This window comes from Coptis chinensis, chromosome 8 (genome assembly GCF_015680905.1).
Source record: "Coptis chinensis isolate HL-2020 chromosome 8, ASM1568090v1, whole genome shotgun sequence".
In the NCBI taxonomy this organism is placed as follows: domain Eukaryota; kingdom Viridiplantae; phylum Streptophyta; class Magnoliopsida; order Ranunculales; family Ranunculaceae; genus Coptis; species Coptis chinensis.
Window position 1 is genome coordinate 20,350,076 of NC_141463.1, and position 68,607 is coordinate 20,418,682.

Here is a 68,607-nt window from a genome sequence, read left to right on the forward strand (position 1 = left end):
AATACTGATCAGCAGTCTGCTCAACAACAAAAGAAAACGCATCTGGCCAAGGACCACCACTGGCATGAACTTCATGAACTTGAGTTCTACTCCACGACTTAGTATCACTAACATCTAGTATGGGAGCACATGGAACTCCATAACGTCCAGTCAACTATCTCCAATATCTGTTGCCACAGTACCAAACCTTATAGTCACGTGCGGCAAAAACAACTCTGTGACATGACAAAACATAAGCATGCCGCACAACTAGATCGTCAAAGGTAGTAGACAAACGCCAAGGTCTCCACTCAATAGATGACAATGATCTAATATCAATCTGAGCACGAGCCATACACACATTATTTCTAATCTACCCCCTGTTACGAGTCAAGTGGGGCCCTGACCAACTTACAAATCTAGGGCGAGTATCAGCAATCATGTCTATGTTTTGACAAAGACAATGGAAGTATTCGTAAAACCAAATCTCCAAAAATCCTGTGAATCTTGCAATCTAAGGACTTTTACTTCCAAATGTCTGTGAAGATTTGTCTAACGCCGCTATCAGTGTGGCATATACTGAGCTACCAAGGTCATAATCTCTCATATTATGCAAATCAGAAACATAAGTATAATATCCAAGTCGTACAGTAGAATGACCATTTGGAAACAGAACATGCCCAATAAAAAATATAAAAAAAAACCCTAACATACACATCAGCACCCTCACTACCAGGTAGAACAATCAAATCCTACTCCACTCTTGTATTAGAACAATCAAAGCCTAATCCAAGAGAGGTTTCATATATGCAGTCTTAATATGAGATAACTTAATACCAGAAGAATCATAAGCATCCGCATCCAAGAGAAAAAAAATCATAAGCATACTAGCAATGCTCTCATAATTTGTATTAAAAGGTATTGGTTGGCCTATACCAATACTCAACCTATAAATCATAGTGAAGTCTAGTGGTGTGAACCCAACTCCGCACAAGGAAAATAAAATGTATGAGTTGTATTCCACCATCTTTCTACTATAGCAATGACCACTGCCCAATCAGCCTTCTCATAATCTACATCAACCAAAAGACCTAAAGGTGTACACAAAATACTATCTCTAATATATACAAACTCATCCAAACTCTTAAGAACCTTCCACCACTCTCTAACACCAAGTAAAGCCAATCTAACTCGGTAGTCAATAGCTTGCTGATATTATGAAAAAATAATAATGCATATAAGATAAATAATTAATTGGTCCAACTCAACTAATTAATACATAATATTCAAAATATTTAATCAAAACTAATTAATTACCTGAGAATTAGCCACTACACTCGACACGTGTTTTGTATCACGTATAGAAGATACAACTTGCATATCAAGTATTTCATCAGGATTAAATTGCCAATCGAAGTAATTCATTTGATACTCAAGTTCATAGAGATGTCTATTAGTCGGTGCGACATCTTCGTCTTCTTCTCCCCCACTATTTTATACTTCATCGGCTTCTTTTACCTCTACATCATCGCCAATGTCGTTTGTGTATTGCCAATACTCATCATCATCACCGTCGAAATATTGAAAATGATCCATATAAAATTTCAAGAGTTTAGGTAGGTTTTTGTTTTTTTTTTAATTAAGGAGAGGGCTTATCAATTGAGAGAAAAGTTAAAAATGAAAGAACCACGCGGTTTTGGTTATGTATATAAAGACATAGCACGCGGTGTTTCAAACACTGTGCAGTTTCTGAAAATCTGCGTGGGCTTGGGCTTCTGTGGTGCGGTTTTATGAAAGCTGCGTGGGCTATACGACACAGTTTATCCAAAATCTCGTCATTTGATGTCAACTATTTGATATCGCTCCTGAAGTTGGTTGGTGTTTTTTTGGTTTGGTATTTGGTTTGGTTCAAATATTTGGTGTTTTTTTGGTATTGCTCCTAAAGATGCTCTTAGTGCTGCAAGAGCTTTTGTACACTAAAATAGATGGTATAATATATGACAGACCATACAGTAGATAGGTTTTGGTCCAGAATCTTGGTTCTGTAGGATTCTTATTGTTTCGGAATTACCAGCTATGATTGCATTAATCCCATTCTTTTGTGCTGAGTTGTACCTCATCGAAATTGAAATGCCATTGGGTGTTAGGGAGTATATGTTTGTTTTAGTCTTGAAATGCCACTGTTTCCTGAATCATTGAATCCATTTGTCTTTAAATAGTTTGAAACCTTAAATCTGTTTGTTTTAGTCTTATTTTTAGTTTTAATGGGTCTAGTTTTATTTGCGATTTGCAATTAAACTCAATACCTTGGATCAGGCCGGCTGGATGAATGAAAATTATACTTATTGAATATCTGTGATGCTAATGTCAGCCGATAGCAAACAATTAGTACTCTAGTATATCGAAAGCTCTAATTGAAAGCATAGTATAACAGCTAGGATATATATTGCTGCAAGTTCAGCTCCCTTACATTCAGCTTGGATTGCACTTTCACATTTAAACTTGTTGTAGACTGCCCCCATAAATCTTCCATCTTGACTATGACATAATGCTCCAACAGCTCCTCTCCCTGTTCCTTTTTCAAAAGCACCATCAAACAAGAACAATTCCAATTAATTCTTTAGCTCTTTGAGCTTCAAGAACCCAATTCGTTCTACTTAGAACAAGCAGCATTAACACCACACATGAACCTTGTGCAGCTAACATGCCAAACCATAGGCCTTTAAAGTCAAAACCAGCAAATAAAGTCAAGACAACTGATAAGTACCCAAAACTGTAATATAAAACCCCGTAGAGACATAACATTTTGGTTAATTATGTGTTTAATAATCATGAAATAATCATATTTTCGTGTTTTTGCATGTTTGAGCAATCAACGCAGAAATGAGGATAAAAGCTAGTATTTAAGCACGAAATAGTGTGTCTACATGAAACATTCCGATTTATCCCACATGAAGCCTAAAGAAGCCCAACTAAAACCAAGGAATCAAACAGGACCGTTCCAAGTCATAACAGGATCAAAGTACCAAAAAAGCATCAAATTTCCGAAACCTGTATCTGCTAGACCTAGACTCTAATAGTAACAATTGAACTATCAGAATGATCAGTGTGACGAGCTCTACACATAGGCGGGACTTTGTAAAAAGTCAATTTTTGGACCCGCCACTGGTCGAAGCATGAGGGACCCACTATACAGTGATAAACACCCAAAACTGTAATACTAAACCCCGTAGAGACATAGCATTTTGGTTAATTATGTCTTTAATAATCATGAAATAATTATATTTTCGTACTTTTGCAGGTTTTCGTACTAATATAATCATGAAATAAAACCTGTACCAAAGTATGAGAATACTGTGCATACTTGAAGTCTTCCCACTCATTTGATGAAACCCAACGGCCCCGACTAGAGCGAAAAATTCCAAAGGGAAAACCCGGTCTGAGAATGGGACCATGTGTAAAGAAGTAGCAAACTTCCGAAGCTCACATCTTTCAAACCTAGACTCTGATTTTGGCAAGTGAACTGCTAGAACGACCAGGGCGACGAGCTCTACGCAAAGACAGAATGTTGTAAAAATGCCAAAATCCAGGCCGCCACTGGACACAGCACGTGGACCCACTCTGCGGGCCCACAAGAAATAATGAGTCATCATGCATGGACAAGTGGTATGTTATGGACACTTTTGTGACACCTTGCAAAAAAAGACAAGACAAAATAATAAATGCATGACTAGATTGTTGAAAAGAAAAAGACAAACTTTGTGAAAAAAGGTTTGGATTTTTTGGAAACAAAAAGACAAATGTGAAATAAATGTAAGAAGGTTTTACGTGAGAGAAGGGGGATATATATTTTATGAGGTTGGAGAAAGGCACATCTCATCTTGCATTTCATTTTGTGTTTACATTTCATACGTAGTATTTTCCTTTCTTTAAAGCTTATGTATTAGGTTGGTACAGGAAGTATTAACTTCTAATAAAATCTATTTCTTCAAGTTAGATTTCAGTTTTTCCTTTACTTCTTTTCACTTTTCAGTTCATACATGCAAGATATAAAATCAATCTAAGGACCATGAGCTAAAACCCTCCCAAGGGGAGGGTTAATGATGCTCATGTGAGGATCAGGCAATAATTGAGTAGTCCATAATCACTATTTAGGAAAATAGATTTAGATTATACATTCGGTCCCAAAATAACTGAGTCTGACCAAGTTTGGAGTGCTGATACTCCAGACCAGTCTCATGCGAGACCTAGTTAACACTAGGTCAAGTCTCGTGCGAGACCCTATGGTGGCCGTTAGCCCTTTGGTTTGTCTAGCTAGTGTAAAATCAAACCAGAAGCTTAAGTGATATTCCAGAGATGGAATGTTAATTCAACTCCTCATGCTAGTGAGATGAACTCAGAGATGAGTACATCTCACTAGGGATCGATACTCGACGCCGTTTCAGGTTTGTCTATGAACTCTAGATGAATTAGAGTTATACTGATAAGGTACTCTAAACTTTTGTAACTGACCTTGCATGATTATGATTAACCTTCTTCCTGTATCTCTCTCTATTTAGTTTACTTAGAAATCAATCTTTGTAATTTTATGTTAACTTGCATTCCAAGTTTAATTGAGCAACATAAGAAATAAACTAAAATCCTACTCACTAATCCCTTAAAACTATAAACCTAGTTGTGAACCTTGCCTAGTCCTAAGGTTTGGACGATCACTTACTCGATCTATGCTACCAACCCACGTGAGTAAGGTAACTTGACTAATCAGACATTTTACGGACTTTGGACTCAAAAGAACAAATCCCTAAATTATTGTTTATCACGCAACCACATAGAATTTGGTGACCAAGCTCACACGTCAAGATTCCGCACAAGTCAAGTTGCATTGAAATGAATCAAAAACTTTTGTACATAACTTGGCACAAAAGTCATCAAATTTGATGAGGTGGCTTGAAAGTTTGATTTTGAAGACAAAGTCTTGATTAGGTAGATGCAAATTAAGCTTTGGGCTTGATTAGGTGGAAAATGATTAAGCTTTGGCAACAAAGTCTAAATTGGTTGGCAAATGATGTGGTGGCATGGAAAAAATCAAATGGACATTAAAGGATGCAGTTGAGAGTTGGAAATTTGCGTAGGATGAAAGAAAATGAGCACTCTCATTTTCTATAAAAAGAAGGTTTCATGAGCAAAAAATAACTTTTGCTCCTTAGTTTAGTTTTGCTATGGAGTATAAAGTTTCCACATTTGTATTTTTGTTTGATTTTGTTAAGTTAATTTGATAATATGCTTTCAATTCTAAGTTATTAATTAAAGTCATTTCTAAGTTGAGTATTGCAATATTGAGTAAACTAGTAGAATTCTCTTTTCTTATGTTTCTCATTTTTAATTTAATCTAAGTTGAGTAACTTGCAAATTAAGTCAGTTTGGAAAATAGGTTTAAAATATTTGTAAAATCCTGCTCACATAAGTTCCTCTTAGAGAAATTTTTGTGTGGTTGTCAATTTGAGTTATAGCCTTTAGGTTTGGAACGAAACCCTCACTCCGAGTATATTGAAACGTGCACGTGAGCGAGGTATTTGAACAGTCGTATTCGAGTGTGTGTGAGAAATCGGATCTTTACTCATGCAAAAGTACGATTATCAATTGGTGTCGTTGCCATCCTAAATACTCAATGGAGCTGTGATACAAGCTAGATTATCTCCACAGGGAACCCCCCCACTCCTACCCTTTCCTCTCTTTCGGTTTTCGTTTTGTTTTGTGTTTTGTTTAAATTTTCTTTATGTTTTCCTACTGATCCAATACTGTCATTTTTTTTTCTCACTTCTAGGTTGCATCCGAGCTGAACAACCAACTACTTGAACTACTGGAAACTCCCTGGAAAAATTCCAGCTCACTGCGAATAGTTGAGAGCGTGCACGCGCTCTAAATTGCCCTATCTAAAGCGCGCCTCGCGATCTAGTACAGTAAGACAACCTGAAGAAAAAAAAAGTACAAATCGCGACCCGCGCCTCGTATGGCCTATTTCATAGCACGCCCGCGCTCAAATAAATTCTGAATAGGTTGCAGTTTTTTTAGGACTTTACAATTCAGTTCTCGGACCTGGAACAGTACTCGTATCATGTTCTAGTAAATTACAAATGTGCTTCAAGGCTGTTGAAGACGCTATATATAAGCGTAGCACAGACATTTCCAGGTTTCAACTCCTAACACTCCCGTTTCTTAATGTTGTCATGTTGTATATTATTATTTGTATGATAGCCTATATATACGCATGTGTGAAATTTGTTTGCATGTTTACAATATATATACGTATCAGTGGACGTTGTTGCATGCTTAGCATCTATATATCTATCAGTGCACTGTTTTGTTCAATAATTTAATTTTGTCATGAAAGAGGAGAACATTCCAACGAGGGTTAAAATCTGAGTTAGGTAAGTTGTTTCTAATCCCTTCGGGGTGAAACTGCACTCTATATGACATTCGCAATCTCATTGAGTATTGATGAAATCAAATTATTATGCAAAATATATGTCGTTTAGTGTAATATATTATTTTACGTTGCATGTTTAGTTTTTAGGTATGTGATCCATCTTTGCTTCTTAATATATATATATACGTATGAGTGGTTTCGATTTGCCTGTTAGTGTAGATATACGTATGCGTAATATATATTTGCCTATTAGCCTCCATATACGTATTACTACTGATGTATATTTGCCTGTTAATATAGACATATATATTGATAATACATCTTTGCCTATAAGTATATATATACGCATGAGTACATGAGTAGAATCTCTTCACATACTAACGTCTATAGCTACGTATGAAACTATGAATGAACTATATTTGCATGATTAGATTTTATATGCATATTTAGTAACTTACACTATATATATATATATATATATATATATATATATATATATATATATATAAAAAAATGAAAAATGAAAAACTAATATTAATAACAATAATAATAATAATTAGTATTTTTCTACTTTTATCTTATGCATAATTTGTAAAATAATAATAATAAAATTAAAAAAAAAAAATCATAAATCATAATCATATTCCAACGGTGTCTAGGAAACTTGAAAGATTGAGGTTATCTAATTAATGAACGTGCATGCATGGAAAACCTCCCTTCTATCTCTCATGTGACCTGACTGTTGGTTTATACACACGTATTCCTCACTTCACTCCTACATTAGCAAAAGCGTAGGCCTACGTTGTTCACTTCTAATAATTACGTAAATGATAAAATTCATGTAAAAATAAGTTCTTTTTGTGCCTCGGATTTAATTTTATGCTTGCATAATATTAAGGTGGGGTAATAATAAAGAATTTGAATATATACATCGTAGGCGAAAATACGATAAGCATTTGCGAAAGTTCTCACCTCAACAAAGTTCTTCATCTATTAATAGTAATCATCAAAATCCTTTGTCGCCATTAACTACATTCGTTATGACCGACGAACCTCCACCAGCTGAGAAGCCCCTTTCGGACTTCTATACTGCTTTACAGGAAATACCTTCTTCCTGCATCAAACTCGAGGAGATTGCGGGTGATTTTCGAATCCCGCCCAACGTATTCGGATTGTTACCTATTTATCATGGTTTAGACCATGAGAAACCGTACAATCACCTTCGTAGGATTCAACAAGTCGCCACCTCTTTCTAACATCCATCCGTCTCCAATGAACAAGTCTTGCTGAGGTTGTTTCCTTTCACCTTAGCTGATAAAGCTTAAGTTTGGCTAGCAGGGCAACCGCCACAATCCATCGACACATGGAAAAAACTTGTGCAATCTTTCATGGTCAAATTCTACACTTAGAAAAAAACTACTGAAATGCTTCAGAAAATCCAATTCTTTCGCCAACGTCCTCATGAATCGTTTATCGAAGCATGGAGTCAATTTACCGATCTCCTTTTGGAATGTCCACATCATCAACTTGACACCGCTGTCCTCGTCCATTCATTCTTTAATGGTCTTTCCGATCATCAAAAAAGAAACACTTGATATTATGAACATCGGTTGTTTCATGGACAAAGGGACTACTGAGGCCTACAATTTTCTTGAAAAACAAGCTTCGAGAGGTACCTATTGGGGTAACACTGATACTTCAAGATCATCTCAAGATACTACTCCTAAAGTTACATCTATGTTGGAGGTAAAACCTGATCCAGAATTAAAAACTCTGATTGAGTCCCTAACCTAGAAAGTAGATGCTCTCGCAGCTCAAGTGAACGATCAAAAACCAAAACAGGTCATGAACATTAACACTTCCCCATGTTTTCTTTGCCTAAGTCCTAACCATCCTGATGCATATTGTGTAGGAACCGTTATTTCAAAATGAATATTTCTACAAACCGTGAAAACTACGCGCAGCGGAATTAATGGTTCTCACAATTTTGGATTGGAAAACATACCTATAAATCCGGTTATGATAACTCTGAGAATCCAATAGCTATGAATCCAAATCAACCTCTTGATCTTCTGTTGTATTCCTATCTTTAGATTGGATGTTGTGTGGGCAACGATCTACCAATCTCTCCTTTCTCACTTGGCTTCTATCACTCACAAAATTGGATCCGATTTCTGGATCTATTTTTCTTGAGCAAAATCTTGATTTTTCTTGTGTAGAAAATGGCCAGAGAAAGAGGTTTTCTTTTTATAGGCTACAATAGGGACCATGAGGAGAAATTAGGGTTGGGCCTCTTGACGGGCTTGGGCTTCCCATATTAAGCCCGAGAACCTGCGGCCCCAAGTCCGTCAACAAATGGCTTATTCCACTAAAGGCCATTGTTGCACTACCGCCCTAATCCCAAATTACGTGTCAGCATTTATTGGCTCCATATTATATACTCGTTGATCTCCCTGTGTTTAAGATATCGAATGTCCGTTGATTAAGTCAAGTTACTGACAACTACATTAATCAACTTCTTATAACCTTGAGTAGTACCATTCAACCTCATTGTCATGTCGGATCAAATCCACCTGCAGGGTTTACATGACAATCCTTATGAGCTCCTCAAGGGGACATCATCAGCCCGACTTCTTGTGGGATATGGATTCCTTGTATAATCAATAACACGCCTTACATACAATGTCATTACCCAATCCATCGAGTTTGTTGATTCACAAATGAATCTCACTCATTGATGATTTAAAGCAATGTACAATGAACGTAAGTGCCCGTTATTATATCCAGATTAAGAGAACAAGCATCCATAATAACAAAGGCGTTTGTTCTCTTATATAGTCAGTATAAAGAGAAACAACCTCACTTGGTCCTGTTCAATACACATAAAGTGTACTAGTGTAATCCTATAGTCAAGATAGACTAATACTAGATTATACTACAACCGTACCAATGGTTTGTCCAAATCCATCTAGGTTGTGAACAATTACTTATGCTTTATAAGGTACTGATGATATGATCTTCTGTGTATCCACACCATATCATCTACAACATAAAGTATTAGACACATGCATATAACTAATAACATATATAATATGCATAATATTTGCCCATATGATTCTCATTCAAAATATAAAGAATTAGAGTTATTACAAAAGTAATGTTTTTAGTATATAATCCTATCATATTGTCCCTTGTTATATGACTCCACTACCTAAACATCTGAAGAAGCTTGTGCATTCAACATCCCTAATGCACCATAGAGACAACATCTGAATTTCCCTTGGCGACCAAATACACAACATATAGCTCCTCCAGGTTTCACCAATCCGCCTATTCGACCATCCACCAACTATATTCCATACCATCAAGGGAATAATCCATAGTACCAATAAGGTCAAAATCTGGTTCCAAGCAATTCAAATCCTACCTACCAAAACAAGCGTAGCCTTGTTCTAGTGCATCAAAATTATGGATATCATCCTCAGCCCACCAACACTAACCGTGAGCTAGTTCTTGCTGCTCTATCTGTGCAACCTTCTACTAATAAGACGACTGAGACTTTCTTGGCATACATGAATCAACAGTCTCAAATCCTGATGTCTATCCAGCAATCTCTTCAACTTTTAGCTCAAGATAAAAGTCAAAAAGGCGTATTTCCTGGACAAGCAGTTCCCAACCCTAAGCCAGCAAACACTGCCTTTGAACTCAACAATGCACTAGGTACAAGTAATCCAAACCAGGGTGAGGTAAATGCAGTAATTGCTATTCGTTCGGGAAAAATAGTCGATAATCAAATACGTATGCCAGATGATCACCTAAATGCAATTGAACCTCCTAATATACCTGTTTCTGATGTTGAACCTATGCAGGAAGCACCACTTCTAACCAAGTCACCACCCACGCCATTGGGAAATAATCAAGTTGATCCGTATACCAAATTCCAACCAAAGGCACCGTTTCCTGCATGTTTGGCAAAGAACAAACCTGATGAAAATTTTGATGAGATTCGAGAAACGTTCAAGAATTTGACCATTAACTTATCATTTCTCAAGACCCTCAAACAATTACCAAAACATGCAAAGTTTCTTAAAGATATGTGCACCACCAAAAGGAGAACCAATGTTCCTCAATAAGCGTTCCTCACAGAACAATTCCCTTCCATCACTGAAAACAATGGTATTGTATAATACAAAAACCCAGGCAAACCCACCATTCCATGCACATTGGGAGACAAATATACTACTACTGCGTTACTAGACCTAGGCACAAGTGTGAACTTACTTCCATATTACCTACTCAAACAACTAGGTCTACATGAGCTAAAGCCTACCACCATGACGCGACAGTTAGTTAATCGCTCCATCAAGTATCCCAAAGGCAATGTGGAAAATGTCATCGTAAAAGTCTAAGACTTTTATTATCCCATCGATTTTGTCATTCTGGACACAGAAGTTGCCTATGACTCCATTCCGATTATCTTAGGGCGCCCTTTCCTTGCAACTGCAAATGGCCTCATAAACTGTAGGGGTGGTTCCATGACCATGTCCTTTGGAAATCTTTTGGTCAAGGTCAATGTTTTCAAGTTAATGAAACAAATTTCAAATGCTAACATTGATGGTGAGATTAGCATGGTTGATAGTCTCGCACAAAGCTATTTACCAAAATCTTTTCCTAACGATGAAGTACACTAGTTTCTTTCTTTTAGTGTTTCAGAATTTGATGTTGACTCATACACTACAGATGTCACCACGTTATTAGAATCAATACCACTATTTGACCCTACTATAGCGTTGTCTGACGATTTTGAAGAACCTCAATCTATCTTCTCTATTAAAGACAACTTTCCACAAGAATCTTTGATTCCTACTCCTACCACTCCTGATTTAAAGCTTCTTCCTTCATATTTGAAGTAGGTACATCTGGATCCAGATGGCAGTCACTCCATTATCATTTCATCCAAGTTGACTGTCGATCAGGAAGGCCGTTTAACTAATGTCATCCAAGAACACCGTTTTACGCCTGGATGGTCTTTAGATGACATCAAGGGCATTAACCCTAGTGTGTGCACCCATTGCATACAGCTTAAAGAAGGAGGAAAGACGTCGCGTGAACCACAACATCGTCTAAACCGCACCATGAAGGATATGGTGTGGGAGGAAGTTTTAAGATTACTTGATGCTGGTATTATATACCCTATCTCTGATAGTGTTTGGCTGAGTCCAGTCCACGTTCTCCCCAAAAGGTTTGGCATTACAGTTGTTCAAAATGAAAAGGATGAATGCATCTCCACTCGCATCCCTGTGAAATGGAGAATCTGCATTGACTATCGCAAACTTAATGTCGTAACACATAAAGATCACTTCTCTCTTCCCTTCATTAACCAGATGCTTGAACGTTTAGCGGGTCATGCATATTACTATTTTCTTGATGGATATTTAGGTCATTTTCAAATTGTCATTGATCCTGATGAATGCTGATCAAGAAAAAACAACGTTCACTTGTCTCTTTGGCACTTTTGCATATAAACGAATGTTTTTCGGCCTTTGTAATGCCCTTGGTACATTCCAACGTTGTATGCTTCACATTTTCAGTGATATGGTTGAACGCTTTATGGAAGTTTTCATAGACTTTTTCTCCATATATGGTAACTTATTCGATAGATTCCTATCAAATCTTTCCCAAGTTTTTGCGCGTTGTGAAAAGAAGAATATATCTAGTCCTTAACTGGGAAAAATGTCATTTTATGGTTACCAAAAGAATCATTTTAGGACATATTTTTTCAAAAGATGGAATACAGGTTGATAACGCAAAGATTGATAAGATTTCATCTCTTCCTATCCCAGGAACGGTTCTTGACATCCGTGCTTTCTTAGGCCACGCTGGATTCTACAAGAGATTTATTCAAGATTTCTCGAAGGTTGCTAGACCTTTAACCAATCTCCTAATTAAGGATGCCATATTCGATTTCAATTTCAATTGCAAACAAACTTTTGATACTCTAAAAACCGCCCTGACTACTGCTCCTATCATTCAATCCCCTGATTGGTCTAAACCATTTGAACTCATGTGTGACGCTAGCGACTATGCTATTGGAGCTGTCCTAGGTCAATGCCAAGACGACAAACCCATTGTCATTTACTACGCTAGTAAAACTCTTAATGAAGCTCAACTTCACTATACCACCACTGAGAAGGAGTTCCTCGTTGTGGTATATGCATTGGATAAGTTTTGTCCATACCTAGTTGGTTCTTCAACAATTTTCTACACTGACCATGCGACATTTCGTTACCTACTCGCGAAAAAGGAAGCGAAATAGAGATTGATCTGATGGATCTTTCTCTTGCAAGAGTTTACTTTGGAAATTAGAGATAAAAAAGGCTACAAAAATGTTGTTGCCGACTATTTATCAAGGCTAGCTCATTAGTTGTAAAGTCCTGAATTCTTATTAAGGGTAAATTAGTAAAAGACACTCGAACCTTAGGGAAGATTACGTACGTGGCCAGTCGAATAGACGTTTAGCATGACATAACGTAAATTAATTTAACACCGACCGAGGAACCAAGTTAGTTAAGGTAAACCACTTGAAAAATTCTAAGGTTTCATATCACTGGTTACTTAGAATATACAAAGATTGAAAAAAAAAAGATAAATAATAAGTGATAAAATAATTCGATACATAGCAAATTTGTGTGCGCATAACTAATTAATTGAATAGTCAATAAGAGTCTGTCACCTATAAACCCGGAAACTGTAGAACTGGACAAGTCATTCGACGACAGCGTCGCAATTACTGTATCGCGTGCACAAACTTGGGCGTTGCACGCGAGAGCAGGTGATCAAAACCTTGTTGGATAGCAAATTACCAAGTAAGGGTAGGATGGTCCTTTTTACCAAACTTTAGAAAAATCGCACAAAACAAATCGCACCAAACCAAAATTATCGCACCAAATTATTCCCCATTTCGCTAATTGAAAACCTAGGAGAGAGAAAACTCAATTTGCCAATTTCTATCGATCCAAACCTAAGAATTCAAACACCCAATCCTTATAAACATTAAATTCACATGTAAAGCTTCAAAGTTTATTGGAATTTCGTCGGATCGCAGAGAAAGGTGAGTGTGATTTCTTCTCAAATAGATAATTAGATTTAAATTCGATAGCTTGTTGGTGTATTGATGAAATTGATTGAACTGGGTGTGTTGAATTTCGACAGTAGCTAGTTGGTGAAGATAGAGTGGATCGAAATTAGTGGAGCAGAAAGCTAAGGAGCTATTCTACCAATTTTGTAAGGATTACAGTATATTCAATCTATTTTAGAGAATTGATGTTAGTTCTAGGCTTTGTTAAGATCATGTTGCGTTATGAGTTAAAGAGAAAGAACACCCACTTAGTTATTATTAGATTTAAGGGAATGGAAGGGTGTGGAATTTGTGATAGTTGGAATTTGGAATGGATAGGATTGGTGTTGGCATAAGGTCTTACTGTGGCTGTAAATGGACTACCGAGCCCTGTCAGAGTTACAATGCTAGAAATGGCCTGTAGTGCTATTGACAGTAGTTATAGAAAAAGATACCTGAAACCAAATTCTTAGCGTCGAGATTCTTCTCGACTTACGTTAGATAAGAAATTCTCGTTCGTTCGATAAATTTTAATAGTCTACATATGTATATGATGTTATAGGAGTTAAATAAGAGTGGATTCGGTTACGTGGGGCTTGAGGAGAACGGAGCTTGCTAAGGTAGGAACCTACATACCAATATATAGCCTGCTTATTTTCATGCATGATTTGAATTGTTTAAATTAATAAGAGATAGTTTGCGTATCAACCCTGCATGTATATGTGATATTCATATTTTGCATTGTATTTTTCTCGATATAAACTAGATATATGGATAGCTTTCGTGTGAAATAATTTTTGTGAAATCTGGATAGCTGGGATTGTTTTCTTTCGTTAAAAGAGAAAAAAACTAGTTTTGGGAAGGGTTGATCGTCTCTTGTCTCAGGAAGGAGAAAGAGAGATGGATTTTTCTATGTGGGTATGGATTACCCGATTGTTTGTAACTATGTGTGAGGTTCTGGATTGCTCTATGGATATAGTTGTTGTTATTTTCGATGATTCGCCGTTTGGGAATCATCTGTTGTCATTTACTATGACTGGCCCGTTTGGGAGTCATAGGTTGTATTGAATCGACGGTTGGGAATCTAGGAACTCACACATACAGAACCAACAGTTTTAAAAGAAAAACTAAATATGTATCTATAGTATTTGGAAATAACCGGTAATATGAGTATATATATATTACTATGCTTATCACGAGGGGATTTAGAAAAGGAATTGTGAATTCCTATAAAGAAGGAACTGTTGTCGCATTTCCGGAGACGGCAGTTCGCTCTAGGATTCCAACTGTGGTGTACACCTTTCGAGGTGGTGGGCCATCTTTAAAGAGTTGCATCACAGGATGTAGTTCGGGAATTCTTTTTCTACTTTTCTAGATAACCATGTTTGCACGTGTCACGCTGTATGGTGCTTAGCTTGTGTGAGGTTACATGTTACCTCGATGAGGTTTAGACGCGAGGAGTGAGAGTTTAGTCCACTCCTGGATGTGTGTCGATCCCGCGATCTGTAGTCGCCGAAAGTGGTTGACCAATCGTAAAGTTAGGTGACAGCCCGTATATGGGGTCTTGGTTCTGAGGCCCACCTGAGCCCTAAAAGCTTTGGGGATTTTGTGTGTACGAACACAACAACGGCATTTCAGCTCCCTGCCGATAAAATCAGGAAAACAACGATGCATGGTTCACACTGGGAAGTACTGAACTGAGATATGCCTGTGACTGGGGCTGAGTACCAGTCGTACCCTCACCATTCTAATAGGATGCAGTGGCCACAATAGTTGTATGATGATTGTGAAAACTCTATTTTGAATATTAAAGAAGCATGCCGATATGATTGATGTTAGTTAGTGATTTATTATATAGTCACGATATTTTGATTATGATTACAGAAAACCTGCATGTTTTAAATGTTTTGCTATAAGTAGTCTATTTATTGTTTATGTGCGTTTCTACTGGGCATAGTTGTTTGCTCATCCTACATTAACATTTCAGCCGAACCAGTTGCGGAGGAGGCTTTCACTACCACTAGTGAGGATGGTTATGGGGATTTGGATGGTTTCCCCTATGCTTGACGAGGGGCAGAGTTAAGTTCATTTTGGGTTGTATAGAGTCTAGTTCATTCTTTTGTTGTATATATAGAGGCTAGTTCATTTTGATGTACTAAACGATGTATTGGAGTAATAGTTACACTTAAATCTTTTGTGGATATAGTTGTACATCACTGTTGCATATGAAGTTAGTTTGTATATATATGGTTGTTGGAAGGATGAATTATGAAATGTCCAAGTTTTATGACAGGTTTTTCGTATACGAAACGTCGATAAAACAAAGGAAACTCTGCCAAAATTTCAATAGAATTGGGATAGTGACTGCCTCGAGATTCATCTCCACGTCCTTGGGATGTGTGATGGGTCTCGGGGCGTTACATTAGTGATAACGATTCAGACCCCATCTGTGATTTCTTCCCTAATGAGCACTTGTACTCAATCTTTTCATCTCCTTGGTACTCTGATATGGTGAACTACCTTGTCACCAAGGAAGTTCCTTCCTCCTGTTCTCATGCTAACCGAAAAAAGTTTTTTTCCCCTGTGAAATATTATTTCTAGGATGACCCCTATCTCTTCAATTATTGTTCTGACCAACTCATACGCCGTTGCATTCCCGACTGGGAACACAATGATGTGTTATCCTTCTGCCATGAACAATCTTGTGGTGGTCATTTCAGTGGTAAAAAAACTATGGCAAAGGTTCTACAATGTGGGTTTTACTGGCCCACACTTTTTAAAGATGTACATGAGCATTGCAAAGCATGCGTTCGCTGCCAGCAGCTGAGCCGCATTACTCAATATGATGCATTTAAATCCAATTCTAATTGTGGAAATTTTATATGTCTGGGGCATCGATTTCATGGGTCCCTTCCCAAATTTTCATGGTTTTCTCTACATCCTGGTAGGTGTTGACTACGTGTCCAAATGGATTGAGGCAATCGCATGTCGTGCTAATGACTATAAGACTGTTGTATTGTTTGTCAAAGAAAATATTTTCTCTCGTTTTGGTATCCCCGAGCTATCATCAGTGATAGGGGAAAACATTTTTATAATAAAATTTTTGAGTCATTAGTTAAGAAATATGGAGTTACTCACAAGATAGCAACTCCGTATCATCCTCAGACTAGTGGCCAAGTAGAAGTATCTAATAGAGAGATAAAGTCCATTCTGGAGAAAATAGTTAATCAATCTAGGAAAGATTGGTCTCTCCAATTATCCGATGCCTTGTGGGCATATAGAATGACCTTTAAGACACCTATAGGGATGTCTCCTTACTGCCTCATTTTTGGAAAACTTTGTCATCTACCGATTGAACTTGAGCATCGTGCTATATGGGCCATCAAAGACCTCAATTATAATATCAATGCGGCAGGTGAAAAGTGGAAATTGCAAATCAATGAGCTTGAGGAAATTTGGAGTGATGCATTTGATCTCTCGAAATCCTATAAAGCCAACATGAAAAGGGAGAACGATAAGCACATTTTGCGGAAAGATTTCAAAATTGGTCAAAAAGTGTTGCTTTAAAACTCAAGATTACACATTTTTCCAAGAAAATTGAAACATGATGGTCTGGTCCTTTCATTATCTCTATTGTAACCACTTATGGGGCAATCTCTTTGAAAAATTTAAACGATAACAACTAATTTCAAGTAAATGGTCAACGTCTCAAACATTACCACGAGTTACGGTCTCTAGATGTCGACAAGACTCTTCTACAAAATCTAGTCTACATCGACTGATAGATTTGCTTGGTGTACTTCACTTCATGTGTTTTAAAAAGGGAGTACACCATTTTGGTAGTTGGGCTCTCTTTTCTTTTCTTCTCACATATCCCTTGGAGTGTATGGTTGCAAGCGTTGGAATCGTAGTCCATAACAACTCTATTTCAGAATTGAGTATAAATGTCGTCTGATAATCGAGCAAATGTGTCGTCTAGTAAACGATGGGTACCAAAAATTTCCCCTCCTTCCTTCTCTTCCCTTTTTTACTCTCTGCCTCACGAACTTAAGCTATAATCATTTGGTGTAAGTCTCACTCATCATGAATAGGTAATAGTCGTAGTACTTTTGCTCGTAAATGACGTGCGCGAAAGATGGGGTGGTGTATGCGTTGTCAAAGACCTTTCTATCTAGGTCTTGATTTACTATCTGATATTTGTCGGTATAAGGTATACTTTTGTCTGACCCTAGCTGAGCAGGATAAACTTCGTCGCCGCGTCGTTGCTCCCACGGGTTGGGAATCGTCTTGATGATCTAACGTTAAAAGACTCACAATCGTCTTGAGGATCTAACATTAAAGGACTTAACATGTATATACTCATGCCTTTTACATTTCCCCTTTGCACTATCAATGTGCACAAAGAGATTCGTGTTCAACCTCGGATGTTGCCTGCTCAGGACACGGGCAATGGATTCCACCAGGCCAACCCCTAGATGTTTGCTATTTGATTTAGTTTTGGGGCAGTTTGAAGCTATACCATATGTAATAAGGGTAATATTATTAGACCGTTGCACCCCTTGCATGGTCAAGGATGGTATCGTCCTACACCCTAGGCTCCCAAAACATAAAGGTTAAGTCACAGTCTGGCTGGATTGGGTTAGTTCCAGAGCTGACATGACAGTTCCCTGAGATTTTATGTGGAGCATCTTCTGGACGTCTAGTGTTGCTAGCACGTTAATCTTCCCTTGTACATTTGTATATAGTTCTTAAAAAAAAAATGAGGAGTCGTAATTGGAGAGACATGCATGTGTTGATGTAACTAGCGCCTCTCCATTGGTAGGGCTTGGGAATGGACTCTTTGAGGTGGGAGAAGCAGCTAAGAGAGCAGTGACAGGGAAGATGGAGAAACATGAGGAAGCTTGCACGGCTAACCAGCATTGTTTCATTCCATTTAGTTTCGACACTTTCGGTTTCTTGGAACAACAAACTGTTGAGCTTCTCAAGAGACTTCAGAAAGTTATGGACAGTAACATTATGACAGCAGGTTCTAACGAGTTTGTTTTTAGAAGAATAGGATTTGCTATTCAGAAAGGACTTGCGGCGCAGCTTGTTGCACGCTTATCCTAATTAATTGTAAAATTCCTCATCAGTATCAATAAAATTTACACTTAAGGAAAAAAAAAAAAAAAGATCCAGGTCCCGTATTTGAGTTTTTTTTATCCCATGCGATCGCTACTATTCAGCACGCTTTTCGAGATTGGACCAAAAATTTCGACCCGATTCACATCACATTCTTGAGCTTTTTAGCCCACGCGATCTCTACTATTCCGCACGCTTTCCCCAACGGTCCTATCTCTCCCTATAAATATCAACCCCCCTCCAACTACTTCACTCATCCCATTCTCTATCTCTCAACAAATTAATTCTTCAATATTCTACTCTCTTTCGGTTTCGTTCATGGATCCAATTGAAAATTTTGAAGAGCAGCAATGTGATGTTGCATTCAAGGTCGTCCTGATAACGGTGTTTATCGTTGTCATACTGTTAATTATGCATAACATCCTTCAAAATATCTAGATCTATGTAACGTACATCTTTCTTTTTCTTTAATGTTTTTGTACATTAGCATGGTGTGTTAAATAATTCTCACACATTTATACGGTTTACATATTAAATGGAGAAATTAACAATGTTATGTTTGCATGTATTATTTGTATTTTTACTTCATCATATATATATATATATATATATATATATATATATATATATATATATATATATATATATATATATATATATATATATATATATATATTCACAAAAACAACACAAGCTCGCATCATTATGTTCAAATCAACTCGTGCATGCTACTTAGGTATGCCCACCCCTCTGTAAGCTCTAACCAGCTTCCATTATTGAAGTTTGCTACATAAATTAAGAATTTATGTGTAGGTCTAACTACCATGTGGCCTCTTTCTCTGTATGTTCTATCTCTTTGCATATCTCGATAACAGTCTTAGGGACGTGATTTTACATGCCCTATTTGACAACTCAAGATAGAAAATATGTGTTGGTCTAACTGCCCTATGAAACCTTCCTCCGTATTCTCTAATCCTTATGAACACCTCTTCATCATCTCGGGAATCTGACGTTAAAAGACCCACAAGGGAATTTCTCATTTGAATGTGCTACCACATAAATGTGATGCGACAAGAGCACATGTTTTATCTGTGTTTTTCCACATATTAATTCTGGATCTAACTGCACTTGCCATCCTGATCCATAAATGTTCATATCTTGGCTATAAATCTCTTCCTTTCAGCCATCTTCATTTCACTCATTCTTCACTATTCTTCCCTCCCTTATACTTTCAAATGGATCGACCCAGAAAAATAGTGCCCGAGAAAAATTATTTGAATTTTTTTCATGAAGGCTTGCTTGCTCCATATTTTGATACAGAAATTGTTAGTCAAGGATGGATGCCTCTTCTATATCATTCGGCAACTGTTTATTCCAAAGAATTGGTTTTGATGTTCTACCAATTTAGTGGACCTGACCATGGTAAATTCTATTTCCATGCCCATGGCCAATGTTTTGAATTGACTACGGAAATCATCTCCAACATCCTTCAAATTCCAATGACAAACCTGGAGATGCATTTTATGGAGTCACCATTTGATACCATCAAACAATTACTGAAGACCATTATATCTCATGGCGAACTCGGAAACCGAAACCACGTTGTTCTTTAGCGCTCTTTGAAACAAAATCAACGAACCATGCTCTATTGGTTAGGACACAATGTGGCGAGAACATCACAAACATCTTAAGTGACCAAACCTCTTCTCCACCTACTCTGGGTTATGCAAACTCAAAGGGATGACTTTTGCATAATCTAATATCTCTGGAACTTGATCACCAGGCCTAAAAAACGATTAGCTCCTTTGCCTACTCTAGTCACGAAAATTATGTTGCATTGGGGTTATCAAGCTGTTTATCTAGAAATACCTCTTCAAATAGTTGGCCCTACTGTAATTCACGCAGAGTGCACTGCTGGTTTTTGGACTCCAGATCCTCCAATGAACCTGACAGAGGAACAAGAAGACCAAAACCCATACTCTGAATATTTCTTTGATGAAAATGTCATGCATAACATCTTTAATCCTATGGAGGGCATTCATTTTCTTCACCAAGGCCTGCGAGCCCTACACACCTGTCAGGAAGTCATCTTTATTAGTCTGCTGGAATTATAGGAAGTTCAGGCAATACACGAAGTGGCACAGGAAGAATTCTTGCAAAACCACTCACAGTTTTTCAAAAATCACACTCTCATAATGTAGAACCACAGTGATTTTCCACACACCATAGTGAACTACAATAGCAGCTCAACCAGCAGATTGATGAACTTAACAGTCTTGTAAATAATCTGCTTCCACTTAACCATCCTCGTCGTCAACAAAGCCCTGGATTTTGTTCCACCTTTAAAAATTAGGTTTTTATGTTATGTTTATCTCTTAGTCTACCTCTTTTATCTTTTTGTGTTTTCTCTTGTTAAGCAGTGGTTAAGGATAGTGTACCATTAGGTTGTGATAATTCTTGTTGTTATCAATAAACCATCATTTCAAGACAAATTTTAAACTATTGTTTTAAATTTGTTTGCAGGAGGGCCTTATCTTCTTCCATACTCTTCCATCCATCGCGATAGACTTTATTCGACTTTATCAGCAGGCGAGGGGAACATATTTGATTCCCTTGCAGTGGGCCCTTATCGTTGTTTCACGCAAGGTGACTATTTACTTTTGGACTTCTCACCACACTGATTGTTAGTCTGTCAGGATTCCCTGCTATAAATCAAATCTCTCTTTACTCCATCAAGGATCATCTTCATCAAGTATGGACACTCCGAAAATCATTCCTGAGCAATCCTTCTGATAGGGTTATATACTAAAAGCATTACTTTTGTATTAACTCTAATTCTTTATATTTTGAATGAGAATCATATGGGCAAATGTTATGCATATTATATATGTTATTAGTTATATACATATGTCTAATACTTTATGTTGTAGATAATATGGTGTGTGGTGACACACAGAAGATCATATCATCAGTACCTTATAAAGTATAAGTAAATGTTCACAACTTAGATGGATTTGGACAAACCATTGGTACGGTTATAGTATAATCTGGTATTAGTCTATCTTGACTACAGGATTACACTAGTACACTTTGTGTGTATTGAACAGGACCAAGTGAGGTTGTTTCTCTTTATACTGACTATATAAGAGAACAAATACCTCTGTTATTATGGATGTTTGTCCTCTTAATCCGGATATAATAATGGGCACTTACGTGCATTGTACATTGTTTTAAATCATCAATGAGTTAGATTCATTTGTGAATCAACAAACTCGATGGATTAGGTAATGACATCGTATGTAAGGTGTGCTGCTGATTATAGAAGGAATCTGTGACCCGCAGGAAGTTGGGCTAATGATGTCCCCTTGAGGACCTCATAAGGATTGTCATATAAATCCTGTAGGTGGATTTAATCCGACATGACAATGAGGTTGAGTGGTACTACTCAAGGACATAAGAAGTTAATTAATGTAGTTGTCAGTAATTTGACTTAATCAATGGGCATTCTATATCTTAAACACGGGGAGATCAACAAGCATATAATATGGAGACCATAAATGCTGACACGTAATTTGGGATTAGGGAGGTAGTGCAACAATGGCTTTTAGTGGAATAAGCCATTTGTTAACGGACTTGGGCCGTGTGTTTTGGGCAAACATGGGAAGCCCAATCCCGTCAGAAGGCCTAACCCTAATTTCTCCTCATGGTCCCTGTTATAGCCTATAAATAGAAACCTTTCTCTCCTGGCCAAATTCACTATTCATTGATTGAAAAAGAAAGGCAAGGAAAGAGAGAAAGAAAGGGTTGGTAGATTGTTGCCCACACAACGTCCATTCTAAGGATAAGAATACTACAGAAGATCAAGAGGTTGCTGATTCATAGATCTTGGATTCTCAGAGTTATCTTAGCCGATCTAAAGGTAAATTTCTAACCAAAACCGTGGACACCCCTTATTTCGCTGCGTGTGGGTGTTCGCGGTTCGTAAATCATTCAGTGCAACCATAACGGTTCCTACACCTTCCAGGTTATGATGGACTCCCCAGCTTATGACTTTCACTTTCGTGACTACATCACCAACATTGGATGGTCTTCCCTACTTCTTCAACCGGACCAAACTTATTCTCCAAGTTTGGCTGTATACTTTTATGCCAATATGGAAGACACCCAAGCATTCAACCATGAACACGGTTTCTTCCTAGATGGGTTCATAATCACAGTTGAGGACATACAACATATTTTCTCTGAGCCAACGATTGCCCTAACTTTGGATCTGCCTTATCACCAGCCACTAACAACATGGTCATACATTAGCCAGAATTCATACCGTTCATTTTCAAGGCCGGCCTCATTTTCGCTGGACATATGGTGATGGTCTAGCATGAATAGACGAAGCAACACCTGGCAGATGGCCAGAAACCACCATTCCCTTGGCAAGCATGACCATGAATGTGGGAAATGCGATGTTGTTTGTCTTTCTAAACATCATGGGAGATTGACATTTTTCTACTACCAATGTCACTGCATGTGTAGTCTTCAATGCGCTTGCTCAAGGTCATACACTCTTTGATATCACAAACTGTGTTATCTCTAATTTGAAAAGAGCTCGCAATTTTTTGCACGAATATTTACTTTTACCTGTAACCGCATGCGAATTATGAGGACATATTTCCCACAGTTTTCAGGCACTTTCAACGACTGGGTTCAAGTAGATTCTATGTGCCCTGCGAACAGAATTATTCATTCATTAAGATTTTGGGCATGGCGGCGACCGTCACGGTACCTGAGGTACGTCCGTTGTTTCCCTAACGACGAAGATATGTTGGCACATTTGAACGAATCAGGGGCACCATAATGGAGCACCATTTGGCAAACCATTATATATTGGCGCGATGCTAAGGAAATGCATTTCACTAAAGATGATGCGAGAAAGTCAGTATCTAGTGGCTGGTAAAATTTAAGTAGAACAATGTACATATATGTAACTATATATAGTTGTGTTTGGTGTGTTATCATTTTTCCTTTTTGTATAATATATTTGTTTAGAAGAAATTTCTATTGTAGATGTCCAGTCCTAATTTTGCTCACGATTCTCAGGTAATTTCTTTCTGCATCTCTTGAAACTTCGAGGATTAAGCATCATGTTGTTTAGTGGTGCTTTAAACCTATAGCAAAAATTAGGCAATTTGTAAGTTGTATATAGTTTTTATTCTAAATAAATGTACTTTGTGACAAAGTCTTGTTTTCTTTTTTGTGATGAAAATTGTCTAGAAATCTCACATTAGCATTCAAATTAGGATTTGTTCTTAAGAAACTGAAGATAATACGTACGCAATAGTTTTTATATCTTTTCATGAGCATTCATGCACTGAGTATCATTGAATGTACATAGCAGTAAGTTTCTGGGACCCATGGTTAGTTTACTTAAATTACCAATCCTGTGAGAATCTAACTTAACCAAAAAGCCTCGATATGTGTGAATTATGAGTAATGACACAGAAGAGTAGTTTTTCTGAGTAGAGAAAATTATGCGTCTATTTACTTGATCACTATCCAAATCCTAGGCGAGAATTTAGGCCTTCTTTGGATCGACATAGCCAAAAATTCATATCTATTATAAATTTTACCGCTAGTCGCCCCACTAAACCTTTCATCAAACCTTTCACTTTCACCAAAAATTTCTTACCCATCTATTAAACCAACTAAAATAAACCCACCTAAATTACGAGTATGAGAAATAGGATGAAATATGGAGAAAAAAATAAGGAGAAAGACTTGTCCCAAATCAAAATCAGTTACTTGCTTTAAAAAGAAAAATAAAAGAAAAATAGAAATATGTTTCCAAAAAGTCAAAAGAAAAATCAAACTCCTAAAAATCAAATCAAAAGGAGTCCTAAAGCTTAAAAGTTCCAAGTATATATGGAAACCCCATGTGAGAAGCAGGAAAAGAAAACAATGATTTCCTTAGTGTAAATATCTATAAGACCTTATACTCTCATACTTATCATTTTTTATTTTCCATTCACATTTTCTTCTACACCACCACCTAAGCCCCATAATACCTAATAAATACATCTAGCTCAATTAGGAGTAGGATGGTATGATAATAAGTAGTAGACGTGATTGATCGACTTCGGCTCCTCTGACTGTCATTGAGATATGAGGAAAAGTGTGTCACTGCACACTGGAGTTAGCGAAACTTGAGTGAAAAAATTATGAGCGAATTTGTGTTTCGACACATACCTGTGGGAACCTATTTAGGGACGCTCTCCAAAGGATCCAGAAACGGCCCTGCTTGTACATTTTAATGTAAAGTTCACTGTATGCATGCTCATATATAGATGTTTTAATTATTATATGCAAATTAACTTGAGTTTTAAAGGAATTAATCCTCGTTCCCCGATAATGAGATAATGTATAGATATATGAGATTACTTAAGGAAACAAGCCTTTGTTGCTAAGTCGTTGTAGTATAAATGAAGTTTGTGAGTATCTTCTCTAGAAAACTCTCATGAGGCTATAACTTGTCCACTAAGGAATTCCTAGTGGTTTGAGACCTTGTTGTATACAGTCAATGCAATCGCACTCTGCAAAACGATAATTAGTTAGGACTACACATTTTTGGCCACTTATCTATTTTAATGGCTCTTTTTTGCTTGAGGACAAGCAAAGTGCTGTTTGGGGGTGGTGTAATAAGCACCCAAAACTGTAATATAAAACCCCATAGAGACATAACATTTTGGTTAAGTATGTGTTTAATAATCATGAAATAATCGTATTTTCGTGCTTTTGCAGGTTTCAGCAATCAACGTAGAAATGAGGATAAAAGCCAGTATTTAGGGCATCTCCAATGGAGAGTGTATATATACACCTCCACATAAGTGCCACATAGGTGCCACTAGGATTTTATGGCCCTTCTTACACATTAATAGTTTCCACATCCAAAATGGTATCCAATGCAACAAAGTTTAAGAGTTTGTAAAATTAAAAAACTGAGAAAAACCAACGGTCAAAGTCCGTCGCAAGGGGTTTAACAAAAAATAAAATAAAATGCACGTCACTTTGAGTAATGTCTGTAGTTTATTAAAACTGGGCCAACCAATAAATGACGATCTTTACTCGTCGCAAACGTTACAATTCTAAAAAAAATAAAACAGACGTGAGTTTAAGTGACGTCCGAATTTCTTTTTAATTGGGACGTTACTTCAAGTGATGCCCGAGATGTTTATTAACTAATAGCCGGATGGGGAATTCCCCACCCCCTCCATTAGCTATTAGCTTATCACCTGGGATTTACACCCCCCATTGGAAACATATTTTTGACATTTAGAGTGTAAATTTTACACTTTAAACAATTTACACCCTCCATTGAAGATGCCCTTAAGCACAGAATAGTGTGTCTACATGAAGCATTCCGATTTATCCCACGTGAAGCCAAATGAAGCCCAACTAAAGCCAAGGAATTAAACATGATCGTTCTAAGTCAGAACAGGATCAAAGTACTGAAAAAGCATCAAATTTCCGAAGCCTGTATCTGCTAGGCCTGGACTCCAATAGCAGCAATTGAACTATCAGAATGATCAGTGTGACGAGCTCTACACATAGGCAGGACTTTGTAAAAAGTCAACTTTTGGACCCGCCACTGGTTGAAGCATGAGAGACCTACTACGCAGACCCACAGAATTTGGTGACCATGCTTACACATCAAGCTTCTGCACAAACCAAGTTGCATTGAAATGAATCAAAGACTTTTGTGCATAACTTGGCACAAAAGTCATCAAATTTTATGAGGTGGCTTGAAAGTTTGATTTTGGAGACAAAGTCTTGATTAGGTGGATGCAAATTAAGCTTTGGGCTTGATTAGGTGGAAAATGATTAAGCTTTGGCAACAAAGTCTTAATTGGTTAGCAAATTATGTGGTGGCATGGAAAAAATCAAATGGACATTAAAGGATGTAGTTGAGAGTTGGAAATTTACGTAGGATGAAAGAAAATGAGAACTCTCATTTTCTATAAAAAGAAGGCTTCATGAGGAAGAAATAAATTTTGCTCCTTAGTTTAGTTTTGTTATGGAGTAGAAAGTTTCCACATTTGTATTTTTGTTTGGTTTTGTTAAGTTAATTTGATAATATATTTTCAATTCTAAGTTATTAATTAAAGTCATTTCTAAGTTGAGTATTGCAATATTAAGTAAACTAGTAGAATTCTCTTTTCTTATGTTTCTCATTTTTAATTTAATCTAAGTTGAGTAACTTGCAAATTAAGTCAGTTTGGAAAATAGGTTTAAAATATTTGTAAAATCCTACTCACATAAGTTCCTCCTAGAGAAATTTTTGTTTGGTTGTCAATTTGAGTTCTAGCCTTTAGGTTTGGAACGAAACCCTCACTCCAAGTATATTGAAACGTGCACGTGAGCGAGGTATTTGAACAGTCGTATTCGAGTGTGTGTGAGAAACCGGATCTTTACTCATGCAAACGTACGATTATCAACCACAGCAACTGGCATTCCAACAAGATAAAATGAATGGCCAAGTTGATATTAGCACCAATTTTCGGCCTAGATATTCCTCTTAGTAGACCACAACCCGTTGTTTGTGGACAGTTTCCAAGCTCGCAAAGTCCGATTATCAGCAAAACAAGTGATGTTAATGTGATAATCTCACTATCTTGAGTGAACATACTAGCCTACCCTTTTCTTACCAAGACAACAAAAATGAGAGCTCAAAATCCAAAAACAAAGCTACAACAAAATGCCTATAACTACTGTGACCTTCGCTTTGATGGTTGGTTTCTTAACCTGATTAACTTGAGCATATATTGAAGTCAAATATATCAACTCCTTCAATTCAGTGAAGAACCTCAGAGAAACAATATCTAAAGGAAAATTTCATCTACCATCAAGTAATAGCACATCTGACACCTTCAAATCCAATCTTCAGTCTAAGACAATAACATCTTAACTAGCCACTTGATAATACACAAAACCGCTAAGAGAAGATAGACCAACAACAACTTAAATATTAATATTCCGATTGAGTGGATTTCTGAATCAGTCGTTATCCTCCTTGCACAAATAGAAGTTCGACGCTCATTTGGAAACAAATGTTGGAGCTAGAGCAGAAGAATTTTAATATTTCAATTCTTTAGTGATATTCGACGACGACGAGCTTCCATTATTTTTTTCATTATCCACCAACTTAAAAAAACTACATCTCTCATCGTCATCGTCAAGAAAACAATCCAAATTTTTTTCGCAAATAGAGAAAAGTCATCCAGGATTCCTTGTGGTTCCTGAGATTCTCTTAAATACTGAACTTCCACATATTGGGCACCTCATTTATGGATCAAACTTCACTGTATAAGGAAAAAATTAAAAAATATCAAATAAAATTGCATTAGATTAGATTTCAACATTTCTAACTAATGAAATACATTAGAACCCCAGAAATGGCTCCTTTCTCTCATGGCGGCTCGCTCTCTCTCTCTCTCTTAGGGTTTCGAATTTGAAACCTAAACCCCAGAAAATCCAACTGGCTTTACAAAGATATATCTTCAATTCTCTAGTCTGTGGTTTGGTAAGTGTGAGTTTGGGGGTCTGGTGAGAGGAGTTTCGGGATCTCTCTTGGATTTCCCTCATATTCCTTACCACTTAGAATTGTTTTTGCCCCTCTGTTTTGTCTCTGCTCCTTCTCTTGGCAGTTTGTTCGGTGTAACTCTAGTAGTCCGATGCTCATGCGCGAGAAGAAGTGATTGTCTCCAAATTCGAACAAAACAAGGCCGACTGGTTGTGAAGTTTGGTCTACTCATGGTTACTCTGGAGGTTTCACTGTGTTGTGGTTTGGGTCGAGTGTGTGAGCTTGGGACGGCAGAGATGTGATGGATAAAGCTTGGAACTTGACTCAAAGATGCAGCTGGTTGGAACTCTGGAGGTGATCGTTAGCAGGAGATGTCCTTTACAACCTTTCTGGATGGGTTTGTTTTGGATTGGGATCGAGAGTTGGCTTCTTGGCTGCTGAAATTTGGTTTTTATGGTGGGCTGGGGGATCTGTCGGGAGGTGGGGAAAATGACATTGAATGGAGGGGCTTGTTGGTTGTTTGGTGGCGCTGGGAAAGAGCTGCTACCATAGTTGGTGTTGGCTGTTTGTTGGCTGGTAGAGAAGATGGTGGTGGGTTGTCTCGATCCAGATCCACTTCTTAGGCGAGTTGTATTGGTTGGGCTCGGTTGTTTGGATACTGGTTGTTGTCCCAGGCCCGAATAGTTGGGCCGGTTTATTAGCTGATATCTAGAGCGTAGACTTGAGCCTGGCTAAGGGGATTTTCACCAACTTTTGGTCTCCTATGCTTGAACCTAGTTTGAGCTCTGCCTAACGGGGTTTCAACGTAGTTAGTACCAGCATGGTTGCTTAATTGTACCAAGATGTTGAATTTTCCACATTTCACTTGCATGTCCTCGTGATTTGTTGTACAGAACATTGTAAGCGAGAATGCGAGTGGTACTATAAATGTAAGGATATATTATATTAATACAGGTGGGGGTCTGCCTAACCCTAGTTTATTATAATAATAATAATAAATACATTAGAACAAATACAATGGATTTCAAAATAAATTAAAGATGCAAATGTAAAATCACATGAACAGTTTTTCGATTCGTCACAAAGCTAGGTTAAAGTTGGTTTTGGGTTTCAAAATTTTGGATTTGATTTTGGGTTGTTAGATTTTGGGTTTCGATTTTTGAAGAGGCAATGCAAATTTGTGAATCAAACTCAAAATCAATTCGTGAATCAATTCATGGGTTTCGAAATTTTGGGTTTGATTTTTGGTTATTTGATTTTGGGTTATGAATGATAGTTATTGTTGATTTTGGGTTTCGATTTTTGAAGAGAGAGAGACGTGGGTTGATTGCGAAATGAAATTTGGGAGATAAATACCATAATTACCATTATACCCTTTTTAGATTAGATCTAGGCCTTTGTTTTGTTTAGATCCGACAATGGACCGCGGCTATAAGATGGTTGTAAGCAAAGTTGTTGTCAACCTAGCTGGCCCGTATAATATATATATATATATATTCCGAAAAGTTGACTTACAAGATGAATTGAGAGTTAAATTTTTGTGGAGTGATACATCACATGATGGAGTATATTCCTATAAAAAATCAGCTCAATTGAATATGTTTAATTTTGTCAAAAGTTGTTATGAAATTAAAAATTGTTGGATATTCTTATAACATTCTAATCGATTTTTGACGAGATTGTGCATCTTCAAATGAATCAATTTTTTGTGAGGATGATCTCTATTGTATGGAGAACATCTCTACTAAAAATCAGCTTTTAATTTATTGTTTTTAGTGGTGGAGTAACTTTAAGTGGAGTTCATATAACCGTCCCAATATATATGGCCTTAATATATATATATATGGACTAAATAAATAGGACTTAGTGTAGCCTCGCGAGTAGGTTAGCTGATGAATCATGTTATTTGTTACGTATATGCAGCTGATGATGTGCTGGTCACAAAGAAGCTGGGAGCCTATTGGAGTATGGGACCATCCTAAATTTAGAACAGATTTGTGTTCTTAGTATTTAATTTCTGGATCCCACTCAGCTCCTTTTACAAAGAATCGAGAATACGGTTTTAGCCACTTCTAAGACTAAATTTTTGCTCCCTTTCATAGAAAATGGCCCCTCTATCTTATTTTTTCCAATTTAAGGAAAGGTTATTCTATATGAGTAAGTGTTAATTAACTGAGAAGATATCATTATTAAAGTGGCCTGTTCTTATCCAAATTCTCCAATAACAACTAACATTCTGACAAAATTTTAATTGTTTTCAGGAATGGATGGTAAAACATCTGTGTCACCAGCATAAAAGGCAAGTTGGTGGTTTCACATTTAACAACACTACTTATCAAGAGGTCCCCTCTCCTATAGAAGGTGTCTCTCAATTTTGTGGTGTGGGATAATGCAACAAAACAAGTACTTATAGATGGTTAGCAAGAAGTGCTGGTGTTATTGGCAGCAGTTTTATCATTCTAGAGGGAGTGAGGGACTACTGCTCACAGATTATAGTTGTTAATTGTGTCTCTCCTTAATAGGATTATATGTTGTATCCAATTTCTGAAGTACAATTATTTTCTTCCATTCTAATAATTGGTACGTGATTAAGTCATAATCTGAAGTGACCACTTTTGTTATCTTGATACTGATAATATTACCTACCAAAAAGAGAGAATTAATTAAAAACAGAATGTGACAAAGTCGCATAATTAATCGTCAATCATGGTAGGTATATTTGGATATGCAACAAACTCATAACGCAAAATAAGCTAATGAACCACTTTTTTTTGCTTGAGGAAGGGGACAATCTGGTTTTGGTTTCAATTTTCAAAGTATCTAAATGATCCTAGTTTCTTATTTTCAACTCGATTTCTGTGGATGATTAGTACTTGATTGTACGTGGTGGTTATGAATGAGTAATAACGAGTTTGAATAATTTTTCGGCAATTTAAATTTCTACAAAATTACATTTCTAACCAATATCATCCTGTAGATCTTAGCTCACAGACCCTTGTAGTGTGTTTAACGGGAAAACCCATGCTTTATTTTGTAAAAGCTAAAGATTTATGGACACAAACGCTTATTTATAAGTTTATAACACCCGCCTTTGGTCCGTACGTGGTCCACTAGAAAGACCTTGGAAGATTTTTCCCGCAAGTTTTGAGCTTGAACACGTACAAAAGTGAAAGGACTTACGTGTAGTGACTTCCTAAAGGTACATTTATCCTTGATTCATCATGCAAAAATTTGGTCAAGGATCAGAATCTTAAGGAAGGCAAGTCAAAGGGGGCATGTTTAGTGTACATTACGAGATGAAGGAGGTATGCCAAAATAATAATACATGGGAAGAAATGTTAGAGTAGTAGTAGAGTAGTACTGTATAAAGCCAAAGCCAAAGCCAAAGCCAAAGCTGATGAAGCCTCTATAGAACAAGGTCTCATAAAATGCATGTTAACTAGACCGAAAAGGTATGAATGGATGATACGAATCTCAACATATAAACCATAGTCATAGACCATAGTTAACAAGAAAGGCAGAGAAGCCAGGCTAAAGGGTAATCATTACTTGAATGAATGTGCCCCACTTGATAATCTTTTTTTACAGTCTCTTGATTTTTTTTTTGACTTGGGATTGGGTCCTACCTCATTGGCCACCATTGTCTTTACGGATTGAATGATAAAGAGCCCCGCACGTGGAGTCTGAACCAAGGGACTGTCCAACCACAATAAAAGGAACAAAAAGATTTAGAAATCAAAATTGTATGAAAAAGAATAAAAGAAAAGAAAAACAGTAAAGCATTTTCTAAAGCTATGTTTTTCCAATAACATTGCTTTTCATGCCCACCCATATAATTTCCACTCATTATATTTGTTCCTTAAAGTATTCTTTCTTCACCTTATGGTCTCTCATCTTCCTTCTCTCACTAGTCACTACACAAAGAAAACCAACCAAAGCTGCAGCTCCAAAGAATTTGCAGAGAAAACAAGCTAGTGAAGAATCTCCTACCACCCCCACATAGAAATAGTGAGAGAAAAAAAAATTACAAGAGGTTGAACTAAGTGTCACGTACATTTCTTTTGTTTTCGCACAGGATTTGGAGGCCAGAATAGACTTTTGATTTCAAACAATGTCAACCTATAACGTCTTATAGGTTAGGCTCATTGGTATGTTTGTACAACCAGCTGTGAATCATTGTTTGTACTTTATTAATTTTCTATAAGCATATGTTTTGATCAAATTATTATTAGCTGAGGCTAATAATTGTGATCATGGAAGGAGATAGTGGAATTCGTAGACCGAATTTTCCATTACAATTGCTAGAAAAGAAGGACGACGAAATTTGTTCAAGCTCATCGGGGTATCCATCATTAGCAATATCCGCGGAAAGGCCAGAAACAAGCACAATTCAATCCAATACAAGTCTACAAACAGCCGAACAAGCAAAGAAAGTTACACCAAAGAGGACTTCTACTAAAGATCGACACACTAAGGTTGATGGTAGAGGACGTCGCATCCGTATGCCTGCAACATGTGCAGCTAGAGTTTTTCAATTGACTAAAGAACTAGGCCATAAATCCGACGGCGAAACGATTGAATGGTTACTTCAACAAGCTGAACCTGCGGTCATCGCTGCTACCGGAACTGGTACAATTCCTGCTAATTTTACATCTCTAAACATCTCACTTCGTAGTTCGGGGTCTAGTATGTCAGCACCATCACAGTTGAGATCAACCTTCTTTAATCCAAATTTGAGGAGAAGTGAATGGGAGAGAAATATGGATGAATCACAACATCGGATACTATACTCATCGGAGAATACTTCTATGCCATTTAATTTTCATGCCAATACTTTGAACAATATATTACAAGCCAAGCAGGAAACAAGTACTGATCCATGTCTAGATATGTTGGATTCAGAAACAAGTTTAGGGAGAAAGCGTCGACATGAACAGGAACAAGAGACAACATCCCAACATCAAATTGGTAACTATTTGGTACAATCAAGTTCTAGTTCTATACCAGCAAGTAATAATACTCAACTTCCAGCAACATTTTGGATGCTTCCTAACCATAACAACCAAGCAGCTGTTATGAGTGGTGACCCGATATGGACATTCCCTTCAGTTACTAATCCTAATCTGTATAGGGGGTCTATGTCAAGCGGCCTACATTTTATGAATTTCCCTACACCCATGGCTCTCTTGTCTAGCCCACAATTGGGTGTTGGTGGAATTGGTGGTAATGGTGGAGGTAACAGTACTGAGGGTCATCTGGGAATGCTTGCCGCGCTCAACGCTTACCGATCATTTCCTGGTGCCGCCGCCGGTTCTTCTGATGAGCCACAGGCAAGTGGGTCTCATTCACACCATGGAGGGAATGAAGGGCATGATACAAATAATCACCATTCTTAGTTCATTTGATGAGTCAAGTTGGGCTTGAAGTTATTCATTTCCTTCTTCTTATTGTTTTACATGTATATGTGAAACTGATCAACAAAAGCATTGTTGTTTGATTGTTTTCAACATTTGAGTTTGATTCAAATTTTGTGTGGAATTACTAGGACATTTAGGGTTTCAGAAGACTCAGTTTATTTACTTGGGTTTTGTTATTTTTACTTTCTTAGAATCTGTTATTGAACAAAAATAATTAGGGCTTGCATAAATTTGGCTTGTTGATTTTGTCCAAGTACTATCTAATCAAAAAAAGACTAACTAATGTATTTTCTGGGATTCAAATGGTAGTTACATGCATGCAATATTAGCTAATTAAGTCCCATTTTTAACTTTGCACTACTTGGAGTTTATTAAACAGCAGCTTAAGCTCAATTATCTCTTCAATTCTCTCAATCACACATAGGCATTAGGCACACACAAAAACACAACTAGTATCACTACATTGTGGGGGTGAAAAATACTTACTTTCATGGAAATTTTGTGTCCTTTCATGTCTACTTCTACTGTCCTTCATGGTAATTTTTCATCTAGCTCAAGATCCGCCATATCCCATGGTAACTCTTTATCTTTCCATCAGTTCTTTCAAAATGATCTTTAACTCTTTAAGTACTATGGAGGAAATGGGTCTCTGACAAACACCTAGGTTGGTCTACCACAGTTAACAAATTTCAGATATTGAGGCCCAGCTGCTAGTTACTTCGTGAACAAGTGTCACAATGTCACTCACTAACAACATAATAATCGCTGTTCTTCCTCCTTGGTACAGTTTCCAGGTAGTGGTCCTAGATAGTATTTGATCCTACGTCCATGGGCATGAAGAAAAATGTAGCCGCACGCCCCACATGATGACCCGGTAGCTGTTTCAACGTGAAGTCTTCTGGGCTGGATAAAGCCCAAACAAACTTTTCAAATTAACATGAAGTGTTGAAAACAAAGCCCAACGTTTAACTGTGGGCCTCATAGCTTCTTAATATAAAGCCCAAACATTATTCATAAACAACACGCGTCTTCAAATAAGACACGTGTCTGTTTCAATGGGCTTAGTTGCAATTTGCAATGGTAGTAGTCAATACCGATGCCTTACAAACTCATTAAAAAATACAGTAATATTAGACCGACCCACTTATTTGACCTACTATTTGGACTTACTGATGTGTCAAAAGTCATAATCATTTATTTACATAGAGATACGTGTCCGTGTGTATTGTAATGCAAACCAACATTATCCAAATAATGAGTTGCAATAGCAAGTCTAAAAAGTAGGTACGTATAGCACTATTAAAAAAAAATTAAAAAACAACGATAAACAACAACAACAACAACAACAACCGACTAGCAAAGTCGGTAAAACTTTTGGGTGATGATACCAGAGGCCTGGACCTCGAACCCCGCCAGCATCAAAGAGTTATTGATCTTATTTAAAAAACAGGCTTGCCAATAAAAAAAAAACGTTGCATAATGTAAGCGGCTCAAGATAAAGACTCTTTTTGGATCAAAACCCTTTAAAGCTATTTATGGCAAAAAATGGCTTGGTCAATCCTCTGAACCAAATTATGATGTTTCCTATTTTTGGAAAGGTATTCATAAGCAATACGAAACCTGTAAGGAATGCCTCTTATGGAGAAGTGGTTAATTAGGTTAAGGTCTTCAAAGATCCCTGGTTACAAATAAATGGCAGGGCCATAGTACTTGAGGACCATTTAGTTGTGCAAAATGGTATATATGGACAATATGTATGTGGCAGAATTCATTTTAGAGGGAGGTCAACACTAAGACATCCCTAAAATGAAGGATATTATTTTACCTAATCATGTGGTTTCTTTAATTGAAACTATCAATGTAAGACCTGAGTCTCAGGAAGATAAACTTAATTTGGTCAATCCTTTGAACCAAATTATGATGTTTCCTATTTCTAGAAAGGTATTCATAAGCAATATGAAACCTTTAAGGATTTCTGGGAAGGTATTCATAAGCAATATGAAACCTTTAAGGAACGACTCTTAGAGCAAGTCTAATGGAGAGCTGTTAAAAGGTGTCACCTAAGCTTATTTGGCAGTTTTAGCTAGGCAAGTCAAATTTGGCATATGAAAACTAGGGTTGTCAACGGGCTGGACCTGAATAGGACACACCTAGGTCTAGGCTAGGCCCAAATCATATTTGATATTTTGAGTCCAAGCCCGGCCTAGGTCCTATTGGGCAAGTTCGGATTCAGACCAGACCTAGGTCCGTTAGCAATACATGAGAACTGTTATTTTTGTCTAAAATTTAATTAAATTTGTAAGTGGTAAGAATCAAACCCACAACTCTTGTGTGGCAAACACAATACTAACCAATATGACTTCTAATTTTCTATGTCAACTTTTAGTAAATATAATAAATATAAAACACATAAACTATTATAGATTTCGGGCCAGGCCATTATCGGATCGGATATAGGTATGTCCAGATTTGGCCCAATAATCTTATCGGGCTAAATTTAAAGTCTAAGTCCTTATCTTATCGGTTCGAATTCAATCGGGCTTCGGGCTTGTCCCGACCCATTGACAGCCCTAATGAAAACCAAAAAACAGTTCCAATGGAATTTTAAAGTTGGAGTGCCAAATTGATACGGATGGTAGAAAGTCTGATGACTGTCTAATATTTTTGTAACTTAAGTTGAAAGTTAAAGCACAGACGGCAGAAAGTGTGTCGTCCGTCAAAATTTAACATACAGACGGTAGAAACTCTGTCGTCCGTCTCTCGAAACATAATTATGGCAGCTGCTAGACAAGGCCACAAATTTGGCTAGATTTATCACAGCAGCCATATTTAGGACCCTTCTAGCAGCCCCATTGGAATGACATTTTGGTGTTTGGAGTGCTATATGGCCCTTTAGCAGCCCATATAACACCCCATTGGACTTGCTCTTACGGAGAATTGGTTAGGGTCATGAGGTTGAGGTCTTCAAAGATCCCTGGTTACAAATAAATGGCAGGGCCATAGTACTTGAGGACCATTTAGTTGTGCAAAATGGTATATATGGACAATATATATGTATGTATGTGACAGAATTCATTTTAGAGGGAGGTCAACACTAGGACATCCCTAAAATGAAGAATATTATTTTACCTGATCATGTGGTTTCTTTAATTGAAACTATCAATGTAAGACCTAAGTCTCAGGAAGATAAACTTAACTGGCATCAGAATCTAAATGTTAGTTTCTCAGTAAAAGCGGCATATAATTTTCTATGTGGAGAAAGAAGAAATATTAATTCTTCTTCATTTCATAAGAAAACAATATGTCAGATCTAGAAACTGAAAGTGGCTGGTAAGTGGCAACACTTTATATGGAAGTTGTATATGCAAGCTTTGCCAACTGGTGATTTGTTAGAGGAATATGAAATGGGACTTTAGCTATCAGCTTAGTGTGAAAAATGTATGGACACACCTATGAATTTGTTTGTAAACTGTAAGTGGGTCTGAAATCTATGGTTTGCAGGTCTAATGAATCTAAGGATAGATACTTACAGTTCTTGGTCCATGAGGGAATGGCTGGACGAGGCGATTCATTAGTGCAAAAGTAGTAATGAGGATGTTGCATAAAAAAGCATGCTGGTTTGTATAGTTTTACAAAGTCTATGGGAAACACAGAATTTATACAATTTTGAACACAAGACTTTCAATAGGAACAATATAATTGGAGGAGCAGTGACACAATGGAGAAGAAGCTTGGATGCATATAAAGATGGAAAGAATGAGGAAGCCCCTCCCCCTAGCTTTACTTCTTCTTCATTTGCTTCTACTTCTAATGTTAGTTCAAATATGATGGATAACCTGCCTATAGTGTAGTGAATAAGGACTGTATTAACTTGAGGTTTGATGCTTCTTATGATAGGGTTGGAGGTAAAGGAGCAGGAGATGTTGGTGTCGTTGCTTGGGACATGTCAGGTAAAAGTCAAATATACTGAGAAATCTGAATTACTTACAAGCTGAAATTGCTATAAGTCTTTGTAAAGGAGTGTTTTAGTTATCCCTTACAAATATGATAGGAAAGGAGATTGGGTTTAGAAATGGAAAGACCGAGTTCGTTGTCGAGCAAACTGCCTACGTATCTATCTCTCGATTCTGAGGGGAGAGAAAAATCAAGTCTGGTGTAGTTCATATGGGAGGTATTTATAGCTGGTGGATGTGAATCTCTATCCAACACGTGTAATAACAACTACAAATGTATGGTCAAGATTGAGAAGGAGTATGAGAATGGTGTTAGTAAGAATCCTGTAATGATGGAGAGTGGTTACAGTGGTTCGTAATTTGTGGTGATGAAATGTGTCAGTACAGGTTTGGTAATGATTATTTCTAGAAGATATGTTGAGTCATGATATAGAACGATCTGTATGAAGACATGCGAGTTGACCTGTTCTAGAGCAACCTCGTAGCTCGAGAACATAAGTCGATGAAGTAGGTCATTCTGAGGCTAGTTCAGAGAACTAAGTCAGAGGTCGATGTGGTATTTCCTCTATGCAAAACACGTGCTTGATATTCTGGAATGAGGATATCACTCCCTCACACAGCCCCCTCTTAGTAGGTCGTGTTGTACATTGAAGTGACCTGCTGAGAGAAAATAGTGGCGGTGCTGAGCAAGGGTGAAGAAATGAACTGGCGTGAATGGAAATACCCACCATACTATAGAGGTCAACTCATGCGGTATGACAAACTGATGTGGAGTGATAGCTGGCACGTGGTTGTCACGTGAGAGAATCTTAGCAGTTGGTGAAGAAACGTGTCGCCTTTTTTTTTGGAATTTTGAAAAGATAGCTCCTTGGTAGACGTGTCCGGGCTAGGGCTTAGGTTGCAATCATAATGCATCGGGAACTGGAGGGGCGGTTGTATAAACCAACTTTTGGAGCTCCAAAAAGTCATCTCTTGTTTTGTTTCCAGAACTGCAGAAACTAGAACTTTTTAAGTTAGTGCTTCCGCCATTGTTATCTTCTTTTTTCTTCTATTCTTGCTTGTGTCGTACGGTTGTTAGGTCCGTTTTAGCTTTTCTTGTCTAGGAGTAGTAATCTGTAAGAAAAAGGAAAATATCTGACTCAGATGATACTCGATCTGAAGAGATTTGAGAAATGTCACTAAGTTGTGGTGAGATAGAGGAGGACAAGTAAGAGTCAGTAGGATTGGATAGTGATGATATGGAGGAGGAAGTGTGATCTGAATCTGTTGGTGTTGTGGCTAGTACTTCAGGTCGTGATGAGGGATCATCCTTTAGTAGGCAACCTCCTAGAGTTGTAGATAAACGTGCCACTAAAGCTTTTGCTGAGTTAAGGGAGGTGTATGGCATCCAGGGGGTCGACCTGGAGATACATGAACTGGAGAAGACCGTAAAAGTGTTTAGTGAGACGTACTCACCACCGAACTACCAGATAATAGTCTACAAAGGGCAGCTGAGGGCTAGTATGAAGACACCATTCTCAAAGCTTACTTGTGATGTTTTGAACTTCTATTGGAAAGCACCCTGCCAGTTTGTTGGTAATACTTGGCGGCTGTTTAAGGTGTTTGATCTACTGAACGCGAGTGGTGAATACCGCATAGGGGTCGCTGACATTATTGAGCACTACAACGTAAAGCGATCTCGTGCTTACAACTTTAGCTTGCAAATTTACACCGGAAAATCTAGCATTTTGGACGGTGTAAGCAATGAGTCTTGGGAGAAGAGTCCATTGCTGTTAGTTTGGAACTTTTGTGCTAGAGGAAGCAGTTACAAACTAGGGTTTGCAATTTTGCTAGTGTGTAAGAGTGTGTGGTTCTGTTGTCTTGATGTTTGAATTATTAATGTTTTAGCTGGCTTGGATCTTTGCTATTTTTGTAAAGCTTGCTATAAAGAATCGAACTAAACGGGGTGAAATAGAAAAGTTTGCAAAGTTGACACGAGCTGAGAAACGGGCGAAACTGCCTAAGGTTGCACACTTCTTTGTGGAGCGAGAAGGTCCCACGGTTAGGGAGAATATGAGAGATCAGAAGAAAAGGGCTCAGTGTCAAACTAGGGAAGTAGCTATGGAGAAGCGTAAGAGTGACCTGGTGACAAGGGAAGACAGGAACCGAGGTCGTACTGGTCCTAAGCGACCCATCGGAGGTGCTGGTGCCTCGGGAGTTGGTGGATCGAGTGAGCGACCTGGAGGGGGGGGGGGTCTAGTAGCTCCCCCCTTGAGTTGGATGAGGTGGTCTTTAAGGCTCGCGAGCGAAGCAGCTCGCTGAAGAGGAAGGATAATATTACCGAGCAGGAAGCTATGAAGATCGCCAAGGCTGCGAGGCTCATGCTTGGGGATAGCTCCGGTGCTGGGGGAGTGGTCGGTGCTGAACGAGTTGGTGGTAAGGCCACTCGTAGTTCTAGGTCGCGGCCTGCGCCCAACCTTGGTCTCTTGGATCTGGAGACCTTTGAGGTCGTTCCGAGTCTACCGCCAGTATTCCAAGAACCTAGCTCGGTAGCAAAGCAGAAGGCTCCAAGGTGAGTGGGAAGGCTGCTATGGCTGATGATGATATGGAGGGCCAAGTGGTGTTCCTTGATGAGCAAGGGGTGCAGCGGACTGTGAAACGAACTGATGTCAGCTTCAGGTCAAATAAGGTTGCGTCTTTCCTGCTTGATCACATATCACTGGATAGTAGCCGTAAGGAATTGGATTCCAAGGGTCTTGCTGATAATCTGAGGCGAATGGATGTGGCTCACTGTCTCGTAAGTGAAGTTCTTCAGATCGTGTTTATCAGCTTTGTATTGGCATGTCCAATATCGATTGTTGTTGTACTTTTGTGTGTGTAGCTTGTGAGTGGCAGGTGTTGGAGAATGCCAATGTGGCAAATGACTTTTTGAGACCGTTTTTCATGCATAGCAGTTTGGTTTTGAACTGACCTAGAAATTCACGAATGGTTTCATTGTCGCCTAGTGGCAAAATCAGTTTTTTTATGCCTGTTGTGGACGTACTGACTAGCAAATAGATCGGTGAGTTGCTCGAAGTTCTTTATCGAGTCTGGCTCGAGTGAAAATAACCAATCGAGCGCGCCATCTTTGAGACTGACGGGAAACAAACGACAATGAAGATGGTCGAACTCCGGCGCACTATAGAGTGCAAGGCTTTAAATGTAGCGAGCCACGTGCTGACCATGACACGTGCTGCCATCATACATTGGAAAACGTGATTGGATGAAATCTGGAAAAGAAGCTCTGCTAAGTACCTCAGTAGCGAACGGAGACACACAATATGTCTTCAGCATCTTTTGAACGATCTGGGTGGCGTCTTTCTTAACTGCACTTTGGTCGATTCTTTGTGATAGTTCGTTAATCTGTTGATTAACCTTGTTGATGTCGTCCTCTGCTAAGGCACCTGGTGGAATTTGCGTATCCACTTGCGCACGCAAAGTAACATTCTCCTGCCTGAGCAGGGTAATTTGCTCGTTCATCGTACCTAATTGACCTGCCAAACTCTGGATTTGAGCTTCGAGGCTTGCCATGCTTCGTAGGCTTGACGATTTTTCTTTTTATTTTTGGGATTTGTGAAGTGGTTTCTCAAGAAATCGAGACCACATACTGTGCCAATGTAAAAGAGCATTTTAGTTATCACTTACAAATATGATAGGAAAGGAGATTGGATTTAGAAATGGGAAGACCGAGTTTGTTGTTGAGCGAACTGCTTTCGTATCTATCTCTCAATTATGAGGGGAGAGAAAAATCAGGTCTGACGTAGTTCATATGGGAGGTATTTATAGCTGGTGGATGTAAATCTCTATCCAACACGTGTAATGACAACCACAAATGTATGGTCAAGATTGAGCAGGAGTATGAGAATGGTATTGGTAGGAATTTTGTAATGATGGGGAGTGGTTACAGTGGTTCGTAATTTACGGTGATGAAATATGTCAGTACAGCTTTGGCAATGATTGTTTCTAGAAGATATATTGAGTCATGATATAGAACGATCTGTATGAAAACGTGCGAGTTGACCTATTCTAGAGCGACCTCTTAGCTCGAGAACATAAGTTGATGAAGTAAGTCGTTCTGAGGGTAGTTCGGAGAGCTAAGTCAGAGGTCGATGTAGTATTTCCTCTATGCTGAACATGAGGATATCACTCCCTCACAGTCTTGTTGCTTCTCTTCGAACCAGCTGCTATCTGATTGAAGGTGATTGTCAAAGAGTGATCCAACTTACCCAAGATGTTGCTGATTTGAATTGGAGGTTGGAACAGTTGTGGCAACAATCAAGCTTCGTTCACTGGATTAACAAATTGTTCAATGGGGAGGCTCACGAGTTAGCTGGACGGGCCATCAGAAAGCTAGACAGTGAGTGTCTTCCGAATTGTATTGTTAAACTCTGTTGTGATATTGTTCAAGTTTAATTATGTCCCCACTTTCTAAATTTCTCAACCATGGTCAGGCCCGATCATGAGTGAATAGAAAACTGTTTCAATCTCTAGGATCCACACACAGTTCCTAGCCACCATGGACCCAATCACAACAACTAGGCCTCATCTACGAACTATAGTTTTGTACTTTTGTCCCACTCCACCGACCTTCGGCTTTTGTAGTGGCAATTTGGTAGTATGTGGGACTCATCAATGGCTTTTGTTCCATTTGCGTTTCTTTTCACATTTCCTTCTTACACACAAACAAAGCACACTCTACCTGTCATCTCAAAACACACAAAAACCAAATTATAATATTGCAAAAGATAATTTTTTTTTTAGAAATGGGTCTTGGAGAATTTCTCAAGGTGCTACTTGCCAACTTTGATGTTCTTGCTGGGTAAAGTTTCTATCTTTAACATTTTTGTTGATTTTTTTTTTGCTAAAGAACTGATTTTTGTTTTTTTTTTCAGGCCTGTGCTTGCTCTGGCGTATCCACTGTAAGTTGTTATTTGTATGTGATTTGATCTAGTAATTTTTATTTTATTGTAATTGATGTGAAATTATGTTCATCTTATTGTTTAAAAATGGGGTGCTGTTTATTTTAAATTGTAAGTTTACTTTCTGCTTGTTCTCATGTTGGTTTAAGCTGAAAGTGAGAAATGACCAATTCTTTGTTATCTTTAGTTTCATTCTACAATTGTTGTAGTGTTAGTTTGTATTTAAAAATCTTGGTTTTTGATGTACCTAAAAGTCAATATCTATAAGCAGTATGTATCCTTTGAATTTTAAATCGTTTTTTTTTTAATGTAAATTCTAGTTTTAAAATTGTTGTGATGGGAACTGAAATGGTCAAATTCTAGGTATAAACTTCGGGGTATTTTAATCTTTGGAGTATCATAGGGTATTGGGATGAAATGCTTAATTTCTAGAATGCAGTGTTGTTTGTTCAAGTAAACAGTACTAGTATTGTTTTTTCAAATTATATTCTTGTTCACTGTGTACATAATGTGAATTGTGTTTGTTTCGTCACAGATATGCCTCAATCCAGGCGATTGAGACCAAGTCTCCTGTGGATGATCAGCAATGGCTTACATATTGGGTGTTGTATTCAATGATTACTCTCTTCGAGCTCACCTTTGCAAAGCTCATTCATTGGTATATTTCTAAACCAAAAGTCCATTTTTCTATGTAAAATAGAGACGATTTTAATGAATTTTCGATGAATGTCAGGACATTTTGAATTTTAATTGATTCTATATGTGAATGAATCAGTCACTCTGTTTAGGGTTTGCTGTGTCTATATGTAGTTATGAATATTTTGTCAAGTTATAGGATCTTTACTAAGAAATTTTGGACCTCACCAAGGCATAGAAGACATGGGACTTGAGCTCAAGTCTAGAGAACATTGATAGACAAGCTCTAAATAGGTTGAATTGTTGCCAGCAATTTTTGAAAACTTTGAAAGAGAAGCTAATGCACTGTGTTTAGTAGAAAATTTGATGACTTCTTTGAAAGAAATATAAAATTGTTGATAAGTAAAATTGGAAAATTATAACATTTTCCGGAGGTAAAAAGCGTAGTCAGCCACTTGTCCATTGCAGTTGAAATCTAACTATCAAATAACTGAATAAACAACCTTTACCTCTCACCCTGAATTTCATCTTATAGATTACAGATGAGAGTTTTGCTTTGAATTCCAAATTATGAAACATTTATAATTTATTTACCAACTTAAACTTGATATGTACAAATTTAAAGTACGTCTCGATTCTATGTCTCAATTCTTATAGATATAGAATAAATACAATGTACTAAAAATAAAAACTCTTAATTGCACAGTTACAGAGACACTCTTACTAAGTAGTAGCATGCTTCAAATGATTTATTGGATTTGTTGATTGTGATCACATATATACTGCCTGGTTTTAATAAAGGGTGTTTTAGTATTTTTAGTATGTCAAGTAACTAGAGCTTTGTAGAAAATATTATACTGCAATTTCTAAAATGCAAGGGAAATGATATAGTGAACGTGACCATTTACAAGATCATTGATGCATAGAAGTTCTTTCGATGTAGTAATTTTGAGCATTACACCTTCTGCATATCCATGTTAATAACTACCTGTTCCTCATTCAACTCCATCTGTACCTTAGGCTCCCTTTCTGGTCCTATGCCAAGCTCATTGCCACCTGCTGGTTGGTGCTGCCATGCTTCAATGGTGCTGCGTATGTTTATGAGCACTATGTTAGACCAATGTTTGTGAACCCACGAACAGTCAACGTCTGGTATGTCCCATGGGGGAAGAAGGATGGCTTACATAAGGATGAAGATATTCTAACTGCTGCAGAGAAATACATTGCAGAGAATGGGCCGCAAGCATTTGAGAAGCTCGTTAACAGGGTAAGTGTGTACTTCGATAGGTCATTTTAAATTTTATGGCTATATATATATATATATATATATATATATATATAGGTGTGTGTGCACTCGCCTGTGCCACTGCTCTTGATTTTACACTTGTTATTATGCGTTTTCATTTGTAACTGTGAGGTCCTCCCTCTCCTTGTACCCCCCAATGAGTGGATTGGCGATACAGTACTTGTAATGAATGAAAGCCCAAAAGTTTTTGAATGCTGCTTAGCATCAGGCTATCAGCAATAGGTCTGAATAACTTATGGATCCTGACTCTACTGTCATAGTATCATGCCATTGTGATACTCCTCCAGTTCCCCTATCTGTTGAGATCTATTAAAACTGTGTGTGATATCTTGGCATGGGGCACCATCAGCCTGTACTCTGCCTCCAGTAACTATTAAACAAAGAAAAGAAGAGAAAATTCCGCCGAAGATATATTAGGATTCCAATTAAATCAGTCATGGGAATATGCTTGGTTTGAGTTCAAGCGTTCTGATGTTTAATTAAGACCCCAGTGTATCTGGAAGCAATCTAGAATTTAGTGAACTTTGTGATCAGTGAGCTGAACTGGATCAGTTATGTAAATTCTATCCCAAATGTGAATGTTGTACAAAGGAAAAACATTTCTATTGCAGGTGCCAGCTAACAAAGTTGGTAAAACCTTTGGGTGATGATACTATAAGTCTGGGGCTTGAACCTCGCCAGCATCAGAGTTACTGATCTCATTTAAAACAGGCTTGCCAATAAATAAATAAAACATTTCTATTTAAAAACACAATATTTATCTGTGGTCTTACTAACCCAAGTTTTTTCCCCCCTACTCTTTGCAGGCTCACAAGGAAACCAAACCTAGACAGAGTAGCAATTACACGTTATTTGATGAAGATCATGTTTATTAAGCGATTAGCAAGTCTATGTACATGGTAATCAGTGCTGTGGAGAACGCCTAACAGTCATGATACTTGGTTCCTTGGTCCTTGTTCATACTATCTTGTACGTTGTAAGAACATAAATTTTTGCCATACATATGTAATTAGAGACATGCTTCACTTTAAAGTATGGGAAAATATGGTGCTTTTAGTTGCTAGGCTGATATGTTACAAACTGACTGCACCCTAACTGAGGTCTGCTCAGCAGGTCCAAATTCAACTGGCCGTTTTTGTTTGAACTTGAGCAGAAGTGAGTAGACGGACCACAATTTTAACAGGTTGTGATATGTGGTGTTACGCCATGTCAGTTGGTCGATTTAACATTTAATCAAATTGCCAATATTTCGTTGGCCAGTTGGCGGACTGAAGTGACCCGAGTATTACACAGGATTTACAGCCTTACAGATGCGGTGATTAAAAAAAAAAATCCCAGGAAAATCTTGCAAATTGCAGGTGCCGGCTACAGCGAAGAAGCAAAACAATATCGAAGGAAAAAAGATTATTCGGTCGAACAAATTATGCTAATTCATATTATACGAGAAATGTGTGAAGCAACATGCAATCGTTGAACAAAAGCTGTTGTTTAGGTAGGTGGATTAAGTTGAACTGTAAGTATATTTGACGAATGCCCATGTGGATTATATTAGGCGCCATTGATTCTAGTATTCTACCTATTTGAATGGTCCAATTCGCAGCATAATTTGACATTTGATTATTTGACTGATCGCAAAATCAAGACCGTAACATCATCTCAACGTCTATAAATACAGGATTCGCCATGCAGGTACCACCATCATCACAGTCGATAACAATAATTTTCCCACCAAGTCCTTCAGGCTTCATCAGTTAATTATACTTGTTATACCATGGAAATCAAATTTTTTGTAGCTACCATTTTCATCTTCTGCCTTGTTCTCTCTCCAGCATTGCCATCTGATGCTGCCAGGTTTAACCAACGAGGTGAGCTATCACGAACAATTTTATGAGTACTTCACATGAATTCTCCAAACACAATCTCCACACTAGAATTTAATTCAAAATTAGATTTAGTACATTATTGTCATCTTATAATTGTTTGGTTTGATGTTGTTGTTGCTTACTGTTTGACAAATTATGTTTATTACACAGAGCTCCTTCAGCGTAGACCCATATGTCCTGCTTGTTTGTGTTGCCCTAATGCAAAAACTCCAGTTGGATCATGTTGTCCGTGTTGTAGAGGACCAATTCAAGGACCAATTCAAGTTTCGGCAAATTCCCCATGATACTTCCTTCATTCGCTGATCTACAAATAAAGAGAAATTATGGACGTAAACGATCTTATTTCGTATATATAAAAGGCTAAAGCCATTTGTATTTTCTTGTGAAGTTATGCTAGTAACGAAATTGTTATACTATGTTCATAGGTACAATAAAATGTCAAAGAAAATCTGTGCAGTAGTACAGGCATTCTTCTGCTACATACATTGATTAATTTGTCACGTTAATAACAAGTGATTGTGTTCGGTTATCATATAGTGTAAGAGATAGTGATACATCTTGATATTCTATGATTACACACAGTAGGACACGACTTTGTTGTTTGTTCTATCAGAATATAGGATTGGAATAGGAGCGAATTATCCCTCTTAAAAACGTTTTCTGCAAAGATACACAAAATCTAGTAAACACACTCACGCATGGAAAACACACCACACCCAAGGAGGAAAACTCGTTCCCATGAAGAAGAGCAGTCTGACATATAATAATAGAAATGAACTTTGGATTAGGAGTGTGGAAATTGACTTCAAGATATAACTCTGGGCATTTAGGTAGAACTGTTTGAGTCGCCTAAAAAGAAAGAACTTTTCCATTTAGAAGAGTTTACAAGTGACAGGATAACTCAAAGACAGAAACACATACTGTATATTGTTTACGACGATCTCAAATCTCAGTCCTGTCAAAGATGGGATGCCACAAAAGAGCTTTGTACCTGTCACTGTCCAATCAAAGGATGAAACATTTTTCACTAAATAAACGACCATGCCACCCTGGCATATGTTGACGAGGCTGCAAAGGGAACAAAGCTCCAATGTCACTTCCCAGCTTGCTAGCCTAGGAGAGTAGGAATATCTCAAGAAACCCGTCCCCTAATGTGCCTTTTGCTGATCTCTGCAATATATACCGTGCAGCTTTAGCTCTAGCGCTGTGACATTATGTATGCTATTTCCTGCATAGACAAAACAAGTAGAAACAGTCTTCTCCCTCTTCCATCAGTTGTCTAGCGTATAGATCATCAGGTTGCACCTGACAGGTTATACTTGATCAGATTATGAAACAGCTTCAACAAATTGATTTAAACAGAAATAAATAGCATCACACCTTGCCATCATCACATTATATAACTTCGAAAAACAAACAAAATCTGACATGTATCCAATATCAAACAGAAAACTATTGGAACAAAATTATGAAACAATAATCTAGCAGATGACATACTCCATTTTGAAGGTAAAACTTTACTACAAAAGAGCTTTAAATTGAAGCTGAAACACGCAACTCAAAAGCATACACTCACGTAAGGTGTCTCTGGACAAGCATTTCAAATGGTTTTCAGGAAATGTACTTATTCCAGAGGTTTACTACTCAGTAATGGCTGCTTCGCCTCCTTTGTCTCAGAAACTCACAAGCATCTGCCCTGCTGAAAATGCTACTGCTATGATGGTGGAGTTATTGAGAACCATATACCAAATTGCTTTCAGGTTCAGCATATCCATTTCCACTTGCAGACCATTGCCAATAATATTACTTGACCAGCAAGAAGTGGGGCCCCTTTCTAGCAATGAAGGAGGATTGGCATCCTGACCCCAAAATTCAAAACCATAAGAATGGAAACCATTATTGCTTGGACACGTTCCCGCACGTCGAGTAGTAGTTTTCTCAAAAACAACCTCATTTTCTACATGACTACATCATCAACAATTCTGCAAAGCATGTCAGTCGTTTCGCTCCATCTATTGTTAGAAGGCAGACTATGTATCTGACAACATGTCCTTCGCCAAAGAGTTTAAGGTTTTGCTGGAGCACTTTTCTTTTTGGTCTTCTTCATTGTTAGCTTTTTGGTCTTCTTAATTGTTAACTTTTTAGACTTATTCATGCTCACTTCCTCCACCTTCTTGTTTGGCATAAAGACCTCTGTCACAGTAGGATCCAACACATCACTTGAGCACTGAAGAGTAATACCCATCTTCATGGCTTCATCCCAGAGTAGTCTACCCTTTTCGAATTCTCCTCCTCTACAAAGCTTCGGAATCAAAAGATCATACACTGACCCATAATCCCCTTTTCCACTTTTCTTCATTCGTTCAAACAACTCAAGAGCATGGCCTACCCTCTCAACTCCACAAAGAACGCCAAGCAAATCATGATAAAATCTTGGTTCTGGTGTTACCCCTTCTTTGATCATTTCATCGACAATCATGTTCCCTTTACCAAATCTCCCACTCAAATACAGAACTCTCACAACAAGATAATAGCTTACCCAATCCGGCGAACAACCCGATTTCCTCATTGAATTAAGAACCTTAATAGCTTCCTTCACTCTTCTTGTCTTACCCAAACAAGATAGCAGAATATTGAAGCTAGCTGCAGTCGGAAGAATCTTGTAAGACCTCATTTCCATCATTATGTTAAAAGCTTCCGGAACAAGACCAGACGGATTGAATTTAAGGTTTCTCTTACAAAGACACCTTAACAGTGTATCATAACAAAACGAATCGAGTTCCAGTCCCAATCTTTTCATCTCATTAAGAATCCGACGGGCTTCCTTAACATTTCCATGAACACACCATCCATGGAGAAGACTTCTATAAATACAAGTTTCAATACCAGAAATCTTACTCCTATGATGCCAAACAACCCCTTCAGCTTTCTTAGCATGCCCTTTAGCACAAAGCGCATGAACAATAGCACTTACAGCTACACCATCTTTAGCACACTGGAACTTATCCAAGTTCTTAAAAATCCCAACAGCTTCATCTTCTTTACCACATTTCACTAACGTCTCAGCTGCTTTCCCAAATGTTTCTACCTCCATCACTCTTTGCTCCTTTCGCAAACTCGATACCAATATATCCAACGCAACAAGATCTTTCTTCTCAGCAAATACCCGAATCGCGTGATTAAAATCCCCATCCTCAAATCTACATTCTGGGCTTTTGTTAGACCATGAAAAGAATCTAAGTAGTCTTCTAGTGGGAACTTCATTTTTACAAGAATCTAAAACTTGGGTCACAAGAAATGGAGTTATTAAAGCTTTTGAGCTATTCAAACTTGCTTCTAAATCATCTAAACCACCAATACCGTTAGAAACAATGTTACACAGCTCATTAAAGTCAGTAGAGTGTGAGAAGTGTTTGAAATGGAAAACAAGTTTTCTTAGTGTGAAAATGTGAGTTAGTTTTGGTTTCAGTAATGAAAACATGCTCAGTGTGGAATTTTGTCAAATGGATTGCGAGTGTGATTACGAACGAAATAGTTCTGATGCCTTCAAGTTTGGGAATAATGGTGGATAGAATTCCAAGTCAAAATATCGTGGACAATCGTTACATAAAACCGGAGTGAAAAACAAATTAAGAAAAAAATGTCGAATGATTCAGATTTTGCAAAATCATTCTTACGTCTTAAAAAACCACCAAATCAATAATAATAATTCTTATGTCTGAAATTATTTTAAAAAAATCTACTACTGTTGGTTGGTTACTATTGTTTTGTAGTTTGTACTCAAGATGTCCTAATGAATATCTATATAATTTTTCTGTTATAGCCTATACATTTTTTTTTTGTTTGTTTGTTGATATTTTTCTTAGGGATAATACCTCTAAATGAATAATTAAATTAAAACACCCAAATATACTATTTAGAAGGACTATTTAGTTATTTTCGCTCTATATAAATTTATGGTACCCACTATGTCCTTACTTAACACTTTTGAATGGGAGTAATGGGTCAATCATGTAGTGGTAAATCAAAATCCCAAATCCACGCACCATTTGAATGGTACGCACCATAAATACCGACTTTAATTAGAAAACCCTTTGCCTTTCTAAACCCCCATACTTTAATTAGCGACTTTAATTGTTTCAGCAAAACGATGGTCTTCTGACTCTTCTCTCGCCATCTACCACCCAAACTCTCTCTCTCTCTCTCTTATTGCCTGGCTTCATCAAGATCGACGCATTGCAGGTATGTCTATTTTGTTATGTTTTTCTCCTTCATCAAAGTATAAAATTTATTGAAGAAACAATATTTTTAAGCCTATGTGTTTGATTAAAGTATATATTCAAATGTATCATCAGAGTTTCTGTTGGATTAAGTCACACACCTTCATTTTCTAATTTGAGGTCAATCTGTTCTACGATAGACGGAATGACACCTTCAGTTTGCCTCTTTTCCTCTATTTATGTAGATATCATTTGCAAACGTATTATGTTATTATATTTATGTGTTTTAATTTTGTTGGGTACTCGGTACATACTGGTTTTTCAGCGAATTACATTATATATACATATGCATTCTTTTAAGAAATGCCAATTATGAATTTCTAATTTGAATTTCAATCATCTGTACATTAGTTCCAAATTGACCTTCTCTCAATTTGCCTTCTCTTCTCAGGCCTTTCTGGTTGACAACTATGGCATCACCAATCCACTCATGTAAGTTATTTATTTATTTATTTTATTTCTCCTTCATTTGTTTGTTATAATGAATTGAGAAGTTTCTTTGAGAGATTGAGCTCTCTTCATACTTTTTGAGAGAGCATGTGTTACGATTTAACTTTCTTTCAAGGATCATGTAGACTTGTGTGAATTGGACTTAATGTGTTTCTTTTCTGTCAAAAAGTACAACTTAGTTTCCTTAGAACCTAGGACTATCAAATCATCTAACTATTACAAGTTTCTGTACACGATTGATCTCGATTTCAGCTCCAATTTGCATTATGGATTTTTTTTTTTGCACAGGCAATAAATGTGTTTGATAAATATTGGTTATAACTATACATGGATAATTCTTGCATATTCTAGACTTCGTCTCTGGTATCATTGATAATCTTTATACCTTTTTGATGTTGATGTCAAAACTTTCCATCTAACTCTACTTAACCTGTCGTAAGTTTTTTATTGATAACCTCACCTGAGGCAAGTGAGCCTATTTAACAATGAAAGTATATGTGTCGTTTCTTCATAAAACGTTGTTATAATACCGAGTGTTGTGTCAAGTATCTCCCTAGGTTTATGTCTATATCTGTTAAGAAGTATTATTGTCAATTTAGTTGAGAGGTTCTCCGTGGCTGAAATTAAATCTGAAGAGAGCTCAGTGAAGGTGCTTATGAGAGATAATTTGAGAAAACTTTCAAGCAGATTCCATACCTTCGATGAGAAGTCGTAATGAAGTATGAGTGCAAATGGTCAGCCCATCCTATTGTCAAAATAAAAAATGTTGCATCGTCATAAATGCCAATTTAGAGATGGAAAACTATCAAAAAAATAAAAAAAATCAGAGATGGAATTATGAATTTGATGGTGGAGCTTACATGTCTATTTAGAGTGCTATCTCATGCAAATACTCCATTAGTTTCCAAAATTTACATGCGTTAATGAAGTTACATGTGACTCTAAGTAATCCACGAGCTCGACTTTGCATGTGCTCAGCCAGAAAATTTTCTCCTCGACATGTGTGGGAACCTCAAAGTTTTTGATGTTGGATTAAGCCCACTGTCTCAACAAGTCAGGGTAATTTCAATTCTAAATAATGAAAATTATTGACAAGTTTTTGTATTTCGTCTTTGTCTGTTTATATTTGTTCGTATATGTTTTTCCCAATATTCCATCTGTTAAAGTTTGGTCTTGTGGGGAGTGAGGGTCTTGTGGACTCTGATTGTACATTTGAAATGGGTCATCAAGTCCACCTGTTCACAGATCCCCCAACCTAATTTCTTTGAACTTTTTTTTTCCAAATGTTCTTCATAGATCTAGATTTGATTTTAACTGTAAGCGTTTTTGTGGCAGGACGATGGCCTACTTCACACTACCTGTGGTACTCCAAATTTTGTTGCTCCAGAGGTACTATTGGTTCCCATATCATATCAAATTTCTTTGTTGTAGTTATCTTTATTTTCTTTAGTTGTAAATAACCTGGGAATATTTTGTCTATTCAATTAGGTATAGTAGGTCCTCAATGATAGAGGCTATGATGGGGCAACGACACACTTGTGGTCATGTGGTGTTATCCTATTTGTATTACTTGCAGGTTAATTACTTGCCTTTCGAGGATTCTAATCTTATGAACCTGTACCAAAAAGTGGTCACTTTATGGACTTTAGAATGTCATTTTCCTATTTTATTTCCATTTCTGTTTAGGGTCCCTTATGTTTAATAGTTGCTTCTTCTCGCCTCCAGATTTTGATGCCTGAGTTTACTTGCCCTCCTTGGCTCTCTTTTAATGCAATGAAACTGTTAAGCAGAATTTTGGATCCAAGCCCTATAACTGTAAGTACTTATGCCTACTTAGCTCCTAAAGCGGTAGAAATTGGTATTGATCACATGGCTTGAGATATGTACACATATCACATTAAATAAAAACTCCATCGGGAAAAAAATTCTACATGTGTGAGTACCATTACAAGATTTTGTCAACATGTTTATATGCGTGTGCAAGCAACGCCTGGACCATCAAGGATTTCTTATTTGGATTTTTATTGCAGAGAATTTCATAAGAAAAAGAGGTTATAAGGATGAGCAAACTATGTACCTTTTGACGATAGTTTAGTAAGAATGCTAATGCCTTCAGTCATATAGGAAATTTCAGTAGACTGAACCCTCATAATCATTTGGATAATGATGGTTTTAAAAGGATTTTTTATGATGCCTAGGACACTAAAAATTTGTCCTCTGGGAGTTTCTGTGCCTGTAATCAACTTCTTGCTTTGGCTCCAGTTTTTTTGCACATCCTCGTCATATAAACTAAGGCTTGAGTAATAGGAAGAGAGATAGAGCGGACCTTTTTTTTGGATAAGTAGAGATAGGGCAGAACTAGAACTGTATTCAGGTGATGCATTACGAATTTCCAATCAAGTAACAAATGCACCGTTTGGAGACTTTCACAAATAAATGTACCAATTATATGAATAAATGAGGATTTGAAGTTAAGACAGACAAACAAAGAAAAAAAATCTTGGTAACCATCTTTCTTCATCTCGAAAAAATTCTCTTGCGCTTTCAACGGATTGCTTTGATATGCATAGAATAGGTTAGATTACATTCTCATTTTTCTTAACAATCACTGTTATGATTATTTTTTTTTTTTTTTTAATTTTGACTAGGGATTTTTTACACTGGTGCCCTTTCACCCGATAGTACTATAATTTGTCGCCTAAATTGTTCTCTTCATTTGCAACCTTCGAAGAGAAAATGTTTTCACGCAACATCTTTTGTTTTTTTCTAAACGAAGAAGTTCAGGTATGTTCATGTTGATTTTTTACTATTGTATGCCCTTCATCTTTTTTTTTTTTTTTTTTTTTTTCTATTAAGGAGAAGAACCTACTTAGATACAAGTACCATTTGACTTTTGTATTATATACTAGCAATAGATGCAATCCTCAACTTGTCAATCATGTTTACCCTGGCCTGCATCGGAGATATAAGGAACCAAACTACCTCATTGATAAGTGTAATTTGGCACCTACAAATGAATGCACATATAATGTAAACTTCTTTGTTCTATTCTTTTAATGGGGAACCACGTAACTACTTCAGTTCTAAGTTTCTAACTCAATTTTTCCATTTTCAGAAAACTTTCAAAATCATACAAACACTGCCATGCATCGAGGTTCGGTTGGTTCAAGTGAATGAAGTAAGGAGACAAGCTCTGACATGCATACAAGGTGAGTGCAAAACTATCAACACACCAATCAATATAGGTAATATAGCTCTGTATGTAGTTTCTGATTTAAGTATAGGAGCGGTTCTAAAGGTCAGGTTAGTGACCTTGGTTGAGTTTCTAGCTATTCTCTATGGATTAATAGCCAATATATAGATTCTTCCCTTGTTTGATTTGATATTATTGTCTCAATTATGATATCTGTCTCTATGGGTTAATAGCCAATATATAGATTCTTCCCCTGTTTGATTTGCTATTATTGCCTCAATTATGATATATGTTTTATGTTCATATTTTCTTTTAAACTATCTCTTTCTAATTACATATTTTAGATGTTGTTCTACTACTACTTACCTCATTACCCTATTTAATTATCTTCTTCTCTGCCACTCAACCCAGATAAATACAAATACAACACTTAAATTTGAAGTGGGTAGGAGTTAACCATGTATGCACCTGTATGGGTTATAGTGTTAATAATTTGAACTATAATCTTTCGCTATCCCTTTTGTCTCCAAAGGGTGGTAGGTACCTCATAGAAGATAGACTGTGATACCCAGATTATATTTAGAACTTAACCTTTTCCACTAAAAAACCAAACCATGCAACCTCTGCCTCATTTCTCTCTTCGAGTCACAGGGTGAGAGAGAATACACATATTTGAGACAGTCCACTGTGGAGCTAGAAAAAAAAATAAGGGTGAGAGAAATTTGTGACTTACTGACTATGTCAATCTTCAGGTCTACAAATTCACTTATTCTTCATCACCAACAGTAATCACTTAACTTACTCCTTTCTCTTTCTTCTTTAAAGTTTACACAGAAATTATTTTTAAGTGTTTGATTTTAGAATTGTTTAGTTTTATTAAAGGAGCCCAGCCTTTACCTTACTCTGTTTGTGGACATAAAATGCTACCACTGTAATGCCCTTTCGATCCAACCATATATGTTTTAATCGTTGTAAAAGTAATCCATAAATCTAAATATCTTATTGTATACTATTTCAAATGACTGTTTGATTAAACAGTAGAGTACAACATTAAACTCATGAAGAATGCGTAAGAGCTGAATTACTTTAGGTGTACTCAAGACGACTTGAGAGTTTGGCAGGCCATAGTACTTCCATACTGCCAAAGGAACTGATGGGCCACATTATATAGGCTTTGGAAATACATGGAAAGACTGTTGTTGGGCCATGACTTAATGAGTTAAGGGGGTTAAGCACTTGACCAACATGATTGGTTGTGGGGAAAATCATGTACCTGGTGAGGTAGGAGGCTCAGTTGGCAATTTTGTCTTTGAAGTGCTCAAGTCAATAATCAACTAGGCACCCACATGACTCATAAGCCATTACTAGCAAGTGTAGTTCTAATAGGAAAGGCATCAATTGGGCCCAATGTCCATAAACGTTTGCGAATATTTGATATAATTGAGTATCAGGTGCAGCTAAAAAATGGACAAAGATGACCTACACCTTAGGTAAATAAAAGAAGTGCGGTTCACACTGTTCATATTTGGATTAACAACATTCAGAATGAAAGCCACAGTGGTAGCACAGTAACATCTCCAATTGCTACCAAGTACCAAGGTGCACAAAGCAAAATGTAGTCTATTATTGCTTTGTGCCACACCTTTTAGTTGTTGTCCGTTGTTAAGATTTATTAGACTTTGTGACTAGCTATATTTAGTCTTAAGTTGTCCTTTGCTTCTTCAGTGTCTTTTGCTTCTTCAATGCATGTAGATCTAAATGTTAGTTCTATAGTGAAGCTTTTGCTTCGTAATTTTAGCAGTAGACATTCCAAAGTAATAGCTTATTACTTTATTAGAGGTTACTTTGCTTCTGTTTTTAATAAACTGGGGAATCTTACCAACTGGGGAGTCTTAGTTTGAACTCTTGCCTGTGATGACACACACCTTAGGGGTCTGTTTTTTTGGTGTAGTTTTTCTCTTTGAACTTTGGAATCACATAAACCAAATAAAGATGGAAGGAGGCCAAGCTTCTATGCACACTTTGTGGAAACATGAGAAGTATTTTATTCTAGAGCATTTAAACTTTGTATAAGACCTTCCCATTCAACTCAGTCATTTTGAAAGCATGCGCGCAAGTTTCACATATAGCGACCGGCCAACTCGCTATTTGTGAGACTTCATCTCTACGGTGCTTGGTGAGTAGCTACTAGATATAGACAACTCAATCCTTTTTATGAATTTTTTAGAATGATCTTAATGTTTTATTATTGTTTGTTTGTTAAAAGATGTGTTGAATAGGGAAATGATTGTCGACCTTATGGTATATTCTATAATCTATAGGGTGCTACCTATTGTAAAACGGATGAAGAGGGAGAATGGGTACAACCTTAAAAGGAATTGAACAAGCACAAATACGAGGTATATAAAAATGAATTCTACACTGATGGTTTTAGAAATTGTTTAATTAATGGGATGAAAATTTGATTGCAATATATGGTATTACCTCGAATGTTCAAAATCGAAGTTTTGGTTTTTTACCGTTTTCAGTGATTGGATTGTTCTTTTTGAATGATGCATTGTGTCCAAATTCCAACTGTTTTTTTTTCCTAACTATTCCAAGTTCCGCATTAGCTTATTGTTCACTAACAGTATAGACATTGCATGGTGAATATAGTAGGCACTAGACATGGTTACATAATATGTTTTTACACCATTAATCCCTTTCAGAAACAAATTATGATTCATTTTCTTTCTTCCTTCATTTTTTAGGGACCAACTTGGCCTTGATTCCGATAATGGCCACAAGCGAGCGGGGAAGGGGGCTACTAACAGAGGACAATGACTGAGCTTCTACCATGAAGCTTAAGTACACTAACAGACCAGGGGGTGGTCTAATTCAAAGACATCAACTGTTTAGAGAGGCGTCACTTTGTTGATAAAAATGTCTCACATATATTGTTACAGACTTCTCTTTCGTCATTTTTAGTGGAACCAAGCAAGTAGTTGGATAAATATTTAAAGGCTTACTTTGGTATATTTTTATTTATGTTTTATGGGTTTGCTACCTTGCGTTGGTTTGCCACCTTGCGTTATACAATAAAACATTTGTAGAATCTTCCACTTGATCGTTTTGCAAAAAAATTAGTTAAACATTTTCTCAAATCACAATTTTGGTTTCTGTTCTTTACAAAATTTATTGATTTGCGAAAAATTTAACCAGACCAACTCTATGTGGCACTCTCAAGAGGCGTATCAAGACACTGCACATGACCAAGGTTTTAGTAGAAAAAGGGAACCAACCAGGTTACTTGGGAACTTTCACAAGAAATGTGGTCTACACTGTCGTGTTCTCCTCAATTAACTCCAAAGCAAATGATGTCTATCAGAGGTTACTGTCTTCTTTCTATCGTAAGTAGCTTCGAAGCTTTTCTGTACTTAGCAAAAAATTCCTATGTTCACAGCTCTTATATATGGATAGTGTTGTTGTTGTCGATTTATGTTATGTATAAATAATATTGTTTTTTTGCTGTTTTTAGATATATAATCACATTCTCCTTTCATGGGTTACAGACTTCTAACAGGCAGCAACAAAAAGATAAACCTCATAATGTACATGTGTTCAGTCGTCCTAATTTCTGCAACCTCCAGCACTAGCTCTAGCAAGTGAACTGTTTATACTTTTTTGGTTAACAAAGTCCATTTAGCTGAGTAGAAACAGAGTGTTCCATCAAGGTATCAATACAATGTTTCTACCTGTCAAGTCACATACACTTCTTTTAGTTTATCTTTTATATTTATTTTATTTTTTAATGAGCTGAGTTGCGAAAAATTTAATTACTATTACTTCTCCTTAAAAACTTTGATCCAGCAAATGGGTTGTGCAATGGAACAAAGCTATTGTATGTTCTATCACAGGGAGTATGTAGAATCTAAACTAAAATTTTAGTTAAGAAAGGGGTATTAGATGGATATACTGGAACATTTACCAAGAATATTTTTTACAAAGATGTCCTCTGGTCATGTCGTTCGCACATACATTCTTAGGTAGACACCTTCTTATAGTCATAATTATTCACTGATTTTCTTACCTTTGTAAATGTATATCTAAAATTCCTACTGTCATTGATCTTATTGCACATGCCCATATAACCGAAACCTGTAGTCTGCATGTATCCTGGTATGTATGTACTGCTTGCATGTGTCTTAGTAATCTTCTACTTTATATAATGTTCTCACTGCGTATCTATTTCTTCTGTGCAACTACAACCACGTCTATGATGTCATTGTTTCCTATGAACTTCTGAGTTGACAGATGCTAAATGCTTAGATAAGGAGGCAACTACTTGCATGCTTGAGTTTTTTACAGGTGCTAAGCTATTAAGCTATTTGGAGACATATCTTGATGAGTAAATGTTTAACTGCAATTGTTAGAACATATGCCGATGAACCATATAACACCCTGTGTTTTATATACGTATTTTTCTATTTAATTAATTAATTTAATTGTTTATTTTAAAAATTCGTCGGATTGGACTCGGGATATGTGGGTTTGGTTTTGGGCCCGAGTCGGTGTTGGGCTTGGGTTTCGGACCCAAGTATATAAACACATTGTTCTAGAGAATAGGGTTTTGAAGATAATAAAATATAAAAATGGAAAAGAGAAGAAGCTGGTTTGCTGGAGAGGTGGAGCACGACGATTCGGGCTAGGAAAATTCGTCGAGCTGTTAGTTAAGGTGAGTAGCTATTTTGCTATTTCACCGAACGTATGGTTTTCGGTGTATTGATACTGTTCATTATACTGTTGTGTTGGACTTCGTGCCATTTGTTTTATTAAACCTTATTAAATTTCGGATTTGTGATTAAACTGTTGAACTGTTGGAAAAGAGGTCGGCTTGGGTTTCGTTTAAACTCGGTTTGGTCGTGGTTTTTGAACTCAACTTAAGCCGCTCAAGCTTGAGCTTCGTCAATGGCGGCATGAGCCCAGACGTCCTGTACAGTTTAGATACTGTTGTGGTTGTCGTTTTTGTAAACTTTTTGATTGTTGGTTGGCTGCCGATTGGGTAGTGTGTTGTGGTTGGACGAAATACGGTGGGAGGTTGTCAAGGTCTTTGCAAAGCTTTGAGGAGGCTTTAATGGCGCCGAACGTTTTACTGTGTTACTGAAAGATGCGATTTTTTTTGTAGTTCCAACTGTTTTGGTTGTGATTTTGAATGGTTGATGTATGTTGGTATGTTGGAATGTCGAATGGGGTCATTGGAAGCTCCCAAAACTCTTTAATGGCGGTTCGAAATTTGGCTAGATCTAGTTTTTGAGAAGATATATATTGAAGAAGTTGGGGTTTTGGTTTTGTAAATATTGTATGGTTTTCATTCTCGTCATTTTTGATTTGGTTGGGGACGAGTGGGGATTAGTGGTGGTTGGTGGTGGCCGGATTTTTGGTGGAGGAGAGAAGCTAGAGAAGATGAACAGTAACTGTTCATCTTAGTTGGGCTTGGGCTGGTTTTTTGGTTTTTGGGCTATTTTGGTTTTGTTAGTTGGGCCAGTTTATTAAGTTTTTGTTTGGGCCCTTTTCCTATTAGTTGATAACTTGTTGTGGGCCGGTTTCCTCTTATTTTGTGGACCTGTTTAATTTAAAGTTTTGGGCCCGTTTCTAATATTGCTTGGGGCGATCCATTGGACTTAAAATAGATCTAATTGGGTATTTGAATGTTTAGACTTTTCGGGTTCTAAGGTTTGGGCTTGGCGGTTAGGTCCGAACCGTTACCTTGGTCATGAGCCCATGAGCCATGCACCATTGACCTTAGCCATGAACCATGGCTATGACCATGAACCCGTCGAACATGGAAACGCAGCAGTTTGACTTTGACGATGACACTTTGACCAGAGTTGATTGTTGACCGGGGTTGACTTTGACCCGATTAACCCAATTTGACCTTTTAACTTCGGATTATGATTTGGGTTATTAAGATAGGTCTAGGACTATTAGCATACTTGACTTTAGGCTAAGACCTCTATATATCGTGGGTATGTGTATTAACTACTATGTGATTTTTTTGCGGTATTTTATGATATGCAACGTTATGACACTAAGACATCCCCGAAATTAATAACGCCAGAAATCAAAAATATAGGAATCAAGATACTCATTCGTTATCTTAAATGATATATAAAATAAAGTTCAATAATGCATAAATAAATTTACCGCACTCTTTTAGAACTCCACGACTCAAGTTTTGGATTTGAGTTTTATGGCTGATGATGTCATATGTTAGGTGGGCATTTATTGAATGTGCCATAAATGGCCCATTAGCGTTATATAAGGGTATTCATTGAATGTGCCATGAATGACTCGGGTATTCATTGAATGTGCCATGAATGACCAGATTGTTTTGGACTACCCTAGAGAAGAACTAAGGTATTAAGCCTTGGGTTAGTTGTATTCCTTGAGTGTACGGGAATGTAAGGTTGGGTATTCCTTGAATGTGGCGGGAATGACCTAAGGTACATAGGTTGTGAAATATGTGTATAAGAAAAGAAATTGATTAATTAATAAGATAAATTAATTTGATTATGCGAGTGTATTTGGGCTTGCATTGGAATACCTATAGGATATCTACACATATTATATAAAATTGCTAACTTTCTTTTGCAGGAGGGTAGGACTTAATAATATTTTTGTGCAGGGACGCGGTCCTACCCTTATACAGCAATGGATATCGGTAAGTTTTAAATTCAATGGTTTAGATATTAAAACGAGTTATTATGATGAGTTATATAATGGAAGTTTTGCTTGGGAAGAACTATGCCGGTTGAAACGACGGAACTACCTGTCTTCCAAGCTGTGAATGATTAAGTTATGGGAAAATATAAAGTGGTTATTTGGATAATTAAAGTATGATAATGTTTATATGTGGTTAGTCTACTCATACCAGCAAATTCAATTTGCTGACCCATGTTTACTTTGTTTTGGCAACGTGGGTGTGTTCTTGGGAACATAGGTGGAAGGCAGTAGGACCGTGGCGTGTGATTTGGATTCTCGCCTGGAGCAGTCTGGGAGTTTAGTTTATTAGGTCTGATCTTTTGGAAGGATGTAATAACGTAGGTTACATTTTTATATGACATGAGAATACGATGTTGGAATTTGTTATTCTTAAAGTTTGTTTATGTTTGTATTGGGATGGAAGAAAGTTTGTTTAAGTAATAAAGAGAATTTTGGAGATTGAATTTGTGGTTAAGATTGTTTATGATGTGGGTTTTAGGTTTTGACATGTGTTGTATCCACCCCGTCATAGCCTGGGTTTTTAGACAATTGAACCAAGTGATGGTTGAGATATTTATATTTCAATTATTCATTTATTTTAATTGTTTAGAAAATCGGGTTGTAACAAACCATGTCTATATACCACATTTAGATTGATATACGCATCGAGCTCTAGTAGTTTTGGCTCTTTTCTGAGTTTTTTCACGTTTCAACAAGCTTTTAGTATAAACAACTTACTTTGTGAACACAGGTAGAAATTGAGCTTGGTTCTGGTCTTCCTGACATGGTTAACAAGATAATGCCTTGAAGCTCTGAAGCTTGCAAGGTTTGACATAAGAATTCTTTGTTTTATTAGTTAATACTTTCTTTTGGATCATAATTAATAAGCTGAGGTTTTAAACTACACATGATAACAAGTTTCCTTTTCTTGGAAATCTCATATGAGAGAATGACCTTGCTGAGGGTTCCCATGCTATTTGCCTTTGGACAAAAGTCACTTCTCACTCACTGGTTCCGCTTGACATCTGTTGGTTGTTTCTTTACTAGAAACATGGTAATACTTCCTTCGACTCTATACTCGCGGGTTTTTTTTTTTTTTTTTTTTTTTTTTCTAAATGGAAGATATGAGTTTGTAATTGGTAGTGTTGAGAGATAGAAAGTGGTGCACAGGCCCCCTATTTCAAGTTGATGAATCACATTTCAGAATACAACTTGAGGAGAAAACCTATAAAGAACTTAAACTTCTTCAAGATGCATCTGGTGTGCGTAATTGATAAAAGTTAAAATGAATAGTTTACCTACGAAATGAACGATGAACTCAAAACGTAAGTAAACTAAAACTAAAACATGTCTATATTTTATCAAAGATTCTACTCTCAATCCTATGAGATATAGTGGAGTAGAGTGATTCGTTTCACTCCTAGTCCTTCCGCATGCTGTGTTCTCTACGTATAAGTACTCTTAACTCTAAAGTCTAATGAAAGATTTACGAAGTGGCAACTAGACTACGATGCAACTACCCACAAGATGCAACTAGTCGACTATTATAACAACTATGGGAATGCTATGTTGATTCTATGATAAGGAGTTAGAGGGGATTGATTCCACCTTAACTTCGACTTAATCCTACTAACGACGAATCGTCAGAATCCAAATGAACGCCCATTAGAACAATATGGTTACTCCTAATCCCTAATTACACATGGCATTTCTACCAATTCATAACTAGTATGTGAACGATTAAACCCATTCTCATGGTGAACTAATCGTTTCTAGAGTGGAATGGAAATTACGACGACTCTACGATAATCGGAATCAAGCTTTCATCAAGGCTTCTCAACCCCCTCAATGGAGGTTTAGCCGAGAATCATCACGCTATCATTCCCAATGGAATTCAAACAAGACATGATATAAAGATTAAAACTTTGCTTGTTTAAGCCCAATTCAAAACTACTGATGCAATAATTGAATTAAACTAATAATGACAATTAATTGAATCTACGAATTGAAACTAAACAATTAATGGAAATAAAACTAACTTAAGGAGAACACTATTTTATTAATCTAATGAATAATAAAACAATGATTCAAATACTAAATTAATAATCTAACTAATCTAAGTCTAGCTATCTACGTAATAAAGAAAATTAGATCTAAACAATTGTAAATGACAAGAATCGAAATTGACAAACTAGCTATTTTATTTATCAAACTAATGAAGAATAATGATTCTAAGAGTTTAATCTAAAACAATAATTGAAATTAAACTAAACTTAATTTTATTACATGAAAACTAGATCTATAATTATCTATAGTTTTAGGTCTAACTAGCTACCATTAACAAAGAGTTAAGCTTTGGTTTTTATAATTTCAGATCCAAAAATCGTGCATGGGTTTGGAGCCATGTTTTGGGCCAGAGAATCAGGCCCAAAACCCAATTCTTTCAGTCTAGAAAGGCTTCTTCAGCTGCAGTTGGCTTCAACAGACTTTTCGTCCACTTCTGCTCCTCTGATTGGATCAAGGCTTAGACCATTGGAAAGCTCTTTCCGAGCCGGTCGTTTTGACATAAGGTAGGCCCCATTCCGAGGTCTGAGTCCAAAGATCTGACGGCCTTCGGAAGTTTTCGACTTGTGTGTTGTTTTTGCCCACGTCGACTTTTCAGCTTTTGACCGGGCTTTAGAAAGGCTTTGTCTTCTTGAATCTTGGCCTTTAATCATGGAACTCCATAGTAACCGACCTTTGCTCCTTTATCTCGCTAAAGTGGCACATTTCTGCACATAATGGACTTTGAAGCCTGAAATGCATAAAAACACGTAATCAGTGTTAACTCTTAATTATTACTCACATAATTGGTCTAATAGTATGACTGTTACAGGGTTAAAACTACAGTTTTGGGCTCTTATCAGTAATAAAGGTGTAAGAACTAGGAGCATCAAACAGAAACCAAAACACCTTGCACTACCTAAGTAAATCTTATCGATCATGATTGATATACTTATTTAATTAAACTATGACCCGAGCCCTTTTTAGTGAAACCTTGCTTAGATTGGGAATGTAGTCCTGGATAAAGGCAATGCAATGATACTTGCATTGTGTGTTTGTCTCATGACAATACTCTACCTCGATCCGTAACCGACAAAAAAGGCTTGCAGCAGCTGTTGTAGATATACCTCTCCCGCAACAGCCTAACAAACATGACATACCCGCACCTAATTAGTGGAAGTCGTCATCCAATTCCAACTGCCACACCAATGATGATCCCTCTATTTCTCTTTGCCTTGCTGGATGATGCAGGAACTTCAAGATTTGGAGAATCCTACTGTGGTGGGCAAGCGTTAGAGTGTTCGTAATAGAGACCAACATTTCCTTCATAGCTTGACCTTTGGAGAAGTCAAAACCGGCCTCTAAAGGGATCCTCCCAACCAACTTATTGAAGGCAACAGAGAACTTTGATAGAAAGGCTTTTTCGAGGTTGGACAAAGAAGGGTATATGGTTCCGGACAAATTATTATGGGACAAATCCAAACTCTCTAAGCTCTTCATATGTGATAGCTTAGAAGGAATTAACCCTGAGAGTCATTTGACTTCAAGTCGAACACAATAAGCTTCTTCATATTCCCAAACTCGGCCAAACAAGTCCAAATTGAGGTTGTTATAGCTAAGATCCAAAGATGGTGGGAAGCTCAAAATCTGATTATCTTGCGGCCACCATATGCTTTTTTTTCACGGGTTTGTTTAAGGAAAAATGGGATGCCAGGAGACGGTTCTTCCAACGAGATGTTACGGTCATTGAGGCTTTCCAATTTGGTCAAGCTACTTGGGATTTCTCCAGAAACATAATTGTTCGACAAATCCAAGTAAAATAGGGACTGCATCCCGCCTAACCAATTTGGAATTTGGAATGGTTCCACTCAAGTGATTCAACGATATATCCAACAACTGCAATTCGGTGGAATTTCTCAGCCACGCACTGTGGAATAGATCCGGTTAGGCCACAATATGCAATTACAAGAGCTGTAAGGTTCTCATACTTTAGATCTTCAACCGCAGGCATCACTTCAGATTGGAAGTTCTGGGTGAGCACAAAGGTTTTAGGTTCTGTATTTCTTTGTTTCGCAAACCCGGCAAAAGCGGTGAAATATTGTGAATGCTGGTGGTAGAAAGCGAGAGGTAAGAGAGGGACTGCAAATTCTTGAAGCTTTTGGGAATTTGGCTGTTGAGATTATTCTTAGCAAAATTAATAGCTCTCAGTGCTAGACAAGAGGAGAGACTATCAGGAAGGGGACCATTGAGTTTATTCGAACCAAGATCAATGAATGACAACTTCCACTAATTAGGTGCGAATTTTGTAAAGGTGTTTTTATCAAGCCCCAAGTTTAGCCCAAAATTTGTTTATCCTCAGGGCAGGGGTTGCTGTTAACCTTCCTACTGAAGTAAAGGCTGCAATATACGTGAAAGAAAGTGGATCCAAGCTAAGAGACTTAATGGTAAGCAAAGGGGGTTTTTTTTTTTTTTTTGGTAAAGCAAGCAAAGGGTATTATAGTGGTCATTCTGGAATTGCTTTGGCGGTTTCAATTTTCTAATATTTTTCTTCTTTAGTTCATTTGGAATGAGATTAAAGACTAAATCAGTTATAAACCAAGTTGGTAGCTGGTCAAATATGCCTTGGGGAAGAGGTCAGGAATGATATCTGTATAACAATATGATTATGTCAAGAATATTTCTTAAAGAAACTTACAAATTTTTGGAGTAAATCTATGTGTTCTAAACAGTATGTAAAGAACACATAGATTTACTCCAAAAATTTGTAAGTTTCTTTGAGAAATATTCTTGACATAATCATATTGCAATACAGACTAAATTAACTCTTTTGTATATATCGTTTTTCACCTCCCTTAACTGATCTTCATCTATAATCTTCATGAATAATGTACAATAAAAAAAAAAAAACAATTATGGTATATTACTATATTTGGTGGTGCTTATTGGAGAAAGTTGGCGATAAATCCAACACCTAAAATATCCATGTTAGAATAGGAAATATCTAATTCAATGAATTATAAAAAGGCCATCCAATTATAATTCTAGATAACTATAACAATCTGAAATTTAATCTCTTTAAATGAGTAAAGAAATATTTTCTAACTGAATTAAATTCATCCCAAAGATACTCGGTTAATATTGGAGTATCAATGGATTCAATGGGTTGTATTCTTGATGATTTCTTGCATATATGTGAGTATGATGCATTCCATTTCATAATGCAGTTACTATACGAGAATCATTCCCTTTGACAATTGCTAAGTTTATGGTGATATGGACTTATCTGGGACCCGGTTTCAAATAGCATGAATGCATGAACACTCATAAAAAGAACGTACTTCCATAGATTCCCCACCCGTCTCACTTTACCTGCAAGTAGTTGCTTGCGAGTAGATGGTTACAACATATCAGCTATTATATTGGAGGACAAGTCAGAGCGACCTACTTCTTTTTGTTATCCTATGTAGACTGAGTATGTCGTTATGCCGCATATGCCATTGTAATTCCATTTTGGATGATTGATTAACAAACCAAATGACTTAGCTATGGAGGGTATGTCCCATTCTTCCAATTCAATACCTACGGTTGCATATTACCTATTTACCTAAGGTTTGGATACTGATTTCAGTGAATAAAGTTACATAGATGCTTTTGATGCACTAACATATTATCTTTGTCGTTTGCAACGTGCATTTGCTAGGATGAGAAGCTTAAAGTACATGTGGTTTGGAGCTATACTTAAAAGTTTATTACTTAGATATGTCTGGAAATCAAATAGGAATGGAGTTCCTTTCAATTCAAATTTTAAACGGCTGCTAGTGTGTCTACTTAGGCATAATGTCAATTGTAAGTGTGCTCACCCAAATTATATTTACACTATTTGGTAAGTTTTGTTTGACACTGCGTGCATAGCACGTGCATCTTGCTAGTAACATATAATTAGTTTGCTATTAAATCTCATTGTGCCTAAGATATTTGTTTATTATGCTATTCAAGAACCAAGATATATATTATTTTGTTTGAGAAATCATTCTAGCTAACCTTGCCCAAAGATAATTTCCTTTTGTACTCCAGATTTTTCTTTTAAGTTTTATTTTCATTATTGTAGGGGATTGTTAGATATTTTATAAAATTTGATTCAAACTTCTTGAAATTCAAATAACTATCTCTAACATTGTACGTAAGTTTACAAATCCGATAGTTCAAATGGCAACAATCAAGTTGTTATGGGTGATCAATGAATATGTTTTGTCATCTTCTGGATCTCTTTGCTCTTGTGTGCGAAGCAAGAAACCAAAAGGAGACATTCAAAAGTCCTCCAATTCTACTGGATCAAACTTTTCAAAAAATATTTTATGAAGCCTACTCGGGTTGCATCGCGTTGTTATGTCAATCTTCACTCCACTTCTCCAGAATCTTCCTCGTGTACAACTTTCTTTCTCATCCTATATACATAACATAAGTAACATAAGGTGCGATTAAAGTGGCCACAATGTCAGTACGTTTTAATTTTTTTTCCCCTATTTCGTTCTCATTAACACCAACAAAATCAAGCAAGGGCCAAATCAAACAAAAAATCACATAAAGAGAAATCAAACCGCTAAGCACACAATAAATTACCACTACTCAAAACAGACAAACAAACAAGGGCGCAAACAAACTAAAGTAACAATTATAACCTAATCTTCAATTCTTGGAGCTCCAAGCTTCGCTAAACAGTAGGTGAGAGACTGTAATGGGGGGATAAACCTTCAAAATGGAGAGGAAATTAGGTCTTATCAAAAACTTATATTTTCAGGAGTACCCTATTGAGGTGTGATAACTTCAGCTTTGGGTGATATGTAGAAGGAACTTGATATTTGTAGGAATGGGCCCCTTGTAGAAATTCGATCAATTAAATTTGTCAGAAGTTGACCAGAGTTTTCCCCCCTTTCCAAAGTATTCACATACACCGTGTTGCAACTACAGTACATTACAACCGTCCATAATTTTTCTACCTATCCACGATATTTATGTGATTATATCGTAATACAATCGAAATTGCACATTGAAATTTCATAACAATAACTGAAAATCTTTTCAAAAAACTTATAAAATAACTGAAAAACGAAATTGTAAATCCTACTTGAACAGATGTGTCCTTTCCATTCAAAAGTAAGGAAACACATGCATTACTAACCTATACGATAGCCTGAATTTTTTTTCACACAATGGCACTATCTGCTGAAGAAGAAGACGCCAACCAGAACCTCTACATACCCCCTGAATTATGCGAAAAGATACTTGCACATGGTCCACTCCAATTGCTTTAGGAATCCAAATTTGTATCTAATGATTGGGAGTTGCTCGGTTATGAGAGTTCATTCATAATCGATTTTGTTCTGAAGAACAAAGCATTTCTAGGCTACGTGAGTCAGACCCAGCACTTTTACGAACTGTATACTTCCTTCCTTTCAAATATTGGTCACATTCCAATAATTCCTACTCCAAATTTGGACCTCTGCCCAAATTATATTCGGATCATGACATCTTCTAGTCAAGGTATTATTTGTT

At 37.1% G+C, this 68,607-nt stretch overlaps 4 protein-coding genes across 8 annotated transcripts; 3 read left to right on the forward strand and 1 right to left on the reverse strand.

Annotated features, from left to right (window-relative positions):
• The first annotated feature begins 31,960 nt into the window (after positions 1 to 31,960).
• On the forward strand, positions 31,961 to 33,862 carry LOC147480443 (transcription factor TCP15-like). The gene has a single exon (XM_086578207.1). The coding sequence runs from the start codon at positions 32,469 to 32,471 to the stop codon at positions 33,609 to 33,611; it is 1,143 nt and encodes a 380-aa protein (XP_086434333.1). The 5' UTR covers positions 31,961 to 32,468; the 3' UTR covers positions 33,612 to 33,862.
• An 8,232-nt stretch (positions 33,863 to 42,094) lies between these two features.
• LOC147480444 (HVA22-like protein a) lies at positions 42,095 to 45,527 on the forward strand. The gene is made up of 5 exons (XM_086581603.1): positions 42,095 to 42,422; positions 42,496 to 42,522; positions 43,058 to 43,180; positions 44,179 to 44,425; positions 45,271 to 45,527. Exons 1-5 carry the CDS (start codon positions 42,367 to 42,369, stop codon positions 45,337 to 45,339), a joined length of 522 nt encoding a protein of 173 aa, XP_086437729.1. The 5' UTR covers positions 42,095 to 42,366; the 3' UTR covers positions 45,340 to 45,527.
• A 1,665-nt stretch (positions 45,528 to 47,192) lies between these two features.
• LOC147480445 (Pentatricopeptide repeat (PPR) superfamily protein) lies at positions 47,193 to 49,832 on the reverse strand. The gene is made up of 2 exons (XM_086581600.1): positions 47,924 to 49,832; positions 47,193 to 47,652 (listed from the first exon to the last, which is right to left on the reverse strand). The coding sequence occupies exon 1, from the start codon at positions 49,826 to 49,828 to the stop codon at positions 48,413 to 48,415; it is 1,416 nt and encodes a 471-aa protein (XP_086437726.1). The 5' UTR covers positions 49,829 to 49,832; the 3' UTR covers positions 47,193 to 47,652; positions 47,924 to 48,412.
• A 432-nt stretch (positions 49,833 to 50,264) lies between these two features.
• Positions 50,265 to 57,317, forward strand: LOC147480446 (uncharacterized). 5 transcript variants are annotated; one of them, XR_015207034.1, is made up of 9 exons: positions 50,265 to 50,403; positions 50,491 to 50,589; positions 51,019 to 51,059; positions 52,413 to 52,466; positions 52,566 to 52,653; positions 52,803 to 52,892; positions 54,193 to 54,286; positions 56,592 to 56,669; positions 57,021 to 57,317. XR_015207034.1 is itself a non-coding variant. In XM_086581601.1 (8 exons), exons 1-8 carry the CDS (start codon positions 50,401 to 50,403, stop codon positions 57,095 to 57,097), a joined length of 546 nt encoding a protein of 181 aa, XP_086437727.1. In that variant the 5' UTR covers positions 50,265 to 50,400; the 3' UTR covers positions 57,098 to 57,317. The 5 variants fall into 5 exon arrangements, 2 of the variants coding, with proteins under 2 accessions (XP_086437727.1, XP_086437728.1); XR_015207035.1 differs by lacking the exon at positions 52,803 to 52,892; XM_086581601.1 differs by lacking the exon at positions 56,592 to 56,669.
• The last annotated feature ends 11,290 nt before the right edge of the window (positions 57,318 to 68,607 follow it).

Bases quoted from the DNA above. Each gene is read 5' to 3' on its own strand.
- LOC147480444 (XM_086581603.1), top strand. From the start codon at position 42,367: ATGGGTCTTGGAGAATTTCTCAAGGTGCTACTTGCCAACTTTGATGTT. The intron at 42,423-42,495 runs GTAAAGTTTCTA...TTTTTTTTTCAG, and splicing joins AACTTTGATGTTCTTGCTGG to GCCTGTGCTTGCTCTGGCGT. The intron at 44,426-45,270 runs GTAAGTGTGTAC...TACTCTTTGCAG, and splicing joins TTGAGAAGCTCGTTAACAGG to GCTCACAAGGAAACCAAACC.
- LOC147480443 (XM_086578207.1), top strand. From the start codon at position 32,469: ATGGAAGGAGATAGTGGAATTCGTAGACCGAATTTTCCATTACAATTG.
- LOC147480446 (XM_086581601.1), top strand. The intron at 50,590-51,018 runs GTATGTCTATTT...TTCTCTTCTCAG, and splicing joins TCAAGATCGACGCATTGCAG to GCCTTTCTGGTTGACAACTA. The intron at 52,893-54,192 runs GTAAGTACTTAT...TTCCATTTTCAG, and splicing joins TGGATCCAAGCCCTATAACT to AAAACTTTCAAAATCATACA.
- LOC147480445 (XM_086581600.1), bottom strand. From the start codon at position 49,828: ATGTTTTCATTACTGAAACCAAAACTAACTCACATTTTCACACTAAGA.